The sequence below is a fragment of the Vigna unguiculata genome, chromosome 3 (assembly GCF_037176805.1).
Source record: "Vigna unguiculata cultivar grain cowpea cultivar isolate G323 ecotype 2 chromosome 3, ASM3717680v1, whole genome shotgun sequence".
NCBI classification, from domain to species: Eukaryota; Viridiplantae; Streptophyta; class Magnoliopsida; order Fabales; family Fabaceae; genus Vigna; species Vigna unguiculata.
This window is the reverse complement of record NC_140794.1, coordinates 31,909,109-31,981,197: the sequence shown is the minus strand read 5'-3', so window position 1 is coordinate 31,981,197 and position 72,089 is coordinate 31,909,109. Positions and strand designations below refer to the sequence as shown.

The following is a 72,089-nucleotide window of genomic DNA, read 5'->3' as shown; positions in this document are numbered from 1 at the left end:
GGTATTCTGAGCCTGGCTATCTAGATTTGGAATAGGAAAGGAAGTTTATTATACAAAGTGTTTCACCGAAGGCCATCCATGTTTAGTTGCATTCGATTACGGAAGCGAAAACAATGTTGTGAGCCAAAGATTGGTGGAGAAACTCCAGTTACCAGCAACCCATCATCTGGATCAAGCATTGATCAAATTCAGTACATGGCAATGTGTGAAGGAAGTATTATGTGATATTGCTCCCACATACTCTTGTCATCTTCTTTTGGGATGGGCATGGCTTCGTTTTAAATCACTCCATCTTGATAAACGTTCCCTTTATTTGAGGCATGAGGGACATCAAAAGAAGTAGAAATTTATGACACCAAGACAAGTTAGTAAGGATCAACGTAGGCTGAAGGAGAAAAAGGAAAAGAAAGAATAGAACAAGAAGTAATATAAACTGCAGAAGGAAGGGAAAATAAAGAAAAAGAAATGGAACTAGAGAAAGTTTATTCATCAATGTTTTTCCTTCTACAGTTTGTGATGTCATTTACAAGGAACAAAAGGATAAGCATGTGAATGAAACACACCAACTTCCATGTTTAAAAAGGAAGCTTGTTCATAGTGCTTTATTATGCATTTGGTCCGTCGATAAGAAGCAGATTCATCAAACACAATGCACGAAATTATTTATTGTTACATATCAAGGTGGGGTACTGTTGCCAAGAAATGTTATCGACGGATTGCAACCATTGGAAAGTAACAAATATCAAGTTGAATTTGATCCTGGAAGAAGAGAATTAGTTTCGACTTGTGCAAAAATAAAAGTTCTTCTCAAGATCATAATAAACTTACATTAAAACTAGTGTCTTGAGATTTGGGACAAATCATCTCGAAGAAGGAGGGTATGATGTGAATTGCATATGGGTGAAATGGAGGATGCCTAATTCGTCATGTTGATGCAGTTTCTTTTATATAAATAAGGGCCCAATGCTTTTAGTGAGAGTGATTCTCCTAAGTTCTTGAGTGATTCAAGAATCCATGAGTTTAATCAAAGGTCCTTTATCCCTTTGTGTGTTTCAACTCGTAGGCTTATCTTTCATTCTTGAAAGTGTGATGTCTATCAATTTCCGTTCCATCTTCTTTTATGTTTCCATTTTCTCGTTTTAAATAATTTCTCAAATTTCTTGCTTGTTAGCACTCTAACAATGATAGATCAGTCATACGAATCGAACCCTGTGGATTCACATCATTTGGTATTTAGAGCCTGGCTATCTAGATTTGGAATAGGAAAGGAAGTTTATTATACAAAATGTTTATCCGAAGGCCATCCATGTTTAGTTGCATTCGATTACGGAAGCGAAAATAATGTTGTGAGGCAAAGATTCGTGGAGAAACTCCAGTTACCAGCAACCTTTCATCTGGATCAAGCATGGATCAAATTCAGTACATGGCAATGCGTGAAAGAAGTATTATGTGATATTGCTCCCACGGACTCTTGTCATCTTCTTTTGGGATGGGCATGCTTCGTTTTAAATCACTCCATCTTGATGAACGTTCCCTTTATTTGAGGCATGAGGGACATCAAAAGAAGTAGAAATTTATGACACCAAGACAAGTCAGTAAGGATCAACGTAGGCTGAAGGAGAAAAAGGAAAAGAAAGAATAGAAAAAGAAGTAATATAAATTGCAGAACGAAGGGAAAATAAAGAAAAACAAATGGAACTATAGAAACTTTATTCGTCAATGTTGTTCCTTCTACAGTTTGTGATGTCATTTTATAGGAATAAAAGGATAAGCATGTGAATGAAACACACCAACTTCCATGTTTAAAAAGGAAGCTTGTTCATAGTGCTTTATTATGCATTTGGTCTGTCGATAAGAAGCAAATTCGTCAAACACAATGCATGGAATTATTTATTGTTACATATCAAGGTGGGGTACTGTTGCCAAGAAATGTTATCGACGGATTGCAACCATTGGAAAGTAACAAATATCAAGTTGAATTTGATCCTGGAAGAAGAGAATTAGTTTCGACTTGTGAAAAAACAAAAGTCCCTCACAAGATCATAATAAACTTACATTAAAACTAGTGTCTTAAGATTCGGGACAAATCATCTCAAAGAAGGAGGGTATGATGTGAATTGCATATGGGTCAAATGGAGGATGCCTAATTCGCCGTGTTGATGCAGTTTCTTTTATATAAATAAGGGCCCAATGCTTTGTAAAATTGGCTGACCAAATTGTGTTTGTGCTTAACCAATTAATGGGCTTTAGTTTTGCTTTATCTTCAAGTTGAAATAAGGGTCCATATGCCAACTTAAGAACCAACCTTTGGAAGATCAAGAGGACCTTTGCTCAAAGTTTGTGGATGAATTTTGGTAGCCTTAAATTTTATTAGAATCAACCATTGAGTAGCGCATCGTCATTAGCTTGAGTGGATCATTAATTAATAGCTTTAAGCAAGATCGTATTGAAATTTATGTGTCATTTGTAATTCTGATGGTTAAAGCTCCTATATAAGTTGAACCATTTTCATCAATGAAGGCAAGCTGAGTTTTATTCAGAAAATAAATGAGTTTTCTCTCATCGATCTTAGTGAGAGTGATTGTCCTAAGTTCTTGAGTGATTCAAGAATCCATGAGTTTAATCAAAGGTCCTTTATCCCTTTGTGTGTTTCAACTCTTAGGCTTATCTTCCATTCTCGGAAGTGTGATATCTATCAATTTCCGTTTCATCTTCTTTTATGTTTCCATTTTCTCGTTTTAAATAATTTCTCAAATTTCTTGCTTGTTAGCATTCCAACAATGATAGATCAGTCAAACGAATCGAACCCTGTGGATTCACATCATTTGGTATTAAGAGCCTGGCTATCTAGATTTGGAATAGGAAAGGAAGTTTATTATACAGTGTTTCACCGAAGGCCATCCATGTTTAGTTGCATTCGATTACGGAAGCGAAAACAATGTTATGAGCCAAAGATTGGTGGAGAAACTCCAGTTACCAGCAACCTTTCATCTGGATCAAGCATGGATCAAATTCAGTACATGGCAATGTGTGAAAGAAGTATTATGTGATATTTCTCCCATGGACTCTTGTCATCTTCTTTGGGGATGGGGCATGGCTTCGTTTTAAAACACTCCATCTTGATGAAAGTTCCCTTTATTTGAGGACTAAGGGACATCAAAAGAAGTTGAAATTTATGACACCAAGATAAGTCAGTAAGGATCAACGTAGGCTGAAGGAGAAAATAGAAAAAGAAAGAATAGAAAAAGAAGTAATATAAACTGCAGAAGGAAGGGAAAATAAAAAAAAAGAAATGGAACTAGAAAAAGTTTATTCGTCAATGTTTTTTCTTCTACAGATTGTGATGGCATTTTACAGGAACAAAGGGATAAGCATGTGAATGAAACACACCAACTTCCTTGTTTAAAAAGGAAGCTTGTTCATAGTGCTTTATTACGCATTTGGTCCGTCGATAAGAAGCAAATTCGTCAAACACAATGCATGGAATTATTTATTGTTACATATCAAGGTGGGGTACTGTTGCCAATAAATGTTATCGACGGATTGCAAGTATTGGAAAGTAACAAATATCAAGTTGAATTTGATCCTGGAAGAAGAGAATTAGTTTCAACTTGTGAAAAAATAAAAGTCCTTCACAAGATCATAATAAACTTACATTAAAACTGGTGTCTTAAGATTCAGGACAAATCTTCTCGAAGAAGGAGGGTATGATGTGAATTGCATATAGGTCACATGGTGGATGAATGATGCGCCGTGTTGATGCAGTTTCTTTTATTTAAATAAGGGCCCAATGCTTTGTAAAATTGGCTCACCAAATTGTGTTTGTGCTTAACCAATTAATGGGCTTTAGTTTTGCTTTATCTTCAAGTTGAAATAAGGGTCCATATGCCAACTTAAGAACCAACCTTTGGAAGATCAAGAGGACCTTTGCTCAAAGCTTGTTGATGACTTTTGGTAGCCTTAAATTCAGTTACAATCAAACATTAAGTAGCGGATCGTCATTAGCTTGAGTGGATCATTAATTAATAGCTTTAAGCGGGATGATATTGAAATTTATGTGTCATTTGTAATTCTGATGGTTAAAGCTCCTATATAAGTTGAACCATTTTCATCAATGAAGGCAAGCTGAGTTTTATTCAGAAAATAAACGAGTTTTATCTCATATATCTTAGTGAGAGTGATTGTCCTAAGTTCTTGAGTGATTCAAGAATCCATGAGTTTAATCAAAGGTCCTTTATCCCTTTGTGTGCTTCAACTCTTAAGCTTATCTTCCATTCTCGGAAGTGTGATGTCTATCAATTTCCGTTCCATCTTCTTTTATGTTTCCATTTTCTCATTTTAAATAATTTCTCAAATTTCTTGCTTGTTAGCATTCCAACAAAGGTAGATCAGTCAAACGAATCGAACCCTGTGGATTCACATCATTTGTTATTCAGAGCCTGCTATCTAGATTTGGAATAGGAAAGGAAGTTTATTATACAAAGTGTTTAACCGAAGGCCATCCATTTTTAATTGCATTCAATTACGGAAGCAAAAATAATGTTGTGAGCCAAAGATTGGTGGAGAAACTCCAGTTACTAGCAACCTTTCATCTGGATCAAGCATGGATCAAATTCAGTACATGGCAATGTGTGAAAGAAGTATTATATGATATTGCTCCCATGGACTCTTGTCATCTTCTTTTGGGATGGGGCATGGCTTCGTTTTAAAACACTCCATCTTGATGAACGTTCCTTTTATTTGAGGACTGAGGGACATCAAAAGAAGTTGAAATTTATGACACCAAGATAAGTCAGTAAGGATCAACGTAGGTTGAAGGAGAAAACAGAAAAAGAAAGAATAGAAAAAGAAGTAATATAAACTGCAGAAGGAAGGGAAAATAAAGAAAAAGAAATGGAACTAGAGAAAGTTTATTCGTCAATGTTTTTTCTTCTACAGTTTGTGATGGCATTTTACAGGAACAAAAGGATAAGCATGTGAATGAGACACACCAACTTCTATGTTTAAAAAGGAAGCTTGTTCATAGTGCTTTATTATGCATTTGGTCCGTCGATAAGAAGCAAATTCGTCAAACACAATGCACGGAATTATTTATTGTTACATATTCTTTTGGGATGGGGCATGGCTTCGTTTTAAAACACTCCATCTTGATGAACGTTCCTTTTATTTGAGGACTGAGGGACATCAAAAGAAGTTGAAATTTATGACACCAAGATAAGTCAGTAAGGATCAACGTAGGTTGAAGGAGAAAACAGAAAAAGAAAGAATAGAAAAAGAAGTAATATAAACTGCAGAAGGAAGGGAAAATAAAGAAAAAGAAATGGAACTAGAGAAAGTTTATTCGTCAATGTTTTTTCTTCTACAGTTTGTGATGGCATTTTACAGGAACAAAAGGATAAGCATGTGAATGAGACACACCAACTTCTATGTTTAAAAAGGAAGCTTGTTCATAGTGCTTTATTATGCATTTGGTCCGTCGATAAGAAGCAAATTCGTCAAACACAATGCATGGAATTATTTATTGTTACATATCAAGGTGGGGTACTGTTGCCAAGAAATGTAATCGACAGATTGCAACCATTGGAAAGTAACAAATATCAAGTTGAATTTGATCCTGGAAGAAGAGAATTAGTTTCAACTTGTGAAAAAATAAAAGTCCTTCATAAGATCATAATAAACATACATTAAAACTGGTGTCTTAAGATTCAGGACAAATCTTCTCGAAGAAGGAGGGTATGATGTGAATTGCATATGGGTCAAATGGTGGATGAATGATGCGCCGTGTTGATGCATTTTCTTTTACTTAAATAAGGGCCCAATGCTTTGTAAAATTGGCTAACTAAATTGTGTTTGTGCTTAACCAATTAATGGGCTTTAGTTTTGCTTTATCTTCAAGTTGAAATAAGGGTCCATATGCCAACTTAAGAATCAACTTTTGGAAGATCAAGAGGACCTTTGCTCAAAGCTTGTTGATGACTTTTGGTAGCCCTAAATTCAGTTACAATCAAACATTAAGTAGCGGATCGTCATTAGCTTGAGTGGATCATTAATTAATAGCTTTAAGCGGGATGATATTGAAATTTATGTGTCATTTGTAATTCTGATGGTTAAAGCTCCTACATAAGTTGAACCATTTTCATCAATGAAGGCAAGCTGAGTTATATTCAGAAAATAAACGAGTTTTTTCACATCTATCTTAGTGAGAGTGATTCTCCTAAGTTCTTGAGTGATTCAAGAATCCATGAGTCTAATCAAAGGTCCTTTATCCCTTTGTGTGCTTCAACTCTTAGGCTTATCTTCCATTCTCGAAAGTGTGATGTCTATCAATTTCCGTTCCATCTTCTTTTATGTTTCCATTTTCTCGTTTTAAATAATTTCTCAAATTTCTTGCTTATTAGCATTCCAACAATGATAGATCAGTCAAACGAATCGAACCCTGTGGATTCACATCATTTGGTATTCAGAGCCTGGCTATCTAGATTTGGAATAGGAAAGGAAGTTTATTATACAAAGTGTTTAACCGAAGGCCATCCATGTTTAGTTGCATTCGATTACGGAAGCAAAAACAATGTTGTGAGCCAAAGATTGGTGGAGAAACTCCAGTTACCAGCAACCTTTCATCTGGATCAAGCATGGATCAAATTCAGTACATGGCAATGTGTGAAAGAAGTATTATGTGATATTGCTCCCATGGACTCGTGTCATCTTCTTTTGGGGTGGGGCATGGTTTCGTTTTAAAACACCCCATCTTGATGAAAGTTCCCTTTATTTGAGGACTGAGGGACATCAAAAGAAGTAGAAATTTATGACACCAAGATAAGTCATGAAGGATCAACGTAGGCTGACGGAGAAAACAGAAAAACAAAGAATAGAAAAAGAAGTAATATAAACTGCAGAAGGAAGGGAAAATAAAGTAAAAGAAATGGAACTAGAGAAAGTTTATTCGTCAATGTTTTTTCTTCTACAGTTTGTGATGGCATTTTCCAGGAACGAAAGGATAAGCATGTGAATGAAACACACCAACTTCCATGTTTAAAAAGGAAGCTTGTTCATAGTGCTTTATTATGCATTTGGTCTGTCGATAAGAAGCAAATTCGTCATACACAATGCATGGAATTATTTATTGTTACATATCAAGGTGGGGTACTGTTGCCAATAAATGTTATCGACAGATTGCAACCATTGGAAAGTAACAAATATCAAGTTGAATTTGATCCTGGAAGAAGAGAATTAGTTTCAACTTGTGAAAAAATAAAAGTCCTTCACAAGATCATAATAAACTTACATTAAAACTGGTGTCTTAAGATTCGGGACAAATCTTCTCGAAGAAGGAGGGTATGATGTGAATTGCATATGGGTCAAATGGTGGATGAATGATGCGCCGTGTTGATGCAGTTTCTTTTATTTAAATAAGGGCCCAATGCTTTGTAAAATTGGCTAACCAAATTGTGTTTGTGCTTAACCATTTAATGGGCTTTAGTTTTGCTTTATCTTCAAGTTGAAATAAGGGTCCATATGCCAACTTAAGAACCAACCTTTGGAAGATCAAGAGCACCTTTGCTCAAAGCTTGTTGATGACTTTTGGTAGCCTTAAATTCAGTTACAATCAAACATTAAGTAGCGGATCGTCATTAGCTTGAGTGGACCATTAATTAATAGCTTTAAGCGGTATGATATTGAAATTTATGTGTCATTTGTAATTCTGATGGTTAAAGCTCTTATATAAGTTGAACCATTTTCATCAATGAGGGCAAGCTGAGTTTTATTCAGAAAATAAACCAGTTTTATCTCTTCTATCTTAGTGAGAGTGATTCTCCTAAGTTCTTGAGTGATTCAAGAATCCATGAGTTTAATCAAAGGTCCTTTATCCCTTTGTGTGCTTCAACTCTTAGGCTTATCTTCCATTCTCGAAAGTGTGATGTCTATCAATTTCCGTTCCATCTTCTTTTATGTTTCAATTTTCTCGTTTTAAATAATTTCTCAAATTTCTTGCTTATTAGCATTCCAAATATGATAGATCAGTCAAACGAATTGAACCCTGTGGATTCACATCATTTAGTATTCAGAGCCTGGCTATCTAGATTTGGAATAGGAATGGAAGTTTATTATACAAAGTGTTTAACCGAAGGCCATCCATGTTTAGTTGCATTCGATTACGGAAGCAAAAACAATGTTGTGAGCCAAAGATTGGTGGAGAAACTCTAGTTACCAGCAACCTTTCATCTGGATCAAGCATGGATCAAATTCAGTACATGGCAATGTGTGAAAGAAGTATTATGTGATATTGCTCCCATGGACTCTTGTCATCTTCTTTTAGGATGGGCATGGCTTCGTTTTAAAACACCTCATCTTGATGAAAGTTCCCTTTATTTGAGGACTGAGGGACATCAAAAGAAGTAGAAATTTATGACACCAAGATAAGTAAGTAAGGATGAACGTAGGCTGAACGAGAAAACAGAAAAAGAAGTAATATAAACTGCGGAAGGAAGGGAAAATAAAGAAAAAGAAATGGAACTAGAGAAAGTTTATTCTTCAATGTTTTTTCTTCTACTGTTTGTGATGGCATTTTACAGGAACGAAAGGAACGAAACTTCCATGTTTAAAAAGGAAGCTTGTTCATAGTGCTTTATTATGCATTTGGTCCGTCAATAAGAAGCAAATTCGTCAAACACAATGCATGGAATTATTTATTGTTACATATCAAGGTGGGGTAATGTTGCCAAGAAATGTTATCGACAGATTGCAACCATTGGAAAGTAACAAATATCAAGTTGAATTTGATCCTGGAAGAAGAGAATTAGTTTCAACTTGTGAAAACATAAAAGTCCTTCACAAGATCATAATAAACTTACATTAAAATTGGTGTCTTAAGATTCGGGACAAATCTTCTCGAAGAAGGAGGGTGTGATGTGAATTGCATATCGGTCAAATGGTGGATGAATGATGCGCCGTGTTGATGCAGTTTCTTTTATTTAAATAAGGGCCCAATGCTTTGTAAAATTGGCTAACCAAATTGTGTTTGTGCTTAACCAATTAATGGGCTTTAGTTTTGCTTTATCTTCAAGTTGAAATAAGGGTCCATATGCCAACTTAAGAACCAACCTTTGGAAGATCAAGAGGACCTTTGCTAAAAGCTTGTTGATGACATTTGGTAGCCTTAAATTCAGTTACAATCAAACATTAAGTGGCGGATTGACATTAGCTTGAGTGGACCACTAATTAATAGCTTTAAGCGGGATGATATTGAAATTTATGTGTCATTTGTAATTCTGATGGTTAAAGCTCCTATATAAGTTGAACCATTTTCATCAATGAGGGCAAGCTGAGTTTTATTCAGAAAATAAACGAGTTTTATCTCATCTATCTTAGTGAGAGTGATTCTCCTAAGTTCTTGAGTGATTCAAGAATCCATGAGTTTAATCAAAGGTCCTTTATCCCTTTGTGTGTTTCAACTCTTAGGCTTATCTTCCATTCTTAGAAGTGTGAAGTCTATCAATTTCCGTTCAATCTTCTTTTATGTTTCCATTTCCTCGTTTTAAATAATTTCTCAAATTTTTTGCTTGTTAGCATTCCAACAATGGTAGATCAGTCAAACGAATCGAACCCTGTGGATTCACATCATTTGGTATTCAAAGCCTAGCTATCTAGATTTGGAATAAAAAAGGAAGTTTATTATACAAAGTGTTTAACCGAAGGCCATCCATGTTTAGTTGCATTCGATTACGGAAGCGAAAACAATGTTGTGAGCCAAAGATTGGTAGAGAAACTCCAGTTACCAGCAACCTTTCATCTGGATCAAGCATGCACCAAATTCAGTACATGGCAACGTGTGAAAGAAGTATTATGTGATATTGCTCCCATGGACTCTTGTCATCTTCTTTTAGGATGGGCATGGCTTCGTTTTAAAACAACCCATCTTGATGAACGTTCCCTTTATTTGAGGCATGAGGGAGATCAAAAGAAGTGGACATTTATGACACCAGGACAAGTCAGTAAGGATCAACGTAGGCTGAAGGAGAAAAAGGAAAAGAAAGAATAGAACAAGAAGTAATATAAACTACAGAAGGAAGGGAAAATAAAGAAAAAGAAATAGAACTAGAGAAAGTTTATTCGTCAATGTTTTTTCTTCTATAGTTTGTGATGTCATTTTACAGGAACTAAAGGATAAGCATGTGAATGAAACACACCAACTTCCCTGTTTAAAGAGGAAGCTTGTTCATAGTGCTTTATTATGCGTTTGGTCTGTCGATAAGAAGTAAATTCGTCAAACACAATGCATGGAATTATTTATTGTTACATCTCAAGGTGGATGACTTTTGGTAGCCTTAAATTCAGTTACAATCAACCATTAAGTAGCGCATCGTCATTAGCTTGAGTGGATCATTAATTAATAGCTTTAAGCGGGATGATATTGAAATTTATGTGTCTTTTGTAATTCTGATGGTTAAAGCTCCTATATAAGTTGAACCATTTTCATCAATGAAGGCAAGCTGAGTTTTATTAAGAAAATAAACGAGTTTTATCTCATGTATCTTAGTGCGAGTGATTCTCCTAAGTTATTGAGTGATTCAAGAATCCATGAGTTTAATCAAAGGTACTTTATCCCTTTGTGTGTTTCAACTCTTAGGCTTATCTTCCATTCTTGGAAGTGTGAAGTCTATCAATTTCCGTTCAATATTCTTTTATGTTTCCATTTCCTCGTTTTAAATAATTTCTCAAATTTCTTGCTTGTTAGCATTCCAACAGTGGTAGATCAGTCAAACGAATCGAACCCTGTGGATTCACATCATTTGGTATTCAGAGCCTGGCTATCTAGATTTGGTATAGAAAAGGAAATTTATTATACAAAGTGTTTAACCGAAGGCCATCCATGTTTAGTTGCATTCGATTACGGAAGCGAAAACAATGTTGTGAGCCAAAGACTGGTGGAGAAACTCCAGTTACCAGCAACCTTTCATCTGGATCAAGCATGCATCAAATTCAGTACATGGCAATGTGTGAAAGAAGTATTATGTGATATTGCTCCCATGGACTCTTGTCATCTTCTTTTAGGATGGGCATGGCTTCGTTTTAAAACACTCCATCTTGATGTACGTTCCCTTTATTTGAGGCATGAGGGAGATCAAAAGAAGTAGAAATTTATGACACCAAGACAAGTCAGTAAGGATCAACGTAGGCTGAAAGAGAAAAAGGAAAAGAAAGAATAGAACAAGAAGTAATATAAACTGCAGAAGGAAGGGAAAATAAAGAAAAAGAAATGGAACTAGAGAAAGTTTATTCGTCAATGTTTTTTCTTCTACAGTTTGTGATGTCATTTTACAGGAACTAAAGGATAAGCATGTGAATGAAACACACCAACTTCCCTGTTTAAAGAGGAAGCTTGTTCATAGTGCTTTATTATGCGTTTGGTCTGTCGATAAGAAGTAAATTCGTCAAACACAATGCATGGAATTATTTATTGTTACATCTCAAGGTGGATGACTTTTGGTAGCCTTAAATTCAGTTACAATAAACCATTAAGTAGCGCATCGTCATTAGCTTGAGTGGATCATTAATTAATAGCTTTAAGCGGGATGATATTGAAATTTATGTGTCTTTTGTAATTCTGATGGTTAAAGCTCCTATATAAGTTGAACCATTTTCATCAATGAAGGCAAGCTGAGTTTTATTAAGAAAATAAACGAGTTTTATCTCATCTATCTTAGTGAGAGTGATTCTCCTAAGTTCTTGAGTGATTCAAGAATCCATGAGTTTAATCAAAGGTCCTTTATCCCTTTGTGTGTTTCAACTCTTAGGCTTATCTTCCATTCTTGGAAGTGTGAAGTCTATCAATTTCCGTTCCATCTTCTTTTATGTTTCCATTTTCTCGTTTTAAATAATTTCTCAAATTTCTTGCTTGTTAGCATTCCAACAATGGTAGATCAGTCAAACAAATCGAACCGTGTGGATTCACATCATTTGGTATTCAGAAGCTGGCTATCTAGATTTGGAATCGAAAAGGAAGTTTATTATACAAAGTGTTTAATCGAAGGCCATCCATGTTTAGTTGCATTCGATTACGGAAACGAAAACAATGTTGTGAGCCAAAGATTGGTGGAGAAACTCCAGTTACCAGCAACCTTTCATCTGGATCAAGCATGCATGAAATTCAGTACATGGCAACGTGTGAAAGAAGTATTATGTGATATTGCTCCCATGGACTCTTGTCATCTTCTTTTAGGATGGGCATGGCTTCGTTTTAAAACAACCCATCTTGATGAACGTTCCCTTTATTTGAGGCATGAGGGAGATCAAAAGAAGTAGACATTTATGACACCAGGACAAGTCAGTAAGGATCAACGTAGGCTGAAGGAGAAAAAGGAAAAGAAAGAATAGAACAAGAAGTAATATAAACTACAGAAGGAAGGGAAAATAAAGAAAAAGAAATGGAACTAGAGAAAGTTTATTCGTCAATGTTTTTTCTTCTATAGTTTGTGATGTCATTTTACAGGAACTAAAGGATAAGCATGTGAATGAAACACACCAACTTCCCTGTTTAAAGAGGAAGCTTGTTCATAGTGCTTTATTATGCGTTTGGTCTGTCGATAAGAAGTAAATTCGTCGTAAATTCGTCAAACACCATGCATGGAATTATTTATTGTTACATCTCAAGGTGGATGACTTTTGGTAGCCTTAAATTCAGTTACAATCAACCATTAAGTAGCGCATCGTCATTAGCTTGAGTGGATCATTAATTAATAGCTTTAAGCGGGATGATATTGAAATTTATGTGTCTTTTGTAATTCTGATGGTTAAAGCTCCTATATAAGTTGAACCATTTTCATCAATGAAGGCAAGCTGAGTTTTATTAAGAAAATAAACGACTTTTATCTCATCTATCTTAGTGCGAGTGATTCTCCTAAGTTCTTGAGTGATTCAAGAATCCATGAGTTTAATCAAAGGTCCTTTATCCCTTTGTGTGTTTCAACTCTTAGGCTTCTCTTCCATTCTTGGAAGTGTGATGTCTATCAATTTCCGTTCCATCTTCTTTTATGTTTCCATTTTCTCGTTTTAAATAATTTCTCAAATTTCTTGCTTGTTAGCATTCCAACAATGGTAGATCAGTCAAACAAATCGAACCGTGTGGATTCACATCATTTGGTATTCAGAGGCTGGCTATCTAGATTTGGAATCGAAAAGGAAGTTTATTATACAAAGTGTTTAATCGAAGGCCATCCATGTTTACTTGCATTCGATTACGGAAACGAAAACAATGTTGTGAGCCAAAGATTGGTGGAGAAACTCCAGTTACCAGCAACCTTTCATCTGGATCAAGCATGCATGAAATTCAGTACATGGCAACGTGTGAAAGAAGTATTATGTGATATTGCTCCCATGGACTCTTGTCATCTTCTTTTAGGATGGGCATGGCTTCGTTTTAAAACAACCCATCTTGATGAACGTTCCCTTTATTTGAGGCATGAGGGAGATCAAAAGAAGTGGACATTTATGACACCAGGACAAGTCAGTAAGGATCAACGTAGGCTGAAGGAGAAAAAGGAAAAGAAAGAATAGAACAAGAAGTAATATAAACTACAGAAGGAAGGGAAAATAAAGAAAAAGAAATGGAACTAGAGAAAGTTTATTCGTGAATGTTTTTTCTTCTATAGTTTGTGATGTCATTTTACAGGAACTAAAGGATAAGCATGTGAATGAAACACACCAACTTCCCTGTTTAAAGAGGAAGCTTGTTCATAGTGCTTTATTATGCGTTTGGTCTGTCGATAAGAAGTAAATTCGTCAAACACCATGCATGGAATTATTTATTGTTACATCTCAAGGTGGATGACTTTTGGTAGCCTTAAATTCAGTTACAATCAACCATTAAGTAGCGCATCGTCATTAGCTTGAGTGGATCATTAATTAATAGCATTAAGCGGGATGATATTGAAATTTATGTGTCTTTTGTAATTCTGATGGTTAAAGCTCCTATATAAGTTGAACCATTTTCATCAATGAAGGCAAGCTGAGTTTTATTAAGAAAATAAACGAGTTTTATCTCATCTATCTTAGTGCGAGTGATTCTCCTAAGTTCTTGAGTGATTCAAGAATCAATGAGTTTAATCAAAGGTCCTTTATCCCTTTGTGTGTTTCAACTCTTAGGCTTCTCTTCCATTCTTGGAAGTGTGATGTCTATCAATTTCTGTTCCATCTTCTTTTATGTTTCCATTTTCTCGTTTTAAATAATTTCTCAAATTTCTTGCTTGTTAGCATTCCAACAATGGTAGATCAGTCAAACAAATCGAACCGTGTGGATTCACATCATTTGGTATTCAGAGGCTGGCTATCTAGATTTGGAATCGGAAAGGAAGTTTATTATACAAAGTGTTTAATCGAAGGCCATCCATGTTTAGTTGCATTCGATTACGGAAACGAAAACAATGTTGTGAGCCAAAGATTGGTGGAGAAACTCCAGTTACCAGCAACCTTTCATCTGGATCAAGCATGCATCAAATTCAGTACATGGCAACGTGTGAAAGAAGTATTATGTGATATTGCTCCCATGGACTCTTGTCATCTTCTTTTAGGATGGGCATGGCTTCGTTTTAAAACAACTCATCTTGATGAACGTTCCCTTTATTTGAGGCATGAGGGAGATCAAAAGAAGTGGACATTTATGACACCAGTACAAGTCAGTAAGGATCAACGTAGGCTGAAAGAGAAAAGGAAAAGAAAGAATAGAACAAGAAGTAATATAAACTGCAGAAGGAAGGGAAAATAAAGAAAAAGAAATGGAACTAGAGAAAGTTTATTCGTCAATGTTTTTTCTTCTACAGTTTGTGATGTCATTTTACAGGAACTAAAGGATAAGCATGTGAATGAAACACACCAACTTCCATGTTTAAAAAGGAAGCTTGTTCATAGTGCTTTATTATTCATTTGGTCCGTCGATAAGAAGCAAATTCGTCAAACACAATGCATGGCATTATTTATTGTTACGTATCAAGGTGGATGACTTTTGGTAGCCTTAATTTCAGTTACAATAAACCATTAAGTAGCGCATCGTCATTAGCTTGAGTGGATCATTAATTAATAGCTTTAAGCGGGATGATATTGAAATTTATGTGTCTTTTGTAATTCTGATGGTTAAAGCTCCTATATAAGTTGAACCATTTTCATCAATGAAGGCAAGCTGAGTTTTATTAAGAAAATAAACGAGTTTTATCTCATCTATCTTAGTGAGAGTGATTCTCCTAAGTTCTTGAGTGATTCAAGAATCCATGAGTTTAATCAAAGGTCCTTTATCCCTTTGTGTGTTTCAACTCTTAGGCTTATCTTCCATTCTTGGAAGTGTGAAGTCTATCAATTTCCGCTCAATCTTCTTTTATGTTTCCATTTCCTCGTTTTAAATAATTTCTCAAATTTCTTGCTTGTTAGCATTCCAACAATGGTAGATCAGTCAAACGAATCGAACCCTGTGGATTCACATCATTTGGTATTCAGAGCCTGGCTATCTAGATTTGGAATAGAAAAGGAAGTTTATTATACAAAGTGTTTAACCAAAGGCCATCCATGTTTAGTTGCATTCGATTACCGAAGCGAAAACAATGTTATGAGCCAAAGATTGGTGGAGAAACTCCAGTTACCAGCAACCTTTCAACTGGATCAAGCATGCATCAAATTCAGTACATGGCAACGTGTGAAAGAAGTATTATGTGATATTGCTCCCATGGACTCTTGTCATCTTCTTTTAGGATGGGCATGGCTTCGTTTTAAAACAACCCATCTTGATGAACGTTCCCTTTATTTGAGGCATGAGGGAGATCAAAAGAAGTAGACATTTATGACACCAGGACAAGTCAGTAAGGATCAACGTAGGCTGAAGGAGAAAAAGGAAAAGAAAGAATAGAACAAGAAGTAATATAAACTACAGAAGGAAGGGAAAATAAAGAAAAAGAAATGGAACTAGAGAAAGTTTATTCGTCAATGTTTTTTCTTCTATAGTTTGTGATGTCATTTTACAGGAACTAAAGGATAAGCATGTGAATGAAACACACCAACTTCCCTGTTTAAAGAGGAAGCTTGTTCATAGTGCTTTATTATGCGTTTGGTCTGTCGATAAGAAGTAAATTCGTCAAACACCATGCATGGAATTATTTATTGTTACATCTCAAGGTGGATGACTTTTGGTAGCCTTAAATTCAGTTACAATCAACCATTAAGTAGCGCATCGTCATTAGCTTGAGTGGATCATTAATTAATAGCATTAAGCGGGATGATATTGAAATTTATGTGTCTTTTGTAATTCTGATGGTTAAAGCTCCTATATAAGTTGAACCATTTTCATCAATGAAGGCAAGCTGAGTTTTATTAAGAAAATAAACGAGTTTTATCTCATCTATCTTAGTGCGAGTGATTCACCTAAGTTCTTGAGTGATTCAAGAATCAATGAGTTTAATCAAAGGTCCTTTATCCCTTTGTGTGTTTCAACTCTTAGGCTTCTCTTCCATTCTTGGAAGTGTGATGTCTATCAATTTCTGTTCCATCTTCTTTTATGTTTCCATTTTCTCGTTTTAAATAATTTCTCAAATTTCTTGCTTGTTAGCATTCCAACAATGGTAGATCAGTCAAACGAATCGAACCCTGTGGATTCACATCATTTGGTATTCAGAGCCTGGCTATCTAGATTTGGAATAGAAAAGGAAGTTTATTATACAAAGTGTTTAACCAAAGGCCATCCATGTTTAGTTGCATTCGATTACGGAAGCGAAAACAATGTTGTGAGCCAAAGATTGGTGGAGAAACTCCAGTTACCAGCAACCTTTCATCTGGATCAAGCATGCATCAAATTCAGTACATGGCAACGTGTGAAAGAAGTATTATGTGATATTGCTCCCATGGACTCTTGTCATCTTCTTTTAGGATGGGCATGGCTTCGTTTTAAAACAACTCATCTTGATGAACGTTCCCTTTATTTGAGGCATGAGGGAGATCAAAAGAAGTGGACATTTATGACACCAGTACAAGTCAGTAAGGATCAACGTAGGCTGAAAGAGAAAAAGGAAAAGAAAGAATAGAACAAGAAGTAATATAAACTGCAGAAGGAAGGGAAAATAAAGAAAAAGAAATGGAAATAGAGAAAGTTTATTCGTCAATGTTTTTTCTTCTACAGTTTGTGATGTCATTTTACAGGAACTAAAGGATAAGCATGTGAATGAAACACACCAACTTCCATGTTTAAAAAGGAAGCTTGTTCATTGTGCTTTATTATTCATTTGGTCCGTCGATAAGAAGCAAATTCGTCAAACACAATGCATGGAATTATTTATTGTTACGTATCAAGATGGATGACTTTTGGTAGCCTTAAATTCAGTTACAATAAACCATTAAGTAGCGCATCGTCATTAGCTTGAGTGGATCATTAATTAATAGCTTTAAGCGGGATGATATTGAAATTTATGTGTCTTTTGTAATTCTGATGGTTAAAGCTCCTATATAAGTTGAACCATTTTCATCAATGAAGGCAAGCTGAATTTTATTCTGAAAATAAACGAGTTTTATCTCATCTATCTTAGTGAGAGTGATTCTCCTAAGTTCTTGAGTGATTCAAGAATCCATGAGTTTAATCAAAGGTCCTTTATCCCTTTGTGTGTTTCAACTCTTAGGCTTATCTTCCATTCTTGGAAGTGTGAAGTCTATCAATTTTCGCTCCATCTTCTTTTATGTTTCCATTTTCTCGTTTTAAATAATTTCTCAAATTTCTTGCTTGTTAGCATTCCAACAATGGTAGATCAGTCAAACAAATCGAACCGTGTGGATTCACATCATTTGGTATTCAGAGGCTGGCTATCTAGATTTGGAATCGGAAAGGAAGTTTATTATACAAAGTGTTTAATCGAAGGCCATCCATGTTTAGTTGCATTCGATTACGGAAACGAAAACAATGTTGTGAGCCAAAGATTGGTGGAGAAACTCCAGTTACCAGCAACCTTTCATCTGGATCAAGCATGCATCAAATACAGTACATGGCAACGTGTGAAAGATGTATTATGTGATATTGCTCCCATGGACTCTTGTCATCTTCTTTTAGGATGGGCATGGCTTCGTTTTAAAACAACTCATCTTGATGAACGTTCCCTTTATTTGAGGCATGAGGGAGATCAAAAGAAGTGGACATTTATGACACCAGGACAAGTCAGTAAGGATCAACATAGGCTGAAAGAGAAAAAGGAAAAGAAAGAATAGAACAAGAAGTAATATAAACTGCAGAAGGAAGGGAAAATAAAGAAAAAGAAATGGAACTAGAGAAAGTTTATTCGTCAATGTTTTTTCTTCTACAGTTTGTGATGTCATTTTACAGGAACTAAAGGATAAGCATGTGAATGAAACACACCAACATCCATGTTTAAAAAGGAAGCTTGTTCATAGTGCTTTATTATTCATTTGGTCCGTCGATAAGAAGCAAATTCGTCAAACACAATGCATGGAATTATTTATTGTTACATATCAAGGTGGATGACTTTTGGTAGCCTTAATTTCAGTTACAATACACCATTAAGTAGCGCATCGTCATTAGCTTGAGTGGATCATTAATTAATAGCTTTAAGCGGGATGATATTGAAATTTATGTGTCTTTTGTAATTCTGATGGTTAAAGCTCCTATATAAGTTGAACCATTTTCATCAATGAAGGCAAGCTGAGTTTTATTAAGAAAATAAACGAGTTTTATCTCATCTATCTTAGTGAGAGTGATTCTCCTAAGTTCTTGAGTGATTCAAGAATCCATGAGTTTAATCAAAGGTCCTTTATCCCTTTGTGTGTTTCAACACTTAGGCTTATCTTCCATTCTTGGAAGTGTGAAGTCTATCAATTTCCGCTCAATCTTCTTTTATGTTTCCATTTCCTCGTTTTAAATAATTTCTCAAATTTCTTGCTTGTTAGCATTCCAACAATGGTAGATCAGTCAAACGAATCGAACCCTGTGGATTCACATCATTTGGTATTCAGAGCCTGGCTATCTAGATTTGGAATAGAAAAGGAAGTTTATTATACAAAGTGTTTAACCAAAGGCCATCCATGTTTAGTTGCATTCGATTACGGAAGCGAAAACAATGTTGTGAGCCAAAGATTGGTGGAGAAACTCCAGTTACCAGCAACCTTTCATCTGGATCAAGCATGCATCAAATTCAGTACATGGCAACGTGTGAAAGAAGTATTATGTGATATTGCTCCCATGGACTCTTGTCATCTTCTTTTAGGATGGGCATGGCTTCGTTTTAAAACAACTCATCTTGATGAACGTTCCCTTTATTTGAGGCATGAGGGAGATCAAAAGAAGTGGACATTTATGACACCAGTACAAGTCAGTAAGGATCAACGTAGGCTGAAAGAGAAAAAGGAAAAGAAAGAATAGAACAAGAAGTAATATAAACTGCAGAAGGAAGGGAAAATAAAGAAAAAGAAATGGAAATAGAGAAAGTTTATTCGTCAATGTTTTTTCTTCTACAGTTTGTGATGTCATTTTACAGGAACTAAAGGATAAGCATGTGAATGAAACACACCAACTTCCATGTTTAAAAAGGAAGCTTGTTCATTGTGCTTTATTATTCATTTGGTCCGTCGATAAGAAGCAAATTCGTCAAACACAATGCATGGAATTATTTATTGTTACGTATCAAGATGGATGACTTTTGGTAGCCTTAAATTCAGTTACAATAAACCATTAAGTAGCGCATCGTCATTAGCTTGAGTGGATCATTAATTAATAGCTTTAAGCGGGATGATATTGAAATTTATGTGTCTTTTGTAATTCTGATGGTTAAAGCTCCTATATAAGTTGAACCATTTTCATCAATGAAGGCAAGCTGAATTTTATTCTGAAAATAAACGAGTTTTATCTCATCTATCTTAGTGAGAGTGATTCTCCTAAGTTCTTGAGTGATTCAAGAATCCATGAGTTTAATCAAAGGTCCTTTATCCCTTTGTGTGTTTCAACTCTTAGGCTTATCTTCCATTCTTGGAAGTGTGAAGTCTATCAATTTTCGCTCCATCTTCTTTTATGTTTCCATTTTCTCGTTTTAAATAATTTCTCAAATTTCTTGCTTGTTAGCATTCCAACAATGGTAGATCAGTCAAACAAATCGAACCGTGTGGATTCACATCATTTGGTATTCAGAGGCTGGCTATCTAGATTTGGAATCGGAAAGGAAGTTTATTATACAAAGTGTTTAATCGAAGGCCATCCATGTTTAGTTGCATTCGATTACGGAAACGAAAACAATGTTGTGAGCCAAAGATTGGTGGAGAAACTCCAGTTACCAGCAACCTTTCATCTGGATCAAGCATGCATCAAATACAGTACATGGCAACGTGTGAAAGATGTATTATGTGATATTGCTCCCATGGACTCTTGTCATCTTCTTTTAGGATGGGCATGGCTTCGTTTTAAAACAACTCATCTTGATGAACGTTCCCTTTATTTGAGGCATGAGGGAGATCAAAAGAAGTGGACATTTATGACACCAGGACAAGTCAGTAAGGATCAACATAGGCTGAAAGAGAAAAAGGAAAAGAAAGAATAGAACAAGAAGTAATATAAACTGCAGAAGGAAGGGAAAATAAAGAAAAAGAAATGGAACTAAAGAAAGTTTATTCGTCAATGTTTTTTCTTCTACAGTTTGTGATGTCATTTTACAGGAACTAAAGGATAAGCATGTGAATGAAACACACCAACATCCATGTTTAAAAAGGAAGCTTGTTCATAGTGCTTTATTATTCATTTGGTCCGTCGATAAGAAGCAAATTCGTCAAACACAATGCATGGAATTATTTATTGTTACCTATCAAGGTGGATGACTTTTGGTAGCCTTAATTTCAGTTACAATACACCATTAAGTAGCGCATCGTCATTAGCTTGAGTGGATCATTAATTAATAGCTTTAAGCGGGATGATATTGAAATTTATGTGTCTTTTGTAATTCTGATGGTTAAAGCTCCTATATAAGTTGAACCATTTTCATCAATGAAGGCAAGCTGAGTTTTATTAAGAAAATAAACGAGTTTTATCTCATCTATCTTAGTGAGAGTGATTCTCCTAAGTTCTTGAGTGATTCAAGAATCCATGAGTTTAATCAAAGGTACTTTATCCCTTTGTGTGTTTCAACTCTTAGGCTTATCTTCCATTCTTGGAAGTGTGAAGTCTATCAATTTCCGTTCAATCTTCTTTTATGTTTCCATTTCCTCGTTTTAAATAATTTCTCAAATTTCTTGCTTGTTAGCATTCCAACAGTGGTAGATCAGTCAAACGAATCAAACCTTGTGGATTTACATCATTTGGTATTCAGAGCCTGGCTATCTAGATTTGGAATAGGAAAGGAAGTTTAATATACAAAGTGTTTAACCGAAGGCCATCCATGTTTAGTTGCATTCGATTATAGAAGCTAAAACAATGTTGTGAGCCAAAAGATTGGTGGAGAAACTCCAGTTACGAAAAACCTTTCATCTGGATCAAGCATGCATCAAATTCAGTACATGGCAACGTGTGAAAGAAGTATGATGTGATATTGCTCCCATGGACTCTTGTCATCTTCTTTTAGGATGGGCATGGCTTCGTTTTAAAACAACCCATCTTGATGAACGTTCCCTTTATTTGAGGCATGAGGGAGATCAAAAGAAGTGGACATTTATGACACCAGTACAAGTCAGTAAGGATCAACGTAGGCTGAAAGAGAAAAGGAAAAGAAAGAATAGAACAAGAAGTAATATAAACTGCAGAAGGAAGGGAAAATAAAGAAAAAGAAATGGAACTAGAGAAAGTTTATTCGTCAATGTTTTTTCTTCTACAGTTTGTGATGTCATTTTACAGGAACTAAAGGATAAGCATGTGAATGAAACACACCAACTTCCATGTTTAAAAAGGAAGCTTGTTCATTGTGCTTTATTATTCATTTGGTCCGTCGATAAGAAGCAAATTCGTCAAACACAATGCATGGAATTATTTATTGTTACGTATCAAGATGGATGACTTTTGGTAGCCTTAAATTCAGTTACAATAAACCATTAAGTAGCGCATCGTCATTAGCTTGAGTGGATCATTAATTAATAGCTTTAAGCGGGATGATATTGAAATTTATGTGTCTTTTGTAATTCTGATGGTTAAAGCTCCTATATAAGTTGAACCATTTTCATCAATGAAGGCAAGCTGAATTTTATTCTGAAAATAAACGAGTTTTATCTCATCTATCTTAGTGAGAGTGATTCTCCTAAGTTCTTGAGTGATTCAAGAATCCATGAGTTTAATCAAAGGTCCTTTATCCCTTTGTGTGTTTCAACTCTTAGGCTTATCTTCCATTCTTGGAAGTGTGAAGTCTATCAATTTTCGCTCCATCTTCTTTTATGTTTCCATTTTCTCGTTTTAAATAATTTCTCAAATTTCTTGCTTGTTAGCATTCCAACAATGGTAGATCAGTCAAACAAATCGAACCGTGTGGATTCACATCATTTGGTATTCAGAGGCTGGCTATCTAGATTTGGAATCGGAAAGGAAGTTTATTATACAAAGTGTTTAATCGAAGGCCATCCATGTTTAGTTGCATTCGATTACGGAAACGAAAACAATGTTGTGAGCCAAAGATTGGTGGAGAAACTCCAGTTACCAGCAACCTTTCATCTGGATCAAGCATGCATCAAATACAGTACATGGCAACGTGTGAAAGATGTATTATGTGATATTGCTCCCATGGACTCTTGTCATCTTCTTTTAGGATGGGCATGGCTTCGTTTTAAAACAACTCATCTTGATGAACGTTCCCTTTATTTGAGGCATGAGGGAGATCAAAAGAAGTGGACATTTATGACACCAGGACAAGTCAGTAAGGATCAACATAGGCTGAAAGAGAAAAAGGAAAAGAAAGAATAGAACAAGAAGTAATATAAACTGCAGAAGGAAGGGAAAATAAAGAAAAAGAAATGGAACTAGAGAAAGTTTATTCGTCAATGTTTTTTCTTCTACAGTTTGTGATGTCATTTTACAGGAACTAAAGGATAAGCATGTGAATGAAACACACCAACATCCATGTTTAAAAAGGAAGCTTGTTCATAGTGCTTTATTATTCATTTGGTCCGTCGATAAGAAGCAAATTCGTCAAACACAATGCATGGAATTATTTATTGTTACCTATCAAGGTGGATGACTTTTGGTAGCCTTAATTTCAGTTACAATACACCATTAAGTAGCGCATCGTCATTAGCTTGAGTGGATCATTAATTAATAGCTTTAAGCGGGATGATATTGAAATTTATGTGTCTTTTGTAATTCTGATGGTTAAAGCTCCTATATAAGTTGAACCATTTTCATCAATGAAGGCAAGCTGAGTTTTATTAAGAAAATAAACGAGTTTTATCTCATCTATCTTAGTGAGAGTGATTCTCCTAAGTTCTTGAGTGATTCAAGAATCCATGAGTTTAATCAAAGGTACTTTATCCCTTTGTGTGTTTCAACTCTTAGGCTTATCTTCCATTCTTGGAAGTGTGAAGTCTATCAATTTCCGTTCAATCTTCTTTTATGTTTCCATTTCCTCGTTTTAAATAATTTCTCAAATTTCTTGCTTGTTAGCATTCCAACAGTGGTAGATCAGTCAAACGAATCAAACCTTGTGGATTTACATCATTTGGTATTCAGAGCCTGGCTATCTAGATTTGGAATAGGAAAGGAAGTTTAATATACAAAGTGTTTAACCGAAGGCCATCCATGTTTAGTTGCATTCGATTATAGAAGCTAAAACAATGTTGTGAGCCAAAAGATTGGTGGAGAAACTCCAGTTACGAAAAACCTTTCATCTGGATCAAGCATGCATCAAATTCAGTACATGGCAACGTGTGAAAGAAGTATGATGTGATATTGCTCCCATGGACTCTTGTCATCTTCTTTTAGGATGGGCATGGCTTCGTTTTAAAACAACCCATCTTGATGAACGTTCCCTTTATTTGAGGCATGAGGGAGATCAAAAGAAGTGGACATTTATGACACCAGTACAAGTCAGTAAGGATCAACGTAGGCTGAAAGAGAAAAGGAAAAGAAAGAATAGAACAAGAAGTAATATAAACTGCAGAAGGAAGGGAAAATAAAGAAAAAGAAATGGAACTAGAGAAAGTTTATTCGTCAATGTTTTTTCTTCTACAGTTTGTGATGTCATTTTACAGGAACTAAAGGATAAGCATGTGAATGAAACACACCAACTTCCATGTTTAAAAATGAAGCTTGTTCATTGTGCTTTATTATTCATTTGGTCCGTCGATAAGAAGCAAATTCGTCAAACACAATGCATGGAATTATTTATTGTTACGTATCAAGGTGGATGACTTTTGGTAGCCTTAATTTCAGTTACAATAAACCATTAAGTAGCGCATCGTCATTAGCTTGAGTGGATCATTAATTAATAGCTTTAAGCGGGATGATATTGAAATTTATGTGTCTTTTGTAATTCTGATGGTTAAAGCTCCTATATAAGTTGAACCATTTTCATCAATGAAGGCAAGCTGAGTTTTATTAAGAAAATAAACGAGTTTTATCTCATCTATCTTAGTGAGAGTGATTCTCCTAAGTTCTTGAGTGATTCAAGAATCCATGAGTTTAATCAAAGGTACTTTATCCCTTTGTGTGTTTCAACTCTTAGGCTTATCTTCCATTCTTGGAAGTGTGAAGTCTATCAATTTCCGTTCAATCTTCTTTTATGTTTCCATTTCCTCGTTTTAAATAATTTCTCAAATTTCTTGCTTGTTAGCATTCCAACAGTGGTAGATCAGTCAAACGAATCGAACCCTGTGGATTCACATCATTTGGTATTCAGAGCCTGACTATCTAGATTTGGAATAGGAAAGGAAGTTTATTATACAAAGTGTTTAACCGAAGGCCATCCATGTTTAGTTGCATTCGATTACGGAAGCGAAAACAATGTTGTGAGCCAAAGATTGGTGGAGAAACTCCAGTTACCAGCAACCTTTCATCTGGATCAAGCATGCATCAAATTCAGTACATGGCAACGTGTGAAAGAAGTATGATGTGATATTGCTCCCATGGACTCTTGTCATCTTCTTTTAGGATGGGCATGGCTTCGTTTTAAAACAACCCATCTTGATGAACGTTCCCTTTATTTGAGGCATGAGGGAGATCAAAAGAAGTGGACATTTATGACACCAAGACAAGTCAATACGAATCAACGTAGGCTGAAAGAGAAAAAGGAAAAGAAAGAATAGAACAAGAAGTAATATAAACTGCAGAAGGAAGGGAAAATAAAGACAAAGAAATGGAACTAGAGAAAGTTTATTCGTCAATGTTTTTTCTTCTACAGTTTGTGATGTCATTTTACAGGAACTAAAGGATAAGCATGTGAATGAAACATACCAACTTCCATGTTTAAAAAGGAAGCTTGTTCATAGTGCTTTATTATGCATTTTGTCCGTTGATAAGAAGCAAATTCGTCAAACACAATGCTTGGAATTATTTACTGTTACATATCAAGGTGGATGACTTTTGGTAGCCTTAATTTCAGTTACAATCAACCATTAAGTAGCGCATCGTCATTAGCTTGAGTGGATCATTAACTAATAGCTTGAAGCGGGATGATATTGAAATTTATGTGTCTTTTGTAATTCTGATGATTAAAGCTCCTATATAAGTTGAACCATTTTCATCAATGAAGGCAAGCTGAGTTTTATTCAGAAAATAAACGAGTTTTATCTCATCTATCTTAGTGAGAGTGATTCTCCTAAGTTCTTGAGTGATTCAAGAATCCATGAGTTTAATCAAAGGTCCTTTATCCCTTTGTGTGTTTCAACTCTTAGGCTTATCTTCCATTCTTGGAAGTGTGATGTCTATCAATTTCCGTTCCATCTTCTTTTATGTTTCCATTTTCTCGTTTTAAATAATTTCTCAAATTTCTTGCTTGTTAGCATTCCAACAATGGTAGATCAGTCAAACGAATCGAACCCTGTGGATTCACATCATTTGGTATTCAGAGCCTGGCTATCTAGATTTGGAATAGGAAAGGAAGTTTAATATACAAAGTGTTTAACCGAAGGCCATCCATGTTTAGTTGCATTCGATTACAGAAGCGAAAACAATGTTGTGAGCCAAAAGATTGGTGGAGAAACTCCAGTTACGAAAAACCTTTCATCTGGATCAAGCATGCATCAAATTCAGTACATGGCAACGTGTGAAAGAAGTATTATGTGATATTGCTCCCATGGACTCTTGTCATCTTCTTTTGGGATGGGCATGGCTTCATTTTAAAAGACCCCATCTTCATGAACGTTCCCTTTATTTGAGGCATGAGGGAGATCAAAAGAAGTGGACATTTATGACACCAAGACAAGTCAGTATGGATCAACGTAGGCTGAAGGAGAAAAAGGAAAAGAAAGAATAGAACAAGAAGTAATATAAACTGCAGAAGGAAGGGAAAATAAAGACAAAGAAATGGAACTAGAGAAAGTTTATTCGTCAATGTTTTTTCTTCTACAGTTTGTGATGTCATTTTACAGGAACTAAAGGATAAGCATGTGAATGAAACACACCAACTTCCATGTTTAAAAAGGAAGCTTGTTCATAGTGCTTTATTATGCATTTTGTCCGTCGATAAGAAGCAAATTCGTCAAACACAATGCTTGGAATTATTTACTGTTACATATCAAGGTGGATGACTTTTGGTAGCCTTAATTTCAGTTACAATCAACCATTAAGTAGCGCATCGTCATTAGCTTGAGTGGATAATTAACTAATAGCTTGAAGCGGGATGATATTGAAATTTATGTGTCTTTTGTAATTCTGATGATTAAAGCTCCTATATAAGTTAAACCATTTTCATCAATGAAGGCAAGCTGAGTTTTATTCAGAAAATAAACGAGTTTTATCTCATCTATCTTAGTGAGAGTGATTCTCCTAAGTTCTTGAGTGATTCAAGAATCCATGAGTTTAATCAAAGGTCCTTTATCCCTTTGTGTGTTTCAACTCTTAGGCTTATCTTCCATTCTTGGAAGTGTGATGTCTATCAATTTCCGTTCCATCTTCTTTTATGTTTCCATTTTCTCGTTTTAAATAATTCTCAAATTTCTTGCTTGTTAGCATTCCAACAATGGTAGATCAGTCAAACGAATCAAACCTTGTGGATTTACATCATTTGGTATTCAGAGCCTGGCTATCTAGATTTGGAATAGGAAAGGAAGTTTAATATAGAAAGTGTTTAACCGAAGGCCATCCATGTTTAGTTGCATTCGATTATAGAAGCGAAAACAATGTTGTGAGCCAAAAGATTGGTGGAGAAACTCCAGTTACGAAAAACCTTTCATCTGGATCAAGCATGCATCAAATTCAGTACATGGCAACGTGTGAAAGAAGTATTATGTGATATTGCTCCCATGGACTCTTGTCATCTTCTTTTGGGATGGCCATGGCTTCGTTTTAAAAGACCCCATCTTCATGAACGTTCCCTTTATTTGAGGCATGAGGGAGATCAAAAGAAGTGGACATTTATGATACCAAGACAAGTCAGTACGGATCAACGTAGGCTGAAGGAGAAAAAGGAAAAGAAAGAATAGAACAAGAAGTAATATAAACTGCAGAAGGAAGGGAAAATAAAGACAAAGAAATGGAACTAGAGAAAGTTTATTCGTCAATGTTTTTTCTTCTACAGTTTGTGATGTCATTTTACAGGAACTAAAGGATAAGCATGTGAATGAAACACACCAACTTCCATGTTTAAAAAGGAAGCTTGTTCATAGTGCTTTCTTATGCATTTGGTCTGTCGATAAGAAGCAAATTCGTCAAACACAATGCATGGAATTATATATTGTTACATATCAAGGTGGATGACTTTTGGTAGCCTTAATTTCAGTTACAATCAACCATTAAGTAGCGCATCGTCATTAGCTTGAGTGGATCATTAACTAATACTTGAAGCGGGATGATATTGAAATTTATGTGTCTTTTGTAATTCTGATGATTAAAGCTCCTATATAAGATGAACCATTTTCATCAATGAAGGCAAGCTGAGTTTTATTCAGAAAATAAACGAGTTTTATCTCATCTATCTTAGTGAGAGTGATTCTCCTAAGTTCTTGGGTGATTCAAGAATCCATGAGTTTAATCCAAGGTCCGTTATCCCTTTGTGTGTTTCAACTCTTAGGCTTATCTTCCATTCTTGGAAGTGTGATGTCTATCAATTTCCGTTCCATCTTCTTTTATGTTTCCATTTTCTCATTTTAAATAATTTCTCAAATTTCTTGTTTTTTAGCATTCCAACAATGATAGATTAGTCAAACGAATCGAACCCTGTGGATTTACATCATTTGGTATTCAAAGCTTATCTATCTAGATTTAGAATAGGAAAGGAAGTTTATTATACAAAGTTTTTAACCGAAGGCCATGCATGTTAACTGCATTCGATTACGGAAGCGAAAACAATGTTGTGAGCCAAAGATTGGTGGAGAAACTCCAGTTACCAGCAACCTTTCATCTAGATCAAGCATGCATCAAATTCAGTACATGACAATGTGTGAAAGAAGTATTATGTGATATTGCTCCCGTGGACTCTTGTCATCTTCTTTTAGGATGGGCATGGCTTCGTTTTAAAACACCCCATCTTGATGAGCGTTCCCTTTATTTGAGGCATGAAGGAGATCAAAAGAAGTAGAAATTTATGACACCAAGACAAGTAAGTAAGGATCAACGTAGGCTGAAGGAGAAAAAGGAAAAGAAAGAATAGAAGAAGAATAAACTACAGAAGGAAGGGAAAAAAAAGAAAAAGAAATGGAACTAGAGAAAGTTTATTCGTCAATGTTTTTTCTTTTACAGTTTGTGATGTCATTTGACAGGAACTAAAGGATAAGCATGTGAATGAAACACACCAACTTCAATGTTTAAAAAGGAAGCTTGTTCATAGTGCTTTCTTATGCATTTGGTCTGTCGATAAGATGCAAATTCGTCAAACACAATGCATGGAATTATTTATTGTTACATATCAAGGTGGATGACTTTTGGTAGCCTTAATTTCAGTTACAATCAACCATTAAGTAGCGCATCGTCATTAGCTTGAGTGGATCATTAACTAATAGCTTGAAGCGGGATGATACTGAAATTTATGTGTCTTTTGTAATTCTGATGGTTAAAGCTCCTATATAAGTTGAACCATTTTCATCAATGAAGGCAAGCTGAGTTTTATTAAGAAAATAAACGAGTTTTATCTCATCTATCTTAGTGAGAGTGATTCTCCTAAGTTCTTGAGTGATTCAAGAATCCATGAGTTTAATCAAAGGTACTTTATCCCTTTGTGTGTTTCAACTCTTAGGCTTATATTCCATTCTTGGAAGTGTGATGTCTATCAATTTCCGTTCCATCTTCTTTTATGTTTCCATTTTCTCATTTTAAATAATTTCACAAATTTCTTGCTTGTTAAAATTCCAACAATGATAGATCAGTCAAACGAATCGAACCTTGTGGATTCACATCATTTGGTATTCAGAGCCTGGCTATCTAGATTTGGAATAGGAAAGGAAGTTTATTATACAAAGTGTTTAACCGAAGGCCATCCATGTTTAGTTGCATTCGGTTAAGGAAGCGAAAACAATGTTGTGAGCCAAAACATTGGTGGAGAAACTCCAATTACCAGCAACCTTTCATCTGGATCAAGCATGCATCAAATTCAGTACATGGCAACGTGTGAAAGAAGTATTATGTGATATTGCTCCCATGGACTCTTGTCATCTTCTTTTGGGATGGGCATGGCTTCGTTTTAAAACACCCCATCTTCATCAACGTTCCCTTTATTTGAGGCATGAGGGAGATCAAAAGAAGTAGAAATTTATGACACCAAGACAAGTCAGTAAGGATCAACGTAGGTAGAAGGAGAAAACAGAAAAAGAAAGAGTAGAAAAAGAAGAAATATAAACTGCAGAAGGAAGGGAAAATAAAGAAAAATAAATGGAACTAGAGAAAGTTTATTCGTCAATGTTTTTTCTTCTACAGTTTTGTGATGTCATTTTACAGGAACAAAAGGATAAGCATGTGAATGAAACACACCAACTTCCATGTTTAAAAAGGAAGCTTGTTCATAGTGCTTTATTATGCATTTGGTCTGTCGATAAGAACCAAATTCGTCAAACACAATGCATGGAATTATTTATTGTTACATATCAAGGTGGGGTACTGTTGCCATGAGGGAGATCAAAAGAAGTAGAAATTTAGGACACCAAGACAAGTCAGTAAGGATCAACGTAGGCTGAAGGAGAAAATAGGAAAAGAAAGTGTCCCAACCATACCCAAGTAGACGGCCCCCAGAGAGCACAATGGCCGCCTACCACGCAGAAACGCCTTCGCACAGAACCAGATGGCCCCAAAGAGCACAGTAGCCGCTTACCACGCAAGAACCCCTCCATATGGAGAACACGGCCCCCACCTAGCTCCACACCCCCTTGTTAAACCACACGACCTACACACCAAAACCCGATGGCCGGTTACCACGCGAAAGGCACCTTTACAAAAGAAAGCCACCCTCGACGCATCTCGTGGCCGAGTACCGGACACCGCCAACATCTGAAGGACCCCTTGGTAAATTCTCCCCTTTTACACTGGATCCAAGAATGGCTAAAAAAGGAATATTGGGCCAGAAAGCCCATCCCAGGTAGGACCCACAGGTAAAAAAGTATAAATAGCACACTGTTCCATGCATTCATTACGCATTAATTATTCTCTGAAACCCTGACATCACCAGTGCTGACTTAGGCATCGGAGTGTCTTTTGCAGGTCCCCTGCGCCGCCCTCTGGCCCTGCTTTCAACAAGAGAATACCGACCCTGAGAAGACGTACAAGACCCTTGGCTGATTTGTGGACTACAGACCTCGGTCCCATAAGAACAATTGGCGCCCACCGTGGGGCCGTAAGAGTATTTCACAAATCCAAGGTGAACCCCAAAAGCAAGATGGTATCCATGCGAAGCAGAACAACAGATGTTCCCCCCTTGGTGCCGACTGTGGAAGTTGGCGACCCCGGCCCCGCCTCAGAGATATCGCGCATCCTGGAAGCTCAAGCCAGGATGCAGCAGGAGTTCGCGGAATACAAGAAGAGGAATGCAGATGAGATGGAAGCACTAAGGGAAGAAAACTCCTGCCTTAGGCAGAGAATTGAGACAGATAAGGCGGCTGGGGAGCCGAACCGCCCCCATTCGAGGATGGGGGCCCCTCCTCAGTCGAGGAATGACCCCCCTCCCTATTCAAAACTCGACGTCCATCCTACTGAGGACGAGAGTGAATACAGGCCCACCGCTCCAACCTTGGGTGGCAACTACAGCTCCTTCGCCTCCAGAAGAAATCGCTGCCACCCCTTCGTGGACGGGATAACGGAAACACCTTTACCCCATAAGTGGAAAGCACCAACAGTCACCTATGACGGAACCACCGATCCAGACAAATTTGTGTCCATTTATACCAACCAAGTAAGCCTATACTCCACTGATGACGCGGTGTTATGCAAATCGTTCTCGGTAGCCCTCAGGGCGTCAGCTCTGTAATGGTTCATGAGCCTCCCCCCCTACACTATCGACTCCTTCACCACGCTCACCACTACCTTCAGCACCCAATTTGATACAAGCAGACGACATGATCTAACCACAATCGCCCTCCTCAAACTTAGGCAAGAAGAAGGAGAACCCCTACGAGTTTTCATTGATAGGTTCGGGGCCATCACCATGAAGATCAAGGACCTCACCCCTAACCTCATCCTGATGTACATGATGACCTCTCTCAGGCCGGGACCCTTTGCCGACGAGCTGGCCATGCGCCCCCCCCTGAGTATGCAAGAACTTTGCAAGAGAGCGGCCATGTTTATAAGGGTCGAAGACATGAGACGTTACCAGAACAACGCCCAACCCGCCCCAGCGTGGACAGAAACCAAGAGGACCAACAAAGAGCCCATCCCACGGGACCATAACCGTCCCTCAGAACGCAGACCAGCAAAATTCTTAAATTATGCCCCCCTCAACGCACCCCGGTCCCGCATACTCGATGAAGTCCTACAAGCAGAACTCCTTCCCCCACCCAGGAAGTATCACAACCCGCCCAACGCAGATTTGAGCAAGTATTGTCACTACCACCGCAACAATGGCCACACCACCGACGAATGCGACAACCTGCGAGACAAAATAGAGGAACTCATCCAAGCTGGACATCTAAGGCACTATATAAGAGAAATCGGGGCAGGTCCCCCCAGACCCTGCTACGACAGGAACGATAACAGGCGAGCCGAGCGACGTAATGACCAAAGAACCGAGCGCAGAGAACCCAGGAGAGAGCCAGCCAGAGCATAGAACGCAGAACAAAGGGAACCGCCGCAGCCGCAACCGTGACGAGCAGATGACAGGCCCCCCTACGAGGAACGATCAACACAATATCAGGGGGATTCGCAGGAGGAGGGAGGTCCTCCTCATCGAGAAAGAGGCACCTGAGAGCCGTCCAGCAAATACACGTAGTATCCAACTGAACGCAAAGAAGAATGCCGCCCATCACTTTCTCGGACTCCGATTTCCAGGGAACCGACCCCAACCAAGACGACCCCATGGTCGTAACTGTGGAAGTCGAGAACTTCGCAGTAAAGAAGGTTCTCGTTGATCAAGGGAGCTCCGTAGACATCTTGTATTGGAAAACATTCAACAAGATGCAAATACCCCTCGCTGAATTAACCCCTCACAATGAGCCCATATACGGATTCTCAGGCGAGAGAGTCCCCACCAAAGGGTACATCGACCTTCACACAACGTTCGGAGAGGGAAGACAAACCAAAACCATTCCCATTCGCTACTTGGTCGTCGACGCCCACACGTCCTACAACATCCTCCTTGGCCGCCCATCCATCAACGCGCTGGGTGCCATAGTATCCACCCCGCACCTTGCAATGAAGTTTCCATCCCCGGAGGGCGACATTATCACAGTACATGGCGACCAACGTGCAGCCAGAGAATGCTACGTGGCAAGCCTGAAACTCCCACTCCCACCCCTGATAACCCACAACGTTGAACAATCCCAAGCCCACACCACCCTGAACGGCGATGACTTAGACCCCAGAATAAACTCCGAAGCACGCCTCGAACCCGTGGGGGAAACAAGGCAACTTCCACTCGAACAACAAGGCCATTTCCTCCAAGTGGGAGCTTCCCTTCCCGAAGGAGAGGAAGGCCACATCGAGCAAGTGCTCAGACAAAATGCTGACCTCTTCGCCTAGTTGGCAGGCGATCTCCTCGGTGTTCACCCTAGGATAGCCGCCCACCGGCTATCTATTTTCCCAAATGCAAAACCTGTCTCAGAAAAAAAAGAAGCTTGGAGAAAGTAGGAGACAAGCAGCTATAGCAGAGGCCGAAAAGCTAAAACAGGCCGGCTTTGTCGGTGAAGCCCAATACACGACCTAGCTCGCCAACGTGGTGCTAGTCAAGAAACCCAATGGGAACTGGTGCATGTGTGTAGATTACACGGACCTGAACAAGGCCTGCCCCCGGGATGCTTACCCATTGCCCAGCATAGACAGGCTCGTCGATGGGGCCGCGGGGCATGCCATACTGAGCTTCCTAGACGCTTATTCCGGCTACAACCAAATACCAATGGCTGACGAAGGCAAAATCAAAACCGCGTTCATAACCGAGGAGGCCAACCTTTACTACAAAGTCATGCCCTTTGGTCTCAAAAACACTGGCGCTACATACCAACGATTGATGGATAAAGTTTTCCAACCACTTCTGGGCAAGACGGTAGAGGTATATGTCGACGACATCATCGTCAAGTCCCCCAACGCGTAACAGCACTCCGCGGACCTAGCGCAAGTCTTCAAAGCCTTGCGCACATACAACATTAGACTCAACCCCGAAAAATGCACATTCGGAATAGATGGCGAGAAGTTTCTAGGCTTCATGCTCACGCAGTGAGGGATCGAGGCCAACCCCGAAAAATGTCAAACCATCATCGACATGAGAAGCCCCGCGAATATCAAAGAGGTGCAGCGCCTAGTGGGCAGACTAACCGCCATCTCGCGCTTCCTCCCGAAGCTGGCGGACAAAACCAAACCAATGATCCAACTCCTAAAAAAGTCGACAAAGTTTACCTGGGACGACACCTGCGAACGAAATTTCAACACTTTGAAGCAACTTCTCACCACCCCCCGATCCTGACCAAACCAAACCTTTCCCTCCCCCTTATAATGTACATAGTCGCGTCAACAAACGCCGTCAGCTCCGTGCTCGTCCAAGAAAGGGACAACACCCAACATCCAATATACTTTACAAGCCGCATCCTCCAAGACCCAGAAACACGATATCAAATGGTGGAGAAGGTAGCACTTGCAATCATAACAGCAGCACGTCGTCTGCGACCATACTTCCAATCACACACGATCATCATCAGAACGGACCATCCCATACAAAAAATACTGCAAAAACCCGATTTAGCAGGTCGGCTATCCTCTTAGGCCATCGAACTGTCAGAATTTACTATCCACTACGAACCGCATGGACCTATCCGAGCACAGTGCCTAGCAGACTTCGCCAACGACCTTCAAGAGCAAGCCCCCCATGACACCTGGTGGACCATGCACGTAGACGGCTCCTCAAACCCGCTGGGAGCCGGTGCCGGAATAGTGCTAGAAGGACCCGGCAACGTCCTCATAGAACAATCTCTATGTTTCACCTTCAAAACATCCAACAATCAAGCTGAGTACGAAGCCATCATCGTCGGCCTCAACTTAGCACGAGAAGTCGGCACGCGTAAACTCCTATGCAAGATAGACTCAAAGCTCACCGTAGGACACCTCAATGGCGACTACCAAATCAAAGATCCCACCCTCGCCGTAGTATCCCTGACCGAGCACTTTGACACTTTCCAAATTCAACACGTCCCACGAAGCGACAATACCCAGGCAAACATTCTCTCAAAGCTCGCAAGTACCAAAAAGAAAGGTCGTTACAAGTCACTCCTCCAGCACACCCTAGCTACACCCTCCATTGACCAGCAAAACCAATGCTTAAACATTACTACCTCTAACACCTGGATGGAACCTTTCATCAAATACTTAGAATCAGGAGTCACCCCGCCGAACGAAGAAAAAGGATGGGTCCGGAAAGCGGCGCGATACACCCTAATTGGGGGCGAACTATTCAGAAGAGGCTTCAGCAAGCCCTTGCTCAAGTGCATAACTAGAGAAAAAGCCAACTATATCATACAAGAAATACACCAAGGCATCTGCGGCTACCACTCAAGACCCAAAACCATGGCCGCCAGGATATTACGCGCTAGTTATTACTGGCCCACAATGGACGAAGACTGCACCACATACGTCCAAAAATGCGTTCAATGCCAAAAACACGGACGAATAACACACATGCACCAGGAAGAATTACACCACGTCTCCTCACCATGGCCATTCTCAAAATGGGGAATGGACATAATCGGCCCATTTGCAGCAGGGAAAGGACAGGTCAAGTTCCTTCTCGTCGCGGTCGACTACTTCTCCAAGTGGATCGAAGCAGAACCATTAGCCACTGTCCCAACCGTACCCAAAGTACACGGCCTCGGCCTCTAAAGTCTACGCGTCGTTTCTCTCCTCAAGACTGGAAGGCTGATGTCCCAACCGTACCTAAAGTACACGGCCTCGGCCTCTAAAGTCTACGCGTCGTTTCCCTCCTCAAGACTGGAAGGCTGATGTCCCAACCGTACCCAAAGTATATGGCCTCGGCCTCTGAGCACGCAACCTCAGTGAACCCAAATACCACACACCTTGTATCGGCTACCTCTTCTTCAACATGCGGCCCTTAACGAACACCCAGGCCGCACACTTCTCGATAGACATCCCCTCCCATAGTATGCGACCGCCAAACACACTACGGATCACGTACCTTGTTCTAAAGAATGCCCCTCCTCCCCCAGGCAGCCACCAGCGAACCTCTGAAGCCGCATCCTTTTCCAAAACATCCCCATCAAGGACAAGAGGTCTTCACAGTAACAAATTCCCTAAGCTGCCTATCCTGCACCACAAGTACCCCTACCCAGGACAATCCAAACCCATGACGTAACCATCTCGATCAATAAGATGAAATCAACCATCCGTAGACATTCTCACGACCGAGTACCGGGTACCGCCTACCCCTAAGGGATCTCCTGGTAATTTCCCCCTCAGCACTGGATCCAAGAATAGCCAAGAAGGGAATATTGGGCCAAAAGCCCATCCCAGGTAGGACCCACAGGTAAAAAAAAGGTATAAATAGCACACTACCCTATGCATTGATTACGCATTAAATATTCTCTGTAACCACTGACATCACTCAGCACTGACTTTGGCATCGGAGTATCTTTTGTAGGCACACCTGCACCGTGACCACAACCCCTTGAAGCCAGAAGACTCACCGACTTCCAAACATCAAGATAGTACGCGAGACTTGTGAAGTACAACTCACGAGATCGGATCCCTCGGCCGCGTAACGTAGAAATACAAGAAACTATCAGGGGTTAGCGTCAAATACAACGCTTTACAAATCAGCCTGAAAGCCTGGAGACTCCCCCAACTATTCGAATGGAGTTGCGTAGGTGCCACGTTCAGCTTCCGCAGAACACCCATAGTAAATTCATCAAAGGGGAACCGCACATGCAATTTCATAAACATACATGCATACACATAAAAGAAATCATCCTCCAAACCTTCACGGCCATGGCACACGGCATCCACCCCACTCACCCGCTCAATAGAAACAACATTCGTATCGGCCCCCGTCTCAAACAAATAAACGCTATTCAACCACGACCTAAGAAGCCTCGACCATCGATATTTCGAACAACACTCCCTGACGCCCTCAGCCACCCAGTCATAACCCTCCCTCCTCGGCCAAAGAGACTCGGCATGTTCACTAGCCGGGTCTTCACGCACTTCTCTTTCCACCTCTATATGCAATGACTCGGATGACGTACTCAAAAATTCTAGCTTAAGGCCCCCAAAACTAGCTCCGGAATCACCAGAATTAGAAACATTAGAAGAAGTCGACATACCTCGGCACGCGGCAACAACTGAAGCAAGATGACTACACTTAGAGAATCGCAATAAAACTCCAGAAGCCCAAGGCCCAACCCCCAGAAAAATGCTTCGAAAAACGAACCGTGACAACACAGTGCACCAAACAGTCGCATCTTTTCACTGACCACATTAACTGACATCTGCACCGTTATAGTAAACCTGACACCCTGACACTTCACACCAGCAACCATTCAAACATAGCGGCCCAGACGCACACAGATAGCGGCAAACACAGGTCCAACCATAGCGGCACAGACGCACACAGATAGCGACCAACACAGGTCCAACCATAGCGGCACAGACGCACACAGATAGCGGCCAACGCAGGTCCAACCATAGCGGCACAGACGCACACAGATAGCGGCCAACGCAGGTCCAACCATAGCGGCCAAAACGCACACAGATAGCGGCCAACTCAGGTCCAAACATAGCGGCCCAAGCACACACAGATAGCGGCCAACGCATGTCCAAGCATCGCGGCACAAACGTGTAAAAGTAACAATCCTACTCCAAAAACAATGACCTATAAACATCTTAAGTCTATTGCGTCACCATGCTCCTCTAGACTGGGAGGCTGGTATGCCCACAGAGTATACGACAAGTCCCACAAATGAAAATTGCAAAAAGTAAACGGCCTCGGTCTCTAGAGTCTACGCGTCGTTTCCCTCCTCAAGACTGGAAGGCTGATGTCCCAACCGTACCCAAAGTACACGGCCTCGGCCTCTAAAGTCTACGCGTCGTTTCCCTCCTCAAGACTGGAAGGCTGATGTCCCAACCGTACCCAAAGTACACGGCCTCGGCCTCTAAAGTCTACGCGTCGTTTCCCTCCTCAAGACTGGAAGGCTGATGTCCCAACCGTACCCAAAGTACATGGCCTCAGCCTCTAAAGTCTACGCGTCGTTTCCCTCCTCAAGACTGGAAGGCTGATGTCCCAACCGTACCCAAAGTACACGGCCTCGGCCTCTAAAGTCTACGCGTCGTTTCCCTCCTCAAGACTAGAAGGCTGATGTCCCAACCGTACCCAAAGTACACGGCCTCGGCCTCTGAGCACGCAACCTCAGTGAACCCAAATACCACACACCTTGTATCGGCTACCTCTTCTTCAACATGCGGCCCTTAACGAACTGATGAAGGATTATCTTGTTCCTTTTTAAGAATATTGAATATGGTGTGAGTTGATTAAGAAAGCTAAGTGAAATCCCCACTAGACATTAAGATAGCAAGCTATCTATATGTGAAGGTTCCTTTCACAAAGCTCAAGAGAAGAAGATGATGGATTGATTCAAAATGAAAAGGAAATGGAAAGCACATAAACCATAGAAAACCAAGAACAATTAAAGGAAGAAGAAAACATAAAATGGAAAGGAAAGAAATGGTAAAAATGTGAGAAGCACGCCACTACAAGGCTAGGCTAGAAGCCATGACAACCTTGAAGATGAGTGGATGTGTGCCGCCACTTGCTATGCAAGATAAGGCTTAAAAGTTTCACTCCCAAGGGAGGAAACTCTCACAAATGGTTGAGACACAAGAGTGTTTTTACTTCAAAATGTTCAACCCTTTTACATGTCTAGGAGCAACCCTTATATAGAAGAGTTTAGGGGCCTCTAAGCAAATAAAAGATACCTAAGGATGTCTCTACAAAAACCTAACCCTAGCTTCTAGAAACTAGGTCAAATAAGGTTACAAAAATGAGAGACAAAAGAGCTAACTATGGTGTGTGCAAGGCTAATTTCGTTCTAGCACAAAAGGAGACCAAGAATGTGTCTCATATGTCTCTAGAAAGTGGCCATAGTGTGCTAAAAACAAAGGAGACCAAAGGTACATAGGTACACTTGCTTTATGCCTTTTCTTTATGCTTTATGCCTTTGCTTTACTCTCTCCTCCACATCATTTATGCTCCCCAATCACCATGTGCCACCTAGCATTGCTTTCTTACTCCTAATTAACCTACAAAGCAAATAAACATAGATTAGCATGTTGGCTTAAGTCAAGTCAACTATAGTCAACAAGTCAAACCTAGTCAAAGGTCAACAAGTCAACTAAAGTTGATTCAACTAAGTCAACTTAGGGTATCAAAAATAACAAACATAAATGAAAGGGATGAAGGATTAGTGAACTTCCTTTCTAAACATGCTTAGTCTTCTTAAGCATGTGCCTCCATCCTTGGTTGGGGTCAATCCTTCATCATCCTCCCCTCCTTGGAGAGAATTTGACCACAAATTCTTTAAGCCTTTGTAGATGGAGCTTGACTTGATTTGGGGGAGGATTTGCGTCTCCCTTTTTTAAGCTCTTGTTCCATCCTTTCTAAGGATATTACCCTTAGCTTTGGTTAGGCCATTTTTATTTTCTAGAGTACTCTTCCTCTCTTGCTTGTGCTTTGGGCCTTCCTTTTTGGCTTGGGAAGAGAAGGAAGAGTGATGCACATCTTGCTTTGGAAGAATTTTTTTGTAGGCAAGTAACACCTTAGTGAAAGCTTGCCCATTTTCTTTTTCTTCTTTATCTTTTCTTATTATATTTCTATCCTTATTAACTTCTTGAGGTGATAGAGGTTGTAAAGTGGTCTTTTTCCCATTTATAAAGAAAATGTATTGGTTGGTATGACCATCATGTAAAGATTGTTTATCAAATTGCCATGGCCTACCTAGTAAGATATGTGTGACTTCCATGGGAACAACATCACATAACACCTCATCTTTATAGCTTCCTATAGAGAAGTTAATTAGGACTTGTTTATTGACATCTATTTCTCCCTCTTTACTTATCCAAGCAAGCTTGTAGGGCTTAACATGAGGAATGGTCTCTAAGCTAAGCTTTTCCACCAACCTTGTGCTAGCTACATTGGTACAACTTCCTCCATCAATAATTAGAGAGCAAACCCATTTGTTAATTTTGCATCTAGATTGAAAAATGTTTTCTCTTTGAGTTGGCTTAAGCTCACTTTGATCTTGACCTATCATGCGCCTTAATAACATAGGGTCTTTCTCAAAAATTTTAGTTTTATTAGAGGAAGAAGATTCTTTTGAAAGAGAATGGGGAGATGAGTGTTCACTTTCAACATCATTACTCTTCTTTAAGACCATGGTCCTCTTGGTTGGGCAATTTAAAGCAATGTGATTATAACCCAAACATTTAAAACATTTAATGGAACTTGATCTTGAAGAAGTGGAATGGTGAATGTGATCACTTGGAGATTTACTTTTACTTGGTGGTTCTTGAATAGAGTTAGAAGGGAACTTATCATGTCTCTTTTTATCCTTTCCCTTCCATGAGTGACTAAAGTAGTGGTTGGGTGAGTAACTCTTCCTTGCCCTTCTTTTTCTTTTCAATTGAATTTCAATCCCAAGGGCAAGTGTGAAAACATTTTCAAGAGTGGAGTACTCATACAACTCTACTTGGTCTTGTATGTCTCTCGTAAGACCACTCACAAATCTTTTTATTTTCTCTTTGTTAGTTTCTTTTATTTCAACCCTATGCATTTGAGACTCTAATTCTTTAAAGTACTCACTCACACTCATAGAACCTTGGTGAAGCCTTTGGAGCTTCAAAAGAAGTTCCTTCCTATAGGAGGGAGGAACAAATCTAGCGCGCATAAGAGTTTTAATGTCCATCCAAGAAGCCGCGGGTGGCCCTTGGTCATAATTCTTACAAACTTTATGCCACCAAGTATTGGCATATTCCAAAAATCCTAAAACTACTAGATCAACTTGTGCTTGATCCTTTACATGATTTTCATTGAAAATTTGATCAACTTTAGCTTCCCAATCAAGGAAGATTTTGGGATCACTTCCTCCATAGAACTTAGGAATCTTTGGAGTTTGCTTCTCTTGTGATGGGTTGCGCCTAGAATGCCCTCTTTTCCTAGCCTCTCTTTCTTGCTCCCTAGCTTCAAGCCTTTGAATGTGCTCTTGGATTCTTAGGTCACTTTGCTCCTTGTCTTTTCTCAATTGTTCAAGGGTCTCCTTCCTAGACAACTCCAAATCCCGAAGTAATCTCATCAATGTATTGTTTTTGTTTAGAGTAGGTGCATTTGATGAACTTGCCATGGTTCCTACAACAAAAACACTCAAAGCCAAGACAAAATAAATGAATTAGGAGTTAGACAACATGAAAACCAAGACCAATTCCAACCCAAAATGTAACCCAAGTGTTTAGATCACTCTCCCAAAGTAATAAGGCAAGGTTACACTCAAAGCTCCTCCAAAGGAGTGAAGCAAACACTTTTAAAAACTTGTTCAAAACCTTTCAAATGCAAGGCAAGTGATTCGGCCACAACATCCCAAGAGTTTCAAGAAAAGAAAACTACTAAGACAAAACAAAGAACACCTAGTGACAAGCAAGAAAAGCACAAAAACAAGGAAAGCTAAACTCTAAAGAAGAAAAGTTTGAGACAAAACTTTTAACAAGACTAAAACAAGAAAAGCACATTTTAAAGACTCTATGGAAAGCGCTTAACAAGCATCTTCAAGTCTTAAATCATGCATACACCAAGAAAGATCATAACCAAGTTTAAGCATGGAACTAATTAGCCAATATCACCCAATTCTCAAGTATGAAAACTAGTAGCATAACACCTAGTGAAAAACACACTTTTAGTTCACCAAGGAGCAAGGTTGCTCTCGGTTTTTAGGCAAAAATTGGTGCAAATTTTTCTTCTTTCACAACTAGTTTCATAAAATGGTGAGAAAGAGTTTTAGGTGGCTTGGACACTTAGTTCCTCAAGTTTTAGGCCAAAATCAATTTCATGGAGCATACATCAAGCAAGACATAAAGTGAAAGCAAGATTCAAATACTTGGAAAAACAAGAATAAGAAAACTTCAAGCTAACATATGACATATGACTCAAGCAAAAGTTAGGCACATTTAAAGACTCAAACATGACATACACAAAGACACAAACATGTAGCTATCATGCATTTAAACTCATGGATTTGAGGCTCAAAGACTAAGCATCAAAAGACATGTTATCCAACCACATTTAGGAGCAAAAAAGTCACAAAACCGAAGCCAAAATTGCCACAACATAACCTGAAAACGTTGTTTTTCGTATTCTCGGCAGCTCTGACCTTTGCTCACTCATTTGATCATAACTCTCTCCACAGAACTCCAAATGCGTTAATTCTTTTTTTGTTGGAAACTAGACTCACAGAGCTTTCTTTTGATATAAAGACCGTAATTTTTGGATCACTGAGCAGGTGCAGTTTAATCTTTTAAAATCGTGAACAGTTTCTGCCAGCATTATTTTTGTTTGCAATGGAAATGGATTTGAACCATACAAAGATAGCTACAACAAGACAAGGTTAGAACATGAAAACACCATATTCAAGGACAACCAAAGCTCTAGATACCAAATGATGAAGGATTATCTTGTTCCTTTTTAAGAATATTGAATATGGTGTGAGTTGATTAAGAAAGCTAAGTGAAATCCCCACTGGACATTAAGATAGCAAGCTATCTATATGTGAAGGTTCCTTTCACAAAGCTCAAGAGAAGAAGATGATGGATTGATTCAAAATGAAAAGGAAATGGAAAGCACATAAACAATAGAAAACCAAGAACAATTAAAGGAAGAAGAAAACATAAAATGGAAAGGAAAGAAATGGTAAAAATGTGAGAAGCACGCCACTACAAGGCTAGGCTAGAAGCCATGACAACCTTGAAGATGAGTGGATGTGTGCCGCCACTTGCTATGCAAGATAAGGCTTAAAAGTTTCACTCCCAAGGGAGGAAACTCTCACAAATGGTTGAGACACAAGAGTGTTTTTACTTCAAAATGTTCAACCCTTTTACATGTCTAGGAGCAACCCTTATATAGAAGAGTTTAGGGGCCTCTAAGCAAATAAAAGATACCTAAGGATGTCTCTACAAAAACCTAACCCTAGCTTCTAGAAACTAGGTCAAATAAGGTTACAAAAATGAGAGACAAAAGAGCTAACTATGGTGTGTGCAAGGCTAATTTCGTTCTAGCACAAAAGGAGACCAAGAATGTGTCTCATATGTCTCTAGAAAGTGGCCATAGTGTGCTAAAAACAAAGGAGACCAAAGGTACATAGGTACACTTGCTTTATGCCTTTTCTTTATGCTTTATGCCTTTGCTTTACTCTCTCCTCCACATCATTTATGCTCCCCAATCACCATGTGCCACCTAGCATTGCTTTCTTACTCCTAATTAACCTACAAAGCAAATAAACATAGATTAGCATGTTGGCTTAAGTCAAGTCAACTATAGTCAACAAGTCAAACCTAGTCAAAGGTCAACAAGTCAACTAAAGTTGATTCAACTAAGTCAACTTAGGGTATCAAAAATAACAAACATAAATGAAAGGGATGAAGGATTAGTGAACTTCCTTTCTAAACATGCTTAGTCTTCTTAAGCATGTGCCTCCATCCTTGGTTGGGGTCAATCCTTCATCACGACCGAGTACCGGGTACCGCCTACCCCTGAGGGATCTCCTGGTAATTTCCCCCTCAGCACTGGATCCAAGAATAGCCAAGAAGGGAATATTGGGCCAAAAGCCCATCCTAGGTAGGACCCACAGGTAAAAAAAAGGTATAAATAGCACACTACCCTATGCATTGATTACGCATTAAATATTCTCTGTAACCACTGACATCACTCAGCACTGACTTTGGCATCGGAGTATCTTTTGCAGGCACACCTGCGTCGTGACCACAACCCCTTGAAGCCAGAAGACTCACCTGACTTCCCAACATCAAGATAGTACGCGAGACTTGTGAAGTACAACTTGGTCCCATAAGAACAGCCACCATCACGGCCAACCAAGTCCAGCGCTTCGTTTGGAAAACCATCATCTACCGCTACGGAATCCCCCACACAATCATAACCGACAATGGTCGCCAGTTCATAGACAAGGGCCTCGCCGACTTCTACCGCAACCTAAACGTTACCCACATAACAAGCTCCGTCGAACACCCTCAAACCAACAGCCAAGCTGAGGCCGCCAACAAGATCATCCTTAGGCAATTAAAGAAACGCTTAGATGGAGCCAAAGGCAAATGGCCAGATGAATTGCTCGAAGTACTATGGGCATATAGGTGCATCCCCCAATCTTCGACCCACGAAGCACCGTATACTCTAGTGTACGGAACAGACGCCGTCATTCCGGTAGAAATCGGGGAACCCTCAATCCGACAACAACACCACGACACACAGTTAAATGCCGATTGCATGGCTACACACCTCGATCTTCTTTACGAGACAAGAGAAAAGGCACGAATCCGGGACTTAGCGACCAAATTGAGGGCAGCAAGAAGATACAACTCCAAGCTGAAATCGCGTTCTTTTCACAAAGGGGACCTCGTGTAGAGAATGGCCAGCAAAGCCCGCAAGCACGAAGGCAAGTTCTCACCCAACTGGGAAGGACCTTTCCGAGTACTTAAAGAGGTCGGCAAGGGAGCCTATCGCCTGGAAAAACTATCCGGAAAGCCGCTTCCCAACACTTGGAACATCTCCCACCTTAAATTCTATTTTAGTTGAACCACACTTGTAATCCGATGCACTCTTTCCTACCCCGGCATTTTTCCCTAAGGAGGGTTTTAGCCAGGAAGGTTTTAATGAGGCATCACCTATCAATGAAATACAAGTTTATGCATATCTTCTTCACAACAACTCCCAGCCACTACTCTAAGTGCCGCTGGTCGAACGAATTAATTCCCAGCCACTACTCTAAGTGTCGCTGGTCGAACTAACTAACTCCCAGCCACTACTCTAAGTGTCGCTGGTCGAACGAACTAACTCCCAGCCACTACTCTAAGTGCCACTGGTCGAACAAATTAACTCCCAGCCACTACTCTAAGTGTCGCTGGTCGAACGAACTAATTCCCAGCCACTATTCTTGAATGTTGCTGGTCGAACGAATTAACTATTCCTAGCCAATACTCCAAGTCCTGTGTCGTTAAGCGAAAAAAGGTAAACAATCCTACCCACCAATCCAAAGTACCGCCGGTCGATAACCGCAACCGTGGCCGGCTGCTAACACAAGCACTGCGTGATTTAACAAACACACGCCAATAAATCAAAAAAGCGCATGTTACCGCACTTTGAAATTAAATTTACCATGCCTAACTAGCACAACCAGATCCCAAAACAAAAATATACGTTAATGATAACACGGTCATTTCCATAAATTTCGAAAATATACATTACAATGATAATATTTCGGTCCCCAGGATTCCATGCAGGCACATTCGCCCTAAAAGCAAACCGGCAACACGCCGACAAAACAAATTATAATCTGTCCCCATGAGCGTACAAAAAACAAACAAAACAAGTTTCGGTGTCCTCGCCCCCAATATCTAGACTAATGTTACTCTTCAACTTCATCCACCTCCTCACTCGCCGCGTCCTCTTCCGCGCCCTCGGCTTCCTCGTCGGCAACCTCCACCTGCCCCACCACCCCATCAACCGTGGTGGCTGCTGGAGTCGTCATCACGGTATCCTCATTTGCAATTGTGGCCGCCTCCTTCTCAGCTTTGAGCTGGCTAATTTCTGCAACATCCAACATGCGGTCATCATACACATCCAGATTTACGTTAAAGCGGCAGTCCGTCACAGACACTTCCCGATACAAGAACTCGGCTTGCCTCAAGGCCTTATGGAAACCATTAACGTGTTCATTATACACGGCTTGCTGAAGACCAAACACTTCGCTAGCAGCTTCTTCAGCAGCAGCGTCTTTGGCGGCATTCACCCCATCCAACTCCATTTGCTTAGCCTTCAATTTTTTCTCCAAACCCACAACACTCCCCTCCAATTTCTTTACCTCAGCCTCCAACTTCATCTTCTCATCCGCCCACGCCACTTGTTCGCGATCCCTCTGGACCTTCAATGCAGCAACTTCCTCGGCCAATTTTTTCTTATCACCCGCAACCAGCTCCTCTTGCAGCAAAGTCGCCACCCGCCGACTCAACACCATACCGCGCGCCAAATACTCACTCATAGCCCGCATAGTCAACCCCGGATCAGCAGCCTCCACGACCGCCACCTCCTCGTCACTCAACTTGAGCTCCACCCCCTTCCTCATTTGAATCTTCGTTTTCTCAAAGCCGCCAAGATCAGGATTGCTCGACCCAACACCCCCAGTCTTCGCAAGAGCCCTCAACCTCTTACGGTCCTTCCTAACCCCCTTCATCTTAGAAGGAGCCAGTCTCTTGGCAACAGGAGGTCGGTAAGTATCCACAACCGGACCTGCGAGATTCGGAGCCTGCGACTGCCCCTCCCCCTTCGCGGCATTCGCCATCTGGTCTCTAATCTTGGCAAATAGGTCCACTTCTCCACCAACCTTTTTCGCGTGGTGAGCCATCACACCTGCACAAAACCAAATTTTTCAGATTAGTCCAACACAGAACCAGCAACGATATCAAAACATACCGCATAAGTCGTGACCAGGATTGTCTATCAAATAACAGCAAACAACCCATTTCCCCGGCACCCTAACCGGCAACATCTCCAACACCTCCACCACTCTCCGGCTATCCACATCCAAGGCCTCCTTAGCCAACGCATCCCTACGCACCGGCGCACTCGTCCAATAAAAGGGAAATTTGGGCCGCCCCCCATCATCATAATATAACAACCTCCCGGCAGGCAACACCCGCACTCGAAAGAACCCATCCTTAAACTTCTTAAACGACTGCGTGAAGCCATCTAACAAGCTAATCTTCGCCCTGCCGACCAAAGACACCCATGACAGCGGATCCCTTGGACGCGTGACGTAAAAGTACAAAAAACTCTCGGGAGTCGGCGTCAAATAAAGCGCCTTACAAATCAGCCAGAAAGCTTGCAAACTCCCCCAACTGTTAGGATGCAACTGCGTCGGCACAACATTTAACAGCCGCAGAACCCCCATCGTGAACTCGTCCAATGGCAATCGAACATGAAGCTTTGTGAACATGCACGCGTACATGTAGAAAAAATCACCTTCCAACCCCTCGCGACCATGGCACACAGCCTCCACAGCACTCACCCTCTCAATAGCCACCATATTAGGATCTGCCCCCCTTTCAAACAGATAGATGCTGTTCATCCAAGATCTAAGCAACCTAGACCAACGATACTTTGAAGAGCACAACCTCACCCCCTCAGCCACCCACCCGTACCCACCCCTTCTCGGCCAGAGCGACTCTGCATGCTCATTAGCCAGATCTTCACGCACCTCCCGCTCAACCTCAACATGCAACGTCTCTGACGAACTCAAGAACTCTAATCGTAGTCCACCAAAACTCGCCCCCGAATCACCACAATTCGAACCACTAGAAGACGTGTCGACATACCTCAAAGCCGGTCAAATAGAAGACGGCACACGAACACCAACAAACGCCCAGGCAGCAACACAGCAAGCACAACGAAACTAGGAACTAAGAGCAACGAAAAATGACAAGTGAATCCACTACTATTTAAAGAACTTAGCCAAAACCCTTCACCTCCCACCAAAACCCCCATCAAAGCCCAAGGCCCAGCCACCAAAAATTGCCTCGAAAAACCAACTCTGACACCAACCAAGCTAACCAACAGTCACGTCTTTTCACCTAACCTAACCCCTGACCAAATGTCAGATCAAACAGTGCCACCCCCTAACACCTCGTAAAAGATATCGGCTCAACTATCACAACAACGTGGCCGCTAACCACTACAGACAGCGGCACGTTACCCCATTCAAATAGTCTACACGTCACTTCTTGCCTCTAGACTGGGAGGCCGGTATGCTCACATGGTACACGGCCAAAGACCACAAATGAAATTTGCAAAATAGTCTACACGTCACTTCTTGCCTCAAGACCGGGAGGCCCGTATGCTCACATGGTACACGGCCAAAGACCACAAATGAAATTTACAAAATAGTCTACACGTCACTTCTTGCCTCTAGACTGGGAGGTCGGTATGCTCACATGGTACACGGCCAAAGACCACAAATGAAATTTGCAAAATAGTCTACATGTCACTTCTTGCCTCTAGACTAGGAGGCTGATGTCCCAACCATACCCAAGTAGACGGCCCCTAGAGAGCACAATGGCCGCCTACCACGTAGAAACGCCTTCGCACAGAACCAGACGACCCCCAGAGAGCACAATGGCCGCCTACCACGCAGAAACGCCTTCGCACAGAACCAGACGGCCCCAGAGAGCACAATAGCCGCCTAACACGCAAGAACCCCTCCATATGGAGAACACGGCCCCCACCTAGCTCCACACCCCCTTGTTAAACCACACGGCCTACACACCAAAACCCGATGGCCGGTTACCACGCGAAAGGCACCTTTACAAAAGAAAGCCACCCTCGACGCATCTCGTGGCCGAGTACCGGACACCGCCAACATCTGAAGGACCCCTTGGTAAATTCTCCCCTTTTACACTGGATCCAAGAATGGCTAAAAAAGGAATATTGGGCCAGAAAGCCCATCCCAGGTAGGACCCACAGGTAAAAAGGTATAAATAGCACACTGTTCCATGCATTCATTACGCATTAATTATTCTCTGAAACCCTGACATCACTAATGCTGACTTAGGCATCAGAGTGTCTTTTGCAGGTCCCCTGCGCCGCCCTCTGGCCCTCCTTTCAACAGGAGAAGACTGACCCCGAGAAGACGTACAAGACCCTTGGCTGATTTATGGACTACAGACCTCTGTCCCATTAGAACAGAAAGAATAGAACAAGAAGTAAAATAAACTGCAGAAGGAAGGGAAAATAAAGAAAAAGAAATGGAACTAGAGAAAGTTTATACGTCAATGTTTTTTTTGCTACAGTATGTGATGTCATTTTATAGGAACAAGAGGATAAGCATGTGAATGAAACACACCAACTTCCATGTTTAAAAAAGAAGCTTGTTCATAGTGCTTTATTATGCATTTAATCTGTCGATAAGAAGCAAATTCGTCAAACACAATGCATGGAATTATTTATTGTTACATATAAGGGTGGGGTACTGTTGCTAAGAAATGTTATCGACGGAATGCAACCATTGGAAAGTAACAAATATCAAGTTGAATTTGATCCTGGAAGAAGAGAATTAGTTTCAACTTGTGAAAAAATAAAAGTCCTTGACAATATCATAATAAACTTACATTAAAACTGGTGTCTTAAGATTCAGAACAAATCTTCTTGAAGAAGGAAGGTATGATGTGAATTGCATATGGGTCAAATGGAGGATGACTAATGCGCCGTGCTGATGAAATTTCTTTTATTTAAATAAGGGCCCAATGCTTTGTAAAATTGCCTGACCAAATTGTGTTTGTGCTTAACTAATTAATGGGCTTTAGTTTTGCTTTATCTTCAAGTTGAAATAAGGGTCCATATGCCAACTTAAGAACCAACCTTTGGATGATCAAGAGGACCTTTGCTCAAAATTTGTGGATGACTTTTGGTACCCTTAATTTCAGTTACAATCAACCATTAAGGAGCGCATCGTCATTAGTTTGAGTGGATCATTAATTAACAGCTTTAAGCGGAATGATATTGAAATTTATGTGTGTTTTGTAATTCTGATGGTTAAAGCTCGTATATAAGTTGAACCATTTTCATCAATGAAGGCAAGCTGAGTTTTATTCAGAAAATAAACGAGTTTTATCTCATCTATCTTAGTGAGAGTGATTCTCCTAAGTTCTTGAGTGATTCAAGAATCGATGAGTTGAATCAAAGGTCCTTTATCCCTTTGTGTGTTTCAACTCTTAGGTTTATCTTCCATTCTTGGAAGTGTGATGGCTATCAATTTCCGTTCCATCTTCTTTTATGTTTCTATTTATTCGTTTTAAATAATTTCTCAAATTTCTTGCTTGTTAGCATTCCAAGAATGATAGATCAGTCAAACGAATCGAACCCTCTGGATTCACATCATTTGGTATTCAGAGCCTGGCTATCTAGATTTGGAATAGGAAAGGAAGTTTATTATACAAAGTGTTTAACCGAAGGCCATCCATGTTTAGTTTCATTCGATTACAAAAGCGAAAACAAGGTTGTGAGCCAAAGAATGGTGGAGAAACTCCAGTTACCAGCAACCTTTCATCTGGATCAAGCATGGATCAAATTCAGTACATGGCAATGTATGAAAGAAGTATTATGTGATATTGCTCCGATGGACTCTTGTCATCTTCTTTTAGGATTGGCATGGCTTCGTTTTAAATCACTCCATCTTGATGAATGTTCCCTTTATTTTAGGCATGAGGGACATCAAAAGAAGTAGAAATTTATGACACCAAGACAAGTCAGGAAGGATCAACGTACGCTAAAGAAGAAAAAGGAAAAGAAAGAATGGAACAAGAAGTAAAATAAATTACAGAAGGAAGGGAAAATAAAGAAAAAGAAATGGAACTAGAGAAAGTTTATTCGTCAATGTTTTTTCTTCTACAGTTGGTGATGTCATTATACAGGAACTAAAGGATAAGCATGTGAATGAAACACACCAACTTCCATGTTTAAAAAGGAAGCTTGTTCGTAGTGCTTTATTATGCATTTGGTCCGTCGATAAGAAGCAAATTCGTCAAACACAATGCATGGAATTATTTATTGTTACATATCAAGGTGGATGACTTTTGGTAGCCTTAATTTCAGTTGCAATCAACCATTAAGTAGCGCATCGTCATTAGCTTGAGTGGATCATTAATTAATAGCTTTAAGCGGGATGATATTGAAATTTATGTGTGTTTTGTAATTCTGATGGTTAAAGCTCCTATATAAGTTGAACCATTTTCATCAATGAAGGCAAGCTGAGTTTTATTCAGAAAATAAACGAGTTTTATCTCATCTATCTTAGTGAGAGTGATTCTCCTAAGTTCTTGAGTGATTCAAGAATCCATGAGTTTAATCAAAGATCCTTTATCCCTTTGTGTGTTCAACTCTTAGGCTTATCTTCCATTTTCGGAAGTGTGATGTCTATCAATTTCCGTTCCATCTTCTTTTATGTTTCCATTTTCTCGTTTTAAATAATTTCTCAAATTTCTTGCTTGTTAGCATTCCAATAATGATAGATCAGTCAAACGAATCGAACCCTGTGGATTCACATCATTTGGTATTCAGAGCCTCGCTATCTAGATTTGGAATAGGAAAGGAAGTTTATTATACAAAGTGTTTAACCGAAGGCCATCCATGTTTAGTTGCATTCGATTACGGAAGCGAAAACAATGTTGTGAGCCAAAGATTGGTGGAGAAACTCCAGTTACCAGCAACCTTTCATCTGGATCAAGCATGGATCAAATTCAGTACATGGCAATGTGTGAAAGAAGTATTATGTGATATGGCTCCCATGGACTCTTGTCATCTACTTTTGGGATGGGGCATGGCTTCGTTTTAAAACACTCCATCTTGATGAACGTTCCCTTTATTTGAGGCATGAGGGACATCAAAAGAAGTAGAAATTTATGACACAAAGACAAGTCAGTAAGGATCAACATAGGCTGAAGGAGAAAACAGAAAAAGAAAGAATAGAAAAAGAAGTAATATAAACTGCAGAGGGAAGGGAAAATAAAGAAAAATAAATGGAACTAGAGAAAGTTTATTCGTCAATGTTTTTTCTTCTACAGTTTGTGATGTCATTTTACAGGAACAAAAGGATAAGCATGTGAATGAAACACACCAACTTCCATGTTTAAAAAGGAAGCTTGTTCATAGTGCTTTATTATGCATTTGGTCTGTCGATAAGAAGCAAATTCGTCAAACACAATGCATGGAATTATTTATTGTTACATATCAAGGTGGATGACTTTTGGTAGCCTTAATTTCAGTTACAATCAACCATTAAGTAGCGCATCGTCATTAGCTTGAGTGGATCATTAATTAATAGCTTTAATCGGGTTGTAATTGAAATTTATGTGTCTTTTGTAATTCTGATGGTTAAAGCTCCTATATAAGTTGAACCATTTTCATCAATGAAGGCAAGCTGAGTTTTATTCAGAAAATAAACGAGTTTTATCTCATCTATCTTAGTGAGAGTGATTGTCCCAAGTTCTTGAGTGATTCAAGAATCCATGAGTTTAATCAAAGGTCCTTTATCCCTTTGTGTGTTTCAACTCTTAAGCTTATCTTCCATTCTTATTAGTGTGATGTCTATCAATTTCCGTTCCATCTTCTTTTATGTTTCCATTTTCTCGTTTTAAATAATTTCTCAAATTTCTTGCTTGTTAGCATTCCAAAATTGATAGATCGGTCAAACGAATCGAACCATGTGGATTCACATAATTTGGTATTCAGAGCCTAGTTATCTAGATTTGGAATAGAAAAGGAAGTTTATTATACAAAGTGTTTAACCGAAGGCCATCCATATTTAGTTGCATTCGATTACGGAAGCGAAAACAATGTTGTGAGCCAAAGATTGGTGGAGAAACTCCAGTTACCAACAACCTTTCATCTGGATCAAGCATGGATCAAATTCAGTACATGGCAACGTATGAAAGAAGTATTATGTCATACTGCTCACATGGACTATTGTCATCTTCTTTTAGGATGGGCATGGATTCGTTTTAAATCACTCCATCTTGATGAACGTTCCCTTAATTTGAGGCATGAGGGACATCAAAAGAAGTAGAAATTTATGACACAAAGACAAGTCAGTAAGGATCAACATAGGCTGAAGGTGAAAACAGAAGAAGAAAGAATAGAAAAAGAAGTAATATAAACTGCAGAGGGAAGGGAAAATAAAGAAAAATAAATGGAACTAGAGAAAGTTTATTCGTCAATGTTTTTTCTTCTACAGTTTGTGATGTCATTTTACAGGAACAAAAGGATAAGCATGTGAATGAAACACACCAATTTCCATGTTTAAAAAGGAAGCTTGTTCATAGTGCTTTATTATGCATTTGGTCCGTCGATAAGAAGCAAATTCGTCAAACACAATGCATGGAATTATTTATTGTTACATATCAAGGTGGATGACTTTTGGTAGCCTTAATTTCAGTTACAATCAACCATTAAGTAGCGCATCGTCATTAGCTTGAGTGGATCATTAATTAATAGCTTTAATCGGGTTGTAATTGAAATTTATGTGTCTTTTATAATTCTGATGGTTAAAGCTCCTATATATGTTGAACCATTTTCATCAATGCAGGCAAGCTGAGTTTTATTCAGAAAATAAACGAGTTTTATCTATCTATCTTAGTGAGAGTGATTCTCCTAAGTTCTTGAGTGATTCAAGAATCCATGAGTTTAATCAAAGGTCCTTTATCCCTTTATGTGTTTCAACTCTTAGGCTTATCTTCCATTCTTGGAAGTGTGATGTCTATCAATTTCCGTTCCATCTTTTTTTATGTTTCTATTTATTCGTTTTAAATAATTTCTCAAATTTTTTGCTTGTTGACATTCCAACAATGATAGATCAGTCAAACGAATCGAACCCTGTGGATTCACAACATTTGGTATTCAGAGCCTGGCTATCTAGATTTGGAATAGGAAAGGAAGTTTATCATACAAAGTGTTTAACCGAAGGCCATCCATGTTTAGTTGCATTCGATTACGGAAGCGAAAAAAATGTTGTGAGCCAAAGATTGGTGGAGAAACTCCAGTTACCAGCAACCTTTTATCTGGATCAAGCATGGATCAAATTCAGTACATGGCAATGTATGAAAGAAGTATTATGTGATATTGCTCCCATGGACTCTTGTCATCTTCTTTTAGGATGGGCATGGCTTCATTTTAAATCACTCCATCTTGATGAACGTTCCTTTTATTTGAGGCATGAGGGACATCAAAAGAATTAGAAATTTATGACACCAAGACAAGTCAGTAAGGATCAACGTAGGCTGAAGGAGAAAAAGTAAAAGAAAGAATAGAACAAGAAATAATATAAACTGCAGAAGGAAGGGAAAATAAAGAAAAAGAAATGGAACTAGAGAAAGTTTATTCGTCAATGTTTTTTCTTCTACAGTTTGTGATGTCATTTTACAGGAACAAAAGGATAAGCATGTGAATGAAACACACCAACTTCCATGTTTAAAAAGGAAGCCTGTTCATAGTGCTTTATTATGCATTTGGTCCGTCGATAAGAAGCAAATTCGTCAAACACAATGCATCGAATTATTTATTGTTACATATCAAGGTGGGTTACTGTTGTCAAGAAATGTTATCGACGGATTGCAATCATTGGAAAGTAACAAATATCAAGTTGAATTTGATCCTGGAAGAAGAGAATTAGTTTCAACTTGTGAAAAAATAAAAGTCCTTCACAAGATCATAATAAACTTACATGAAAACTAGTGTCTTAAGATTCGGGACAAATCTTCTCGAAGAAGGAGGGTATTATATGAATTGCATATGGGTCAAATGGAGGATGACTAATGCGCCGTGTTGATGCAGTTTCTTTTATTGTAAAATTGGCTGACCAAATTATGTTTGTGCTTAACCAATTAATGGGCTTTAGTTTTGCTTTATCTTCAAGTTGAAATAAGGGTCCATATGCCAACTTAAGAACCAACCTTTGGAAGATTAAGAGGACCTTTGCTGAAAGTTTATGGATGACTTTTGGTAGACTTAAATTCAGTTACAATCAACCATTAAGTAGCGGATCGTCATTGGCTTGAGTGGATCATTAATTAATAGCTTTAATCGGGTTGTAATTGAAATTTATGTGTCATTTGTAATTCTGATGGTTAAAGCTCCTATATAAGTTGAACCATTTTCATCAATTAAGGCAAGCTGAGTTTTATTCAGAAAATAAACGAGTTTTATCTCATCTATCTTAGTGAGAGTGATTCTCCTAAGTTCTTTAGTGATTCAAGAATCCATGAGTTTAATCAAAGGTCCTTTATCCCTTTGTGTGTTTCGACTCTTAGGCTTATCTTCCATTCTCGGAAGTGTGATGTCTATCAATTTCCGTTCCATCTTCTTTTATGTTTCCATTTTCTCGTTTTAAATAAATTCTCAAATTTCTTGCTTATTACCATTCCAACTATGATAGATCAGTCAAACGAATCGAACCCTGTGGATTCACATCATTTGGTATTCAGAGTCTGGCTATCTAGATTTGGAATAGGAAAGGAAGTTTATTATACAAAGTGTTTAACCGAAGGCCATCCATGTTTAGTTGCATTCGATTACGGAAGCGAAAACAATGTTGCGAGCCAAAGATTAGTGGAGAAACTCCAGTTACCAGCAACCTTTCGTCTGGATCAAGCATGGATCAAATTTAGTACATGGCAATGTGTGAAAGAAGTGTTATGTGATATTGCTCCCATGGACTCTTGTCATCTTCTTTTGGGATGGGGCATGGCTTCGTTTTAAAACACTCCATGTTGATGAACGTTCCCTTGATTTGAGGCATGAGGGACATCAAAAGAAGTAGAAATTTATGACACCAAGACAAGTCAGTAAGGATCAACGTAGGCTGAAGGAGAAAACAAAAAAAGAAGTAATATAAACTGCAGAAGGAAGGGAAAATAAAAAAAAGAAATGGAACTAGAGAAAGTTTATTCGTCAATGTTTTTTCTTCTACAACTTGTGATGTCATTTTACAGGAACAAAAGGATAACCATGTGAATGAAACACACCACCTTCCATGTTTAAAAAGGAAGCTTGTTCATAGTGCTTTATTATGCATTTGGTCCGTCGATAAGAAGCAAATTCGTCAAACACAATGCATGGAATTGTTTATTGTTACATATCAAAGTGGGATACTGTTGCCAAGAAATGTTATCGACGGATTGCAAGCATTGGAAAGTAACAAATATCAAGTTGAATTTGATCTTGGAAGAAGAGAATTAGTTTCAACTTGTAAAAAAATAAAAGTCCTTCACAAGATCATAATAAACTTACATTAAAACTAGTGTCTTAAGATTCGGGACAAATCTTCTCGAAGAAGGAGGGTATGATGTGTATTGCATATGGGTCAAATGGAGGATGACTGATGCGCCATGTTGATGCAGTTTCTTTTATTTAAATAAGGGCCCAATGCTTTGTAAAATTGGCTGACCAAATTGTGTTTGTGCTTCACCAATTAATGGGCTTTAGTTTTGCTTTATCTTCAAGTTGAAATAAGGGTCCATATGCCAACTTAAGAACCAACCTTTGGAAGATCAAGAGGAAGATTGCTCAAAGTTTGTGGACGACTTTTGGTAGCCTTAAATTCAGTTACAATCAACCATTAGGTAGTGCATCGTCATTAGCTTGAGTGGATCATTAATTAATAGCTTTAATCGGGTTGTAATTGAAATTTATGTGTCATTTGTTATTCTGATGGTTAAAGCTCCTATATAAGTTGAACCATTTTCATCAATGAAGGCAAGCTGAGTTTTATTCAGAAAATAAAAGAGTTTTATCTCATCTATCTTAGTGAGAGTGATTCTCCTAAGTTCTTGAGTGATTCAAGAATCCATGAGTTTAATCAAAGGTCCTTTATCACTTTGTGTGTTTCAACTCTTAGGCTTATCTTCCATTCTCGGAAGTGTGATGTCTATCAATTTCCGTTCCATCTTCTTTTATGTTTCCATTTTCTCGTTTTAAATAATTTCTCAAATGTCTTTCTTGTTAGTATTCCAACAATGATAGATCAGTCAAACGAATCGAACCCTCTGGATTCACATCATTTGGTATTCAGAGCCTGGCTATCTAGATTAGGAATAGGAAAGGAGGTTCATTATACAAAGTGTTTAACCGAAGGCCACCCTTGTTTAGTTGCATTCGATTACGGAAGCGAAAACAATGTTGTGAGCCAAAGATTGATGGAGAAACTCCAGTTACCAGCAACCTTTCATCTGGATCAAGCATGGATCAAATTCAGTACATGGCAATGTGTGAAAGAAGTATTATGTGATATTGCTCCCATGGACTCTTGTCATCTTCTTTTAGGATGGGGCATGGCTTCGTTTTAAAACACTCCATCTTGATGAACGTTCCCTTTATTTGAGGCATGAGGGACATCAAAAGAAGTAGAAATTTATGACACCAAGACAAGTCAGTAAGGATCAACGTAGGCTGAAGGAGAAAACAGAAAAAGAAATAATAGAAAAAGAAATAATATAAACTGCAGAAGGAAGGGAAAATAAAGAAAAAGAAATGGAACTAGAGAAAGTTTATTCGTCAATGTTTTTTCTTCTACAGTTTGTGATGTCATTTTACAGGAACAAAAGCATAAGCATGTGAATGAAACACACCAACTTCCATGTTTAAAAAGGAAGCTTGTTCATAGTGCTTTATTATGCATTTGGTCCATCGATAAGAAGCAAATTCGTCAAACACAATGCATGGAATTATTTATTGTTACATATCAAGGTGGGATACTGTTGCCAAGAAATGTTATCGACGGATTGCAACCATTGGAAAGTAACAAATATCAAGTTGAATTTGATCTTGGAAGAAGAGAATTAGTTTCAACTTGTGAAAAAATAAAAGTCCTTCACAAGATCATAATAAACTTACATTAAAACTAGTGTCTTAAGATTCGGGACAAATCTTCTCGAAGAAGGAGGGTATGATGTGTATTGCATATGGGTCAAATGGAGGATGACTGATGCGCCATGTTGATGCAGTTTCTTTTATTTAAATAAGGGCCCAATGCTTTGTAAAATTGGCTGACCAAATTGTGTTTGTGCTTCACCAATTAATGGGCTTTAGTTTTGCTTTATCTTCAAGTTGAAATAAGGGTTCATATGCTAACTTAAGAACCAACCTTTGGAGGATCAAGAGGAAGATTGCTCAAAGTTTGTGGACGACTTTTGGTAGCCTTAAATTCAGTTACAATCAACCATTAGGTAGTGCATCGTCATTAGCTTGAGTGGATCATTAATTAATAGCTTTAATCGGGTTGTAATTGAAATTTATGTGTCATTTGTTATTCTGATGGTTAAAGCTCCTATATAAGTTGAACCATTTTCATCAATGAAGGCAAGCTGAGTTTTATTCAGAAAATAAAAGAGTTTTATCTCATCTATCTTAGTGAGAGTGATTCTCCTAAGTTCTTGAGTGATTCAAGAATCCATGAGTTTAATCAAAGGTCCTTTATCACTTTGTGTGTTTCAACTCTTAGGCTTATCTTCCATTCTCGGAAGTGTGATGTCTATCAATTTCCGTTCCATCTTCTTTTATGTTTCCATTTTCTCGTTTTAAATAATTTCTCAAATGTCTTTCTTGTTAGTATTCCAACAATGATAGATCAGTCAAACGAATCGAACCCTCTGGATTCACATCATTTGGTATTCAGAGCCTGGCTATCTAGATTAGGAATAGGAAAGGAGGTTCATTATACAAAGTGTTTAACCGAAGGCCACCCTTGTTTAGTTGCATTCGATTACGGAAGCGAAAACAATGTTGTGAGCCAAAGATTGATGGAGAAACTCCAGTTACCAGCAACCTTTCATCTGGATCAAGCATGGATCAAATTCAGTACATGGCAATGTGTGAAAGAAGTATTATGTGATATTGCTCCCATGGACTCTTGTCATCTTCTTTTAGGATGGGGCATGGCTTCGTTTTAAAACACTCCATCTTGATGAACGTTCCCTTTATTTGAGGCATGAGGGACATCAAAAGAAGTAGAAATTTATGAGTCAGTAAGGATCAACGTAGGCTGAAGGAAAAAACAGAAAAAGAAAGAATAGAAAAAGAAGTAATATAAATTGCAGAAGGAAGGGAAAATAAAGAAAAAGAAATGGAACTAGAGAAAGTTTATTCGTCAATGTTTTTTCTTCTACAGTATGTGATGTCATTTTACAGGAATAAAAGGATAAGCATGTGAATGAAACACACCAACTTCCATGTTTAAAAAGGAAACTTGTTCATAGTGCTTTATTATACTTTTTGTCCGTCGATAAGAAGCAAATTCGTCAAACACAATGCATGGAATTATTTATTGTTACATATCAAGGTGGGGTACTGTTGCCAAGAAATGTTATCGACGGATTTCAACCGTTTGGAAGTAAGAAATATGAAGTTGAATTTGATCCTGGAAGAAGAGAATTAGTTTCAACTTGTGAAAAAATAAAAGTCCTTCACAAGATCATAATAAACTTACATTTAAACTAGTGTCTTAAGATTCGGGACAAATCTTCTCCAAGAAGTAGGGTATGATGTGAATTGCATATGGGTCAAATGGAGGATGACTAATGCGCCGTGTTGATGCAGTTTCTTTTATTTAAATAAGGGCCCAATGCTTTGTAAAATTGGCTGACCAAATTGTGTTTGTGCTTAACCTATTAATGGGCTTTAGTTTTGCTTTATCTTCAAGTTGAAATAAGGGTCCATATGCCAACTTAAGAACCAAACTTTGGAAGATCAAGAGGACCTTTGGTCAAAGTTTGTGGATGACTTTTGGTAGCCTTAAATTCAGTTACAATCAACCATTAAGTAGCGGATCGTTATAAGTTTGAGTGGATCATTAATTAATAGCTTTATGCGGGATGATACTGAAATTTATGTGTCTTTTGTAATTCTGATGGTTAAAGCTCGTATATAAGTTGAACCATTTTCATCAATGAAGGCAAGCTGAGTTTTATTCAGAAAATTAACGAGTTTTCTCTCATCTATCTTAGTGAGAGTGATTCTCCTAAGTTCTTGAGTGATTCAAGAATCGATCAGTTTAATCAAAGGTCTTTTATCCCTTTGTGTGTTTCAACTTTTGGGCTTATCTTCCATTCTTGGAAGCGTGATGTCTGTCAATTTCCGTTCCATCTTCTTTTATGTTTCCATTTTCTCGTTTTATATAATTTCTCAAATTTCTTGCTTGTTAGCATTCCAACAATGATAGATCAGTTAAACGAATCGAACCCTCTGGATTCACATCATTTGGTATTCAGAGCTTGGCTATCTAGACTTGGAATAGGAAAGGAAGTTCATTATACAAAGTGTTTAACCGAAGGCCATCCTTGTTTAGTTGCATTCGATTACGGAAGCGAAAACAATGTTGTGAGCTAAAGATTGATGGAGAAACTCCAGTTACCAGCAACCTTTCATCTGGATCAAGCATGGATCAAATTCAGTACATGGCAATGTGTGAAAGAAGTATTATGTGATATTGCTCCCATGGACTCTTGTCATCTTCTTTTGGGATGGGGCATGGCTTCGTTTTAAAACACTCCATCTTGATGAACGTTCCCTTTATTTGAGGCATGAGGGACATCAAAAGAAGTAGAAATTTATGACACCAAGACAAGTCAGTAAGGATCAACGTAGGCTGAAGGAGAAAACAGAAAAAGAAAGAATAGAAAAAGAAATAATATAAACTGCAGAAGGAAGGGAAACTAAAGAAAAAGAAATGGAACTAGAGAAAGTTTATTCGTCAATGTTTTTTTGTTCTACAGTTTGTGATGTCATTTTACAGGAACAAAAGCATAAGCATGTGAATGAAACACACCAACTTCTATGTTTAAAAAGGAAGCTTGTTCATAGTGCTTTATTATGCATTTGGTCCATCGATAAGAAGCAAATTCGTCAAACACAATGCATGGAATTATTTATTGTTACATATCAAGGTGGGATACTGTTGCCAAGAAATGTTATCGACGGATTGCAACCGTTGGAAACTAACAAAGATCAAGTTGAATTTGATCCTGGAAGAAGAGAATTAGTTTCAACTTGTGAAAAAATAAAAGTCCTTCACAAGATCATAATAAACTTACATTAAAACTAGTGTCTTAAGATTCGGGACAAATCTTCTCGAAGAAGGAGGGTATGATGTGAATTGCATATGGGTCAAATGGAGGATGACTAATGCGCCGTGTTGATGCAGTTTCTTTTATTTAAATAAGGGCCCAATGATTTGTAAAATTGGCTGACCAAATTGTGTTTGTCCTTAACCTATTAATGGGCTTTAGTTTTTGCTTTATCTTCAAGTTGAAATAAGGGTCCATATGCCAACTTAAGAACCAAACTTTGGAAGATCAAGAGGACCTTTGCTCAAAGTTTGTGGATGACTTTTGGTAGCCTTAAATTCAGTTACAATCAACCATTAAATAGCGGATCGTTATAAGTTTGAGTGGATCATTAATTAATAGCTTTATGCGGGATGATATTGAAATTTATGTGTCTTTTGTAATTCTGATGGTTAAAGCTCGTATATAAGTTGAACCATTTTCATCAATGAAGGCAAGCTGAGTTTTATTCAGAAAATAAACGAGTTTTATCTCATCTATCTTAGTGAGAGTGATTCTCCTAAGTTCTTGAGTGATTCAAGAATCGATGAGTTTAATCAAAGGTCCTTTATCCCTTTGTGTGTTTCAACTTTTGGGCTTATCTTCCATTGTTGGAAGTGTGACGTCTGTCAATTTCCGTTCCATCTTCTTTTATGTTTCCATTTTCTCGTTTTAAATAATTTCTCAAATTTCTTCCTTGTTAGCATTCCAACAATGATAGATCAGTCAAAGGAATCGAACCTTGTGGATTCACATCATTTGGTATTCAGAGTCTGGTTATCTAGATTTGGAATAGGAAAGGAAGTTTATTATAGAAAGTGTTTAACCGAAGGCCATCCATGTTTAGTTGCATTCGATTACAAAAGCGAAAACAATGTTGTGAGCCAAAGATTGGTGGAGAAACTCCAGTTACCAGCAACCGTTCATCTGGATCAAGCGTGCATCAAATTCAGTACATGGCAATGTGTGAAAGAAGTATTATGTGATATTGCTCCCATGGACTCTTGACATCTTCTTTTGGGATGGGCATGGCTTCGTTTTAAAACACTCCTTCTTGATGAACGTTCCCTTTATTTGAGGCATGAGGGACATCAAAGGAAGTAGAAATTTATGACACCAAGACAAGTCAGTAAGGATCAACGTAGGCTGAAGGAGAAAACAGGAAAAGAAAGAATAGAACAAGAAGTAATATAAACTGCGGAAGGAAGAGAAAATAAAGAAAAAGAAATGGAACTAGAGAAAGTTTATTCGTCATTATTTTTTCTTCTACAGTTTGTGGAATCATTTAACAGGAACAAAAGGATAAGCATGTGAATGAAACACACGAACTTCCATGTTTAAAAAGGTAGCTTGTTCGTAGTGGTTTATTATGCATTTGGTCCGTCGATAAGAAGCAAATTCGTCAAACACAATGCATGGAATTATTTATGGTTACATATCAAGGTGGTGTACTGTTGCCAAGAAATGTTATCGACGGATTGCGACCGTTGGAAAGTAACACATATGAAGTTGAATTTGATCCTGGAAGAAGAGAATTAGTTTCAACTTGTGGAAAAATAAAAGTCCTTCACAAGATCATAACAAACTTACATTAAAACTAGTGTCTTAAGATTCGGGACAAATCTTCTCGAAGAACGAGGGTATGATGTGAATTGCATATGGGTCAAATGGAGGATGACTAATGCGCCGTGTTGATGCAGTTTCTTTTATTTAAATAAGGGCCCAATGCTTTGTAAAATTGGCTGACCAAATTGTGTTTGTGCTTAACCAATTAATGGGCTTTAGTTTTGCTTTATCTTCAAGTTGAAATAAGGGTCCATATGCCAACTTAAGAACCAACCTTTGGAAGATCAAGAGATCCTTTGCTCAAAGTTTGTGGATGACTTTTGGTAGCCTTAAATTCAATTACAATCAACCATTAAGTAGCGGACCGTTATTAGCTTGAGTGGATCATTAATTAATAGCTTTAAGCGGGATGATATTGAAATTTATGTGTCCTTTGTAATTCTGATGGTTAAAGCTCCTATATAAGTTGAACCATTTTCATCAATGAAGGCAAGCTGAGTTTTATTCAAAAAGTAAACGAGTTTTATCTCATCTATCTTAGTGAGAGTGATTCTCCTAAGTTCTTGAGTGATTCAAGAATCCATGAGTTTAATTAAAGGTCCTTTATCCCTTTGTGTGTTTCAAATATTAGGCTTATCTTCCATTCTTGGAAGTGTGATGTCTATCAATTTCCGTTCCATCTTCTTTTATGTTTCCATTTTCTCGTTTTAAATAATTTCTCAAATTTCTTGTTGGTTAGCATTCCAACAATGATAGATCAGTCAAACAAATCGAACCCTATGGATTCACATCATTTGGTATTCAAAGCCTGGCTATCTAGATTTAGAATAAGAAAGGAAGTTTATTATAGAAAGTGTTTAACCGAAGCCCATCCATGTTTAGTTGCATTCGATTACAGAAGCGAAAACAATGTTGTGAGCCAATGATTGGTGGAGAAACTCCAGTTACCAGCAACCGTTCATCTGGATCAAGCATGCATCAAATTCAGTACATGGCAATGTGTGAAAGAAGTATTATGTTATATTGCTCCCATGGACTCTTGTCATCTTCTTTTGGGTTGGGCATGACTTCGTTTTAAAACACTCCTTCTTGATGAACGTTCCCTTTATTTGAGGCATGAGGGACATCAAAAGAAGTAGAAATTTATGACACCAAGACAAGTCAGTAAGGATCAACGTAGGCTGAAGGAAAAAACAGAAAAAGAAAGAATACAAAAATAAATAATATAAACTGCAGAAGGAAGGGAAAATAAAGAAAAAGAAATGGATCAAGGATCAATGTTTTTTCTTCTACAGTTTGTGATGTCATTTTACAGGAACAAAAGGATAAGCATGTGAATGAAACACACCAACTTCCATGTTTAAAAAGGAAGCTTGTTAATAGTGTTTTATTATGCTTTTGGTTCGTCGATAAGAAGCAAATTCGTCAAACACAATGCATGGAATTATTTATTGTTACATATCAAGGTGGGGTACTGTTGCCAAGAAATGTTATCGACGGATTGCGACCGTTGGAAAGTAACACATATGAAGTTGAATTTGATCCTGGAAGAAGGGAATTAGTTTCAACTTGTGGGAAAATAAAAGTCCTTCACAAGATCATAACAAACTTACATTAAAACTAGTGTCTTAAGATTCGGGACAAATCTTCTCGAAGAACGAGGGTATGATGTGAATTGCATATGGGTCAAATGGAGGATGACTAATGCGCCGTGTTGATGCAGTTTCTTTTATTTAAATAAGGGCCCAATGCTTTGTAAAATTGGCTGACCAAATTGTGTTTGTGCTTAACCAATTAATGGGCTTTAGTTTTGCTTTATCTTCAAGTTGAAATAAGGGTCCATATGCCAACTTAAGAACCAACCTTTGGCAGATCAAGAGGACCTTTGCTCAAAGTTTGTGGATGACTTTTGGTAGCCTTAAATTCAATTACAATCAACCATTAAGTAGCGGACCGTTATTAGCTTGAGTGGATCATTAATTAATAGCTTTAAGCGGGATGATATTGAAATTTATGTGTCCTTTGTAATTCTGATGGTTAAAGCTCCTATATAAGTTGAACCATTTTCATCAATGAAGGCAAGCTGGGTTTTATTCAAAAAGTAAACGAGTTTTATCTCATCTATCTTAGTGAGAGTGATTCTCCTAAGTTCTTGAGTGATTCAAGAATCCATGAGTTTAATCAAAGGTCCTTTATCCCTTTGTGTGTTTCAACTTTTGGGCTTATCTTCCATTCTTGGAAGTGTGACGTCTGTCAATTTCCATTCCATCTTCTTTTATGTTTCCATATTCTCGTTTTAAATAATTTCTCAAATTTCTTTCCTGTTAGCATTCCAACAATGATAGATCAGTCAAAGGAATCGAACCGTATGGATTCACATCATTCGCTATTCAGAGCCTGACTATATAGATTTGGAATAGGAAAGGAAGTTTATTATCGAAAGTGTTTAACCGAAGCCCATCCATGTTTAGTTGCATTCGATTACGGAAGCGAAAACAATGTTGTGAGCCAAAGATTGGTGGAGAAACTCCAGTTACCAACAACCGTTCATCTGGATCAATCATGCATCAAATTCAGTACATGGCAATGTGTGAAAGAAGTATTATGTGATATTTCTCCCATGGACTCTTGTCATCTTCTTTTGGGTTGGGCATGGCTTCGTTTTAAAACACTCCTTCTTGATGAACGTTCCCTTTATTTGAGGCATGAGGGACATCAAAGGAAGTAGAAATTTATGACACCAAGACAAGTCAGTAAGGATCAACGTAGGCTGAAGGAGAAAACAGGAAAAGAAAGAATAGAACAAGAAGTAATATAAACTGCGGAAGGAAGAGAAAATAAAGAAAAAGAAATGGAACTAGAGAAAGTTTATTCGTCATTATTTTTTCTTCTACAGTTTGTGGAATCATTTAACAGGAACAAAAGGATAAGCATGTGAATGAAACACACGAACTTCCATGTTTAAAAAGGTAGCTTGTTCGTAGTGGTTTATTATGCATTTGGTCCGTCGATAAGAAGCAAATTCGTCAAACACAATGCATGGAATTATTTATGGTTACATATCAAGGTGGTGTACTGTTGCCAAGAAATGTTATCGACGGATTGCGACCGTTGGAAAGTAACACATATGAAGTTGAATTTGATCCTGGAAGAAGAGAATTAGTTTCAACTTGTGGAAAAATAAAAGTCCTTCACAAGATCATAACAAACTTACATTAAAACTAGTGTCTTAAGATTCGGGACAAATCTTCTCGAAGAACGAGGGTATGATGTGAATTGCATATGGGTCAAATGGAGGATGACTAATGCGCCGTGTTGATGCAGTTTCTTTTATTTAAATAAGGGCCCAATGCTTTGTAAAATTGGCTGACCAAATTGTGTTTGTGCTTAACCAATTAATGGGCTTTAGTTTTGCTTTATCTTCAAGTTGAAATAAGGGTCCATATGCCAACTTAAGAACCAACCTTTGGAAGATCAAGAGATCCTTTGCTCAAAGTTTGTGGATGACTTTTGGTAGCCTTAAATTCAATTACAATCAACCATTAAGTAGCGGACCGTTATTAGCTTGAGTGGATCATTAATTAATAGCTTTAAGCGGGATGATATTGAAATTTATGTGTCCTTTGTAATTCTGATGGTTAAAGCTCCTATATAAGTTGAACCATTTTCATCAATGAAGGCAAGCTGAGTTTTATTCAAAAAGTAAACGAGTTTTATCTCATCTATCTTAGTGAGAGTGATTCTCCTAAGTTCTTGAGTGATTCAAGAATCCATGAGTTTAATTAAAGGTCCTTTATCCCTTTGTGTGTTTCAAATATTAGGCTTATCTTCCATTCTTGGAAGTGTGATGTCTATCAATTTCCGTTCCATCTTCTTTTATGTTTCCATTTTCTCGTTTTAAATAATTTCTCAAATTTCTTGTTGGTTAGCATTCCAACAATGATAGATCAGTCAAACAAATCGAACCCTATGGATTCACATCATTTGGTATTCAAAGCCTGGCTATCTAGATTTAGAATAAGAAAGGAAGTTTATTATAGAAAGTGTTTAACCGAAGCCCATCCATGGTTAGTTGCATTCGATTACAGAAGCGAAAACAATGTTGTGAGCCAATGATTGGTGGAGAAACTCCAGTTACCAGCAACCGTTCATCTGGATCAAGCATGCATCAAATTCAGTACATGGCAATGTGTGAAAGAAGTATTATGTTATATTGCTCCCATGGACTCTTGTCATCTTCTTTTGGGTTGGGCATGGCTTCGTTTTAAAACACTCCTTCTTGATGAACGTTCCCTTTATTTGAGGCATGAGGGACATCAAAAGAAGTAGAAATTTATGACACCAAGACAAGTCAGTAAGGATCAACGTAGGCTGAAGGAAAAAACAGAAAAAGAAAGAATACAAAAATAAATAATATAAACTGCAGAAGGAAGGGAAAATAAAGAAAAAGAAATGGATCAAGGATCAATGTTTTTTCTTCTACAGTTTGTGATGTCATTTTACAGGAACAAAAGGATAAGCATGTGAATGAAACACACCAACTTCCATGTTTAAAAAGGAAGCTTGTTAATAGTGTTTTATTATGCTTTTGGTTCGTCGATAAGAAGCAAATTCGTCAAACACAATGCATGGAATTATTTATTGTTACATATCAAGGTGGGGTACTGTTGCCAAGAAATGTTATCGACGGATTGCGACCGTTGGAAAGTAACACATATGAAGTTGAATTTGATCCTGGAAGAAGGGAATTAGTTTCAACTTGTGGAAAAATAAAAGTCCTTCACAAGATCATAACAAACTTACATTAAAACTAGTGTCTTAAGATTCGGGACAAATCTTCTCGAAGAACGAGGGTATGATGTGAATTGCATATGGGTCAAATGGAGGATGACTAATGCGCCGTGTTGATGCAGTTTCTTTTATTTAAATAAGGGCCCAATGCTTTGTAAAATTGGCTGACCAAATTGTGTTTGTGCTTAACCAATTAATGGGCTTTAGTTTTGCTTTATCTTCAAGTTGAAATAAGGGTCCATATGCCAACTTAAGAACCAACCTTTGGCAGATCAAGAGGACCTTTGCTCAAAGTTTGTGGATGACTTTTGGTAGCCTTAAATTCAATTACAATCAACCATTAAGTAGCGGACCGTTATTAGCTTGAGTGGATCATTAATTAATAGCTTTAAGCGGGATGATATTGAAATTTATGTGTCCTTTGTAATTCTGATGGTTAAAGCTCCTATATAAGTTGAACCATTTTCATCAATGAAGGCAAGCTGGGTTTTATTCAAAAAGTAAACGAGTTTTATCTCATCTATCTTAGTGAGAGTGATTCTCCTAAGTTCTTGAGTGATTCAAGAATCCATGAGTTTAATCAAAGGTCCTTTATCCCTTTGTGTGTTTCAACTTTTGGGCTTATCTTCCATTCTTGGAAGTGTGACGTCTGTCAATTTCCATTCCATCTTCTTTTATGTTTCCATATTCTCGTTTTAAATAATTTCTCAAATTTCTTTCCTGTTAGCATTCCAACAATGATAGATCAGTCAAAGGAATCGAACCGTGTGGATTCACATCATTCGCTATTCAGAGCCTGACTATATAGATTTGGAATAGGAAAGGAAGTTTATTATCGAAAGTGTTTAACCGAAGCCCATCCATGTTTAGTTGCATTCGATTACGGAAGCGAAAACAATGTTGTGAGCCAAAGATTGGTGGAGAAACTCCAGTTACCAACAACCGTTCATCTGGATCAATCATGCATCAAATTCAGTACATGGCAATGTGTGAAAGAAGTATTATGTGATATTTCTCCCATGGACTCTTGTCATCTTCTTTTGGGTTGGGCATGGCTTCGTTTTAAAACACTCCTTCTTGATGAACGTTCCCTTTATTTGAGGCATGAGGGACATCAAAGGAAGTAGAAATTTATGACACCAAGACAAGTCAGTAAGGATCAACGTAGGCTGAAGGAGAAAACAGGAAAAGAAAGAATAGAACAAGAAGTAATATAAACTGCGGAAGGAAGAGAAAATAAAGAAAAAGAAATGGAACTAGAGAAAGTTTATTCGTCATTATTTTTTCTTCTACAGTTTGTGGAATCATTTAACAGGAACAAAAGGATAAGCATGTGAATGAAACACACGAACTTCCATGTTTAAAAAGGTAGCTTGTTCGTAGTGGTTTATTATGCATTTGGTCCGTCGATAAGAAGCAAATTCGTCAAACACAATGCATGGAATTATTTATGGTTACATATCAAGGTGGTGTACTGTTGCCAAGAAATGTTATCGACGGATTGCGACCGTTGGAAAGTAACACATATGAAGTTGAATTTGATCCTGGAAGAAGAGAATTAGTTTCAACTTGTGGAAAAATAAAAGTCCTTCACAAGATCATAACAAACTTACATTAAAACTAGTGTCTTAAGATTCGGGACAAATCTTCTCGAAGAACGAGGGTATGATGTGAATTGCATATGGGTCAAATGGAGGATGACTAATGCGCCGTGTTGATGCAGTTTCTTTTATTTAAATAAGGGCCCAATGCTTTGTAAAATTGGCTGACCAAATTGTGTTTGTGCTTAACCAATTAATGGGCTTTAGTTTTGCTTTATCTTCAAGTTGAAATAAGGGTCCATATGCCAACTTAAGAACCAACCTTTGGAAGATCAAGAGATCCTTTGCTCAAAGTTTGTGGATGACTTTTGGTAGCCTTAAATTCAATTACAATCAACCATTAAGTAGCGGACCGTTATTAGCTTGAGTGGATCATTAATTAATAGCTTTAAGCGGGATGATATTGAAATTTATGTGTCCTTTGTAATTCTGATGGTTAAAGCTCCTATATAAGTTGAACCATTTTCATCAATGAAGGCAAGCTGAGTTTTATTCAAAAAGTAAACGAGTTTTATCTCATCTATCTTAGTGAGAGTGATTCTCCTAAGTTCTTGAGTGATTCAAGAATCCATGAGTTTAATTAAAGGTCCTTTATCCCTTTGTGTGTTTCAAATATTAGGCTTATCTTCCATTCTTGGAAGTGTGATGTCTATCAATTTCCGTTCCATCTTCTTTTATGTTTCCATTTTCTCGTTTTAAATAATTTCTCAAATTTCTTGTTGGTTAGCATTCCAACAATGATAGATCAGTCAAACAAATCGAACCCTATGGATTCACATCATTTGGTATTCAAAGCCTGGCTATCTAGATTTAGAATAAGAAAGGAAGTTTATTATAGAAAGTGTTTAACCGAAGCCCATCCATGGTTAGTTGCATTCGATTACAGAAGCGAAAACAATGTTGTGAGCCAATGATTGGTGGAGAAACTCCAGTTACCAGCAACCGTTCATCTGGATCAAGCATGCATCAAATTCAGTACATGGCAATGTGTGAAAGAAGTATTATGTTATATTGCTCCCATGGACTCTTGTCATCTTCTTTTGGGTTGGGCATGGCTTCGTTTTAAAACACTCCTTCTTGATGAACGTTCCCTTTATTTGAGGCATGAGGGACATCAAAAGAAGTAGAAATTTATGACACCAAGACAAGTCAGTAAGGATCAACGTAGGCTGAAGGAAAAAACAGAAAAAGAAAGAATACAAAAATAAATAATATAAACTGCAGAAGGAAGGGAAAATAAAGAAAAAGAAATGGATCAAGGATCAATGTTTTTTCTTCTACAGTTTGTGATGTCATTTTACAGGAACAAAAGGATAAGCATGTGAATGAAACACACCAACTTCCATGTTTAAAAAGGAAGCTTGTTAATAGTGTTTTATTATGCTTTTGGTTCGTCGATAAGAAGCAAATTCGTCAAACACAATGCATGGAATTATTTATTGTTACATATCAAGGTGGGGTACTGTTGCCAAGAAATGTTATCGACGGATTGCGACCGTTGGAAAGTAACACATATGAAGTTGAATTTGATCCTGGAAGAAGGGAATTAGTTTCAACTTGTGGAAAAATAAAAGTCCTTCACAAGATCATAACAAACTTACATTAAAACTAGTGTCTTAAGATTCGGGACAAATCTTCTCGAAGAACGAGGGTATGATGTGAATTGCATATGGGTCAAATGGAGGATGACTAATGCGCCGTGTTGATGCAGTTTCTTTTATTTAAATAAGGGCCCAATGCTTTGTAAAATTGGCTGACCAAATTGTGTTTGTGCTTAACCAATTAATGGGCTTTAGTTTTGCTTTATCTTCAAGTTGAAATAAGGGTCCATATGCCAACTTAAGAACCAACCTTTGGCAGATCAAGAGGACCTTTGCTCAAAGTTTGTGGATGACTTTTGGTAGCCTTAAATTCAATTACAATCAACCATTAAGTAGCGGACCGTTATTAGCTTGAGTGGATCATTAATTAATAGCTTTAAGCGGGATGATATTGAAATTTATGTGTCCTTTGTAATTCTGATGGTTAAAGCTCCTATATAAGTTGAACCATTTTCATCAATGAAGGCAAGCTGGGTTTTATTCAAAAAGTAAACGAGTTTTATCTCATCTATCTTAGTGAGAGTGATTCTCCTAAGTTCTTGAGTGATTCAAGAATCCATGAGTTTAATCAAAGGTCCTTTATCCCTTTGTGTGTTTCAACTTTTGGGCTTATCTTCCATTCTTGGAAGTGTGACGTCTGTCAATTTCCATTCCATCTTCTTTTATGTTTCCATATTCTCGTTTTAAATAATTTCTCAAATTTCTTTCCTGTTAGCATTCCAACAATGATAGATCAGTCAAAGGAATCGAACCGTGTGGATTCACATCATTCGCTATTCAGAGCCTGACTATATAGATTTGGAATAGGAAAGGAAGTTTATTATCGAAAGTGTTTAACCGAAGCCCATCCATGTTTAGTTGCATTCGATTACGGAAGCGAAAACAATGTTGTGAGCCAAAGATTGGTGGAGAAACTCCAGTTACCAACAACCGTTCATCTGGATCAATCATGCATCAAATTCAGTACATGGCAATGTGTGAAAGAAGTATTATGTGATATTTCTCCCATGGACTCTTGTCATCTTCTTTTGGGTTGGGCATGGCTTCGTTTTAAAACACTCCTTCTTGATGAACGTTCCCTTTATTTGAGGCATGAGGGACATCAAAGGAAGTAGAAATTTATGACACCAAGACAAGTCAGTAAGGATCAACGTAGGCTGAAGGAGAAAACAGGAAAAGAAAGAATAGAACAAGAAGTAATATAAACTGCGGAAGGAAGAGAAAATAAAGAAAAAGAAATGGAACTAGAGAAAGTTTATTCGTCATTATTTTTTCTTCTACAGTTTGTGGAATCATTTAACAGGAACAAAAGGATAAGCATGTGAATGAAACACACGAACTTCCATGTTTAAAAAGGTAGCTTGTTCGTAGTGGTTTATTATGCATTTGGTCCGTCGATAAGAAGCAAATTCGTCAAACACAATGCATGGAATTATTTATGGTTACATATCAAGGTGGTGTACTGTTGCCAAGAAATGTTATCGACGGATTGCGACCGTTGGAAAGTAACACATATGAAGTTGAATTTGATCCTGGAAGAAGAGAATTAGTTTCAACTTGTGGAAAAATAAAAGTCCTTCACAAGATCATAACAAACTTACATTAAAACTAGTGTCTTAAGATTCGGGACAAATCTTCTCGAAGAACGAGGGTATGATGTGAATTGCATATGGGTCAAATGGAGGATGACTAATGCGCCGTGTTGATGCAGTTTCTTTTATTTAAATAAGGGCCCAATGCTTTGTAAAATTGGCTGACCAAATTGTGTTTGTGCTTAACCAATTAATGGGCTTTAGTTTTGCTTTATCTTCAAGTTGAAATAAGGGTCCATATGCCAACTTAAGAACCAACCTTTGGAAGATCAAGAGATCCTTTGCTCAAAGTTTGTGGATGACTTTTGGTAGCCTT

General features: G+C 38.3%; 2 protein-coding genes across 2 annotated transcripts; both read left to right on the top strand.

Annotated features, from left to right (window-relative positions):
* Positions 1–31,541: 31,541 nt before the first annotated feature.
* LOC146887709 (uncharacterized) lies at positions 31,542–32,330 on the top strand. Its single transcript, XM_085670354.1, has one exon. It carries the CDS (start codon positions 31,542–31,544, stop codon positions 32,328–32,330), a length of 789 nt encoding a protein of 262 aa, XP_085526480.1.
* A 1,550-nt stretch (positions 32,331–33,880) lies between these two features.
* LOC114172426 (uncharacterized) lies at positions 33,881–35,584 on the top strand. Its single transcript, XM_085670353.1, has 2 exons — positions 33,881–34,339; positions 34,475–35,584. The coding sequence occupies exons 1-2, from the start codon at positions 33,881–33,883 to the stop codon at positions 35,582–35,584; spliced, it is 1,569 nt and encodes a 522-aa protein (XP_085526479.1).
* The last annotated feature ends 36,505 nt before the right edge of the window (positions 35,585–72,089 follow it).

Bases quoted from the DNA above. Each gene is read 5' to 3' on its own strand.
- LOC146887709 (XM_085670354.1), top strand. From the start codon at position 31,542: ATGAGCCTCCCCCCCTACACTATCGACTCCTTCACCACGCTCACCACT.
- LOC114172426 (XM_085670353.1), top strand. From the start codon at position 33,881: ATGCACATTCGGAATAGATGGCGAGAAGTTTCTAGGCTTCATGCTCAC. The intron at 34,340-34,474 runs GTAGCACTTGCA...CTATCCTCTTAG, and splicing joins GATATCAAATGGTGGAGAAG to GCCATCGAACTGTCAGAATT.